The following is a 72,089-nucleotide window of genomic DNA, read 5'->3' on the forward strand; positions in this document are numbered from 1 at the left end:
TTAGAAAAACAAACTTAGAGGTGATGGCATGGTTTTCACAACAGTTTCTCAGAAGCTGCAATGTGACACAGCATCAACCATAGCTCTAAGGCATTGTGAGCAGTGGGGTGGCGTTTGGTCTCCATCTCCCCCTTGTAGCTAATATAATCTATCATACATTATCCCATTATCTACACTTTCCAATGCATCATTTATTGAGAATGAAACTTAGATATGACACCTTTTGAACAAGTCAATCACTTATTATGCAATTTCAAGATGGACTTGGCTTTTCGGGTTCACACATTTTTGTCGACCCCTTAATAAACGTATTTTTTAACTGTACCTTCTAATGTGTCAATTTAAACGCTCACAACATCTGGTACACTCAAATTTCTAATTTCAAGAAATGGAAGAACTTCAAATAAAATACAGATCTTGCTGCCTGGGATTTGCGTTGCATAATTAAAAGAGGTTAACTATTCCTACTAAGCCATTTCCTGGGGGCCTAAATGGCATTGGCAAAGAGGACAAGCCATGCCTTAGGGATTACAACATGCCCTGCAGGAACAAGAGAGATGTCTGGATAGCTGCAGGCCGGCATGTTACTTGAGCATTTACTTAGATGTGAACTGATGCAATCTTTTATGAAATATTCAGGATCGCAGAATGTTTCTGTTCATGTGACAAATATGAATGAGCGGACTTTTGTTCAGCTCTAATAATCAGCGATAAAGGATCGCTAATTTTATACGTGTTCAACTTAGAAGTATTTTATACATGTTTGTTTATTAAGGTGGGCTGCTGTTATCGCTTAAAATAACTTATCTGATGAGTTTTGATTAAAGAAGGATTTATCATTTACAATATAGAAGATGTAATTCGTATGTGTAGAATGTAAATGTGTCCTGCCTGATGTCTCTTAAATGATGGGCCTGTCAATACTCTACTCAGATAATGTAGACCCCTACATGTTTAGTGACTGTGTTGCTCTCTTATGGAGTTTATTATGAGTGCTCCAGTGGGGGATTCAATATTTATCAAACTGATACAATTCTGTGTCCCAGGGATCCACCCCAAACTGTGTACGTCCTGAAATTAAATGGGCTTTCTCCACCATTCCATTTCAACAAGTATGATTTAGCTACGGATTTTTTTCTCACCTTCTAATTACCGGGTGCAGTAAAATCGAGTTGTCTATATTCCCTTTCACAAACATTTAAAATACATTTAAAATTAAAGGTCAATTAATTCAGATTTAATGTAGATTTACTGACCAGGAGGTCGATTAAATTAGTGATTCAGCTTTGTTCTTTTACTACTTTTGGAAGAGCTACTGCCCCCAGGCACCTCTTTCACTGAATGAAATGCACTTTAAACATGGATGACATTTTTTTGTGTATGAATTTTGTGTGAAATTAGTAAAAAGCAAAATTACACATAGGTTTACATTTAATTTTCAGTAATTCATTTGCAAAAGGTGGAAAACTTGAGAATACAAATAAGGAATTATTTCTAAAGTTCAAATATTAAACAAGCTATTCACACATTTTGCAGATTGAAAATATTGCAGTAGTGTTTTAGAAACGGTACTTACTTTTTCATGCCTACTATACCTCCTGGGTTATGGGCCGTCCTCAAGGACTACCCATCCATCTCTGTCCTGCGATTTTCTTTCAGTCTAATCCAGGTGTAACCCATCTTCTTGCAATCAACCTCAAGGTCTTGACGCAAGGTGTTTCTTGGCTTTCCTCTTTTCCTTTTCCCTTGAGGGTTCCAGGAGAGGACTTGTCTGGTGGTGTTTGATGCAGGCTTGTGGAGGATGTTACCTACTCTGCCCCAGTTTTTTTTCTTGATTTCTTCATGAGCAGGGAGCTGTAAAGTCGGCTGCCCTAGATTGTAGTTTCTGATGGTGTTTTGCCAGTGGATTTGGAGGATTTACCTCACACAGGTGTTGATGAAGATCTGGGCATTTGTTGTGGGTGGTCACTGGTGTCCCCAAGGCTCTGCTCCATACCTAAGGGCCAACTTTAACCAGATCTTGGTTTGTACCGTTAGGACCTTGAAGCTCTTGATGTTCTTTACCTGAATAAAGGCAGCCCATGCTTTGCCTATTCTTGCCTTGACGTAGGCGTCTGTGCTGCCTTGCTTGTCTATGACATTGCCCAGGTAGGTGAAGTACTCACCCTCTTCCAGTGTATTGCCTGCAAGAGTGACTGCAGTTGTGCTGGCCATGTAAGCCTTCAGGATCTTGTTTTTTCCCCTGCGGATGTTGAGGCCATGTTGTACTGATGTGGCTGCCACTTTGTGTATCTTCTCTTGCATCTGCAGATGGATATGGGAGAGTAGGGCCAGGTTGTCTGCAAAATACAGGTCATTGAGCTGCATTCAAGGTGTCCACTGGATTCCATTTATTTTGCTTGCTGTGGATGTCTTCATGATCCAGTCTATGTCCAGCAGGAAGGGAAAAGGTAAGAACATACAACCCTGGCTGACATCAGTCCTCACTTGTAAGTGTTCCATGCATTGTCCTCCATAGACTATCTTGCAGGCCATTCCCTCATAAGAGTTCCTGTTGATTTTTTCCAATTTATCTGGCAAATCGTAGTGGCAAAGGAGTTTCCAAAGGGTTTCCCTGTCCATGCTGTCAAATGCCTTCTCATAGTTTATGAAGTTGACATAGAAGGGAAGTTCTGTTATATGGACTACTCAGTGATGATGCAGCTTTCTTTTAATTTCTTGACTGGATTTTGAAGAGAGTCTCTGTGGAGATCCACTCTTCATGCTGGACCCAGTTGCTCCTGGCAGGTTGATATAACAGTGTCTTTGATATTCCCCACTGGCTTTCTATTCGGTCTCTCTGTCCTCCAGATCTTATAGAACTCGGAAAGTGTTATTGAGGGTGACTGAGTATTCACTCAGTTTCTGTAAATCATTGAGGAGGTTGGTGTTATATCACTGGCATTGGTTTGCCTGTTCCAGCCATGCTTTCTTCAGCTTTATCTTTAGCCTGGCCATGACAGGGTGATTATCTGACACAGCGTCTCATCACTCTCACATCTTGCAGTGACCTTCAGAATATCTTGACAATGCAGACATGGTCAATTTGATTCTCTGTTGAATGACCTGGTGACACCTACATTGCCTTGTGTATTCTTTTGTGTGGGAATACACTACTGCTGATCACCAAACTATTCATGACACAGAGAACTGTCAGTCTTTCATACATCTTGTTCATGTTGCCAAAGTCATGGTAGTCCATGACTTAATCGCACCCAGTATTGTCACTTCCAGTCTTGGCATTGAGATCCCCCATCAGTATGGTGATGTCTCTCTCAAGGTAGATGGACTGCATTCTGTTGTTCTTTTTCCTCCTCTTTGCTGTCAATTTTACGTGCATAGCAATGGATAACATTGATGTTGATCCTCTTTTTTTCTTTGTGCAGAAGGATTTTCTCATGATTCTGGGACTGTGGGCTTCCCAACAAATCAAAGCTCTGCTGGCTGCTGGTGTTAGGATCAGTGCTACTTCCTGAGTATGTGGGGCTTTCTCTTCCACAAGTCTTTAATACAGCAGCATTGCTCCAGGGGCCAGTCTTTTCTGTCTGGACTGTGTCCAGTCGGTCTCTCAGATGCCAAGCAGGGCAAGGTTGTATTTTTTTCTTTATCTCTGCTGCCACTTGGGCTGTCTTGACTGTCTCATACATGTTCCTCACATTCCACGTTCCCATGGTGATGGTCTTCGTCGAAAGGAGGTGTATCCTCTTTATTGCTTTCAGGGATCTCTTGCTTTCACCCTACAGTTTCATTTTTCTCTTTGTGAAGGAGATTACTCTCTGTAGATAGGATATTTTTACTTGATAGTGTTAGCCTAACGCATAACCCCCTTGCTTGCACAGCTGGGTTAGGGACTGCCCAAGCCAGAGATTTTATAAAATGTACACCCATGCAAATGTGCATTGTCAAGTGGAATTTTATTTTTCAATTTATGGGGTTTTGACAATGCATAAAGTGGTAACCAGCGACTAGATAATGACATACTTAAAAGTAATTTACTGAGTCATTTAGAAATGTAATTAGCACTGCGAAATATGCCACATTTTCTTATTAACAACATTTTCTGTAATACATGCATTGTTTTACTTATTTTTGATCTGGAACTCAGTTACTAGTATTTCAGCATTTAAACTGTTTTGCTCTGCTAAACTGCATGTGTTTCCAAGAGGAGTATTGTCACTAACCTCTAGGTCTATTGGAGATTTTGGAGCCAACTTCATTGGGTAAAAATTGGTCTTTCCTAAAGTTGAGGTTCAGATGATTTTTGGGGTTCCACTCCCACAATTTTATGATAGCAGAGGATGATTTGCTTTAGAGCGTCTCTTCATTAAGGGGTGCGATTTATACTTTGGGATTATTTTTGCCCCGATCAAAGGAGAAAAAAAGTTTTGGGAAAATGTTCATGTTTTGCAGTGCTAGATCCTCTTGCAGAGTGAGAAGCTGTGAAGCTGTGCAGTTCTGAATCGACTAGTTGCGTACAAACACAGGAATTTGAGTAATGAGATGAATTGTGATGACAAAATTCCATTTATTATTCTGTGATTTAAAATATAATTGAGTTGGTTAACGGATTTTGTCGAGAAACCAAGACCTCAAGATATTGATTATGTGCCTGTACTGTGGTGTATAGGGCAAGGCACCGCTTACACATCAGTATGGATTCTGAGTTAATGAAAGATATTTTCCAAGATGGAGGGTTTAACTTGGCATGTGTGCTTACCCTGAGTGCACGGGTGAAATACAATAACTGAGGGTTGAATTTCTGCTAGTCTGAGATTACCTTGCAAGAGTTTTACTAGGTTATAGAAGTTCTTTCTCTTATCACTCAAATTTAGAATTTGCGGCTTGCCATTGAGTTGTCTTAACCCCTTCGCTGCTGGGCCTCCCCCCATGCAGAGCTGCTTTTGGCTATTTGGGGTAGTTTGAACTTGGTGCGCTGCAACCGTTTTTCCTCATAAGGTATGCACACCAAATTTGCTTCATTTTTCTTAACATTCTGGGGATTCTAAAGCCAACCAGGGTTTGTGGATTGTCCAGGCAGGGACTAAGAAAACAGGAAAAATATAGCTACATTTTGAGTTTTTTGAGAAAAATAGAAAAAAGTGCTTTAGATTGAAGAGTCTGTTTTTACTAAAAATTGCATCAATGAAGAGTTTGAGGCAATAAAGTAACCATCTTCCCAGTTTTCAGAATCGAGCAAAACTGAATCAAAATACATAATTTTGTACCACAGTTTTGGCTTTTTTCAAAGAGGTATCCAATTGTTCCTATTTTTGTGCTCTCAACCTACTTCCACTTTGTAGTGGAAACCAGTATGAAAACAATGGATGATCCAGGAATGCTATAGATTTCTGGATCATTAGATATTCCTTTGATGAAAAGTTCTGGGATCTGTGAGAAGCCACACATTTCCTTCCAAACGGTATTCCCTCAAGTCTCCAGATTATAATGGTACCTCACTTGTGTGAGTAGGCCTAGTGCCTATGGCAGGAAAATGCCCAACATGCAAAATGAACGCATCACATTTTTCCATTCATAACTGACTCTTTTGCCAATGTCTGTAGGTCTAGATTTTGGACCCTAGCTCAGCCAGCATCTAGGGAAACTTAATATTTTAATGTAAATGCGTCCACACTTCTTTGTCCAAAGTAATTTTTAGTAATACATGGGAACCCAGATAAAACATGGAGCTCCCCCACCAGCCCCAGGAAAACTCCAGTCACCGAACCCTAAGAGCTAGTAGCATGCCTTAAAATAACAATTGAACCATAGAGCTCTCACCATATATGTCTATGCCAAACAAAATAAAAAGAGAAATAAAAACTAAATAAACATGTCATAACGTAATACATCACATGATTCTGCAAATACATTAGGGTATCAAGGGGCATCCTATGTCACATAATAATAAAGGTATTATGGAGTCCTCCAACACTTTGGAACTTTTTCTCTCCTTGGGACATCGAACAGTACTCTGTGTCCCACTACTGTTCTCTCTCATCACATTTTGTCTATCCAACTAATCTTCATCATTCATGAACATGTAACTACTACTCTGATCTTGATCCACTGTGACCCTGTCACCGTTTTTACTGTATAGAGCCACCATTCTTCTGTTCCAATTTTCGCCCTTTGCCAACACACATGAAAGTCATGCACCTCCTTTATACTGCCCTTTATACTGCATGGCCCAGGAAATTTCGTAAGACCTCTTTCCACTCATCCAAACCTTATCTTCACCAAATCACCTTTCCTTATGCCAGCCTCTAAACTTTGCCTCTCAGGGGGCAGTACAGTCTCTCCTTCACCATCCTACAACAAAGACATCTAGCCAGGATACAACTTCATGCCTGCCTTTCTTCCTCCTATCACCTCAAAAGGTATAATTCCTGTCACACCATGTTTCTTAGTGCGATACTCCCACACCAAGTCATTATCCATGTTGCACGCGTTCTTTCCACTGGTTGTATGATGTTACAAAGCGATCAAAATGATTGTGGTACATCACAACGCATCTTTTACAACGCAAGTCGTTACCACGACTTGCGTTGTAGGGTGCTGGACTTAGGAATAGTAAGAATTACCATTCCAACTCCAGCCTATGTACAGTAGGGAAGGTGTTGGAATAGTAAATCTACTATTCCTTAGACTAGAGCGCCCTCCAGCGCAAGTCGTAGTAACGACTTGCGTTGTAAAAGATGCGTCGTAATAGCACCGCGGTGTTTTGACCGCGTTGTGATGGATGTTACCCTTTCCACTGCTCTGTGCCATTTGGATGACACCCTTCACCATGCAATTACACCTTTAAACTATACCATCGGCCTATGGGTTGTATAAAGATGTAGGAGAATCACACATGCCACCAGATTTTAGGAATTTACCCATTTCATCTGATACCGTTTGTGACCTTTATCTGCAATCCGCCTTGTCAGAAAACCTTCTTCCCTAAATGTTTCCTGCAATGTTTTTATAGAATAGCTGGTAGAGATTTTTCTTAAAAACTTAACAGTCAACCATTTTAAGTGAACATCTATCCTCACTAGAAATTCTGTTCCAACCCCACCTATAGGGCCAATAAAATACATGCATTAGAAATACCATGCTTTTTCAGTGTCCAATATTTCACCCAGGACAGCCTGCTTTCCTGCCTTCAATATCATTTACCCTTCTTTGCAATCCAATCATCTTTCAACCCAACCTTGCCACAGCACCTTCTTTTTCACACGTCTGTACATGTTCTCTGTAAATCTCCTACTACTCCTCATCCAAACAAGATACGCAGTCCACTTGGAGAATGTGCCAACCTGGAATATACTGAACAGCATCCTGATACTCTTGTAGGCATGAAGCCAATCCAGCCAATCATGCTGAGCCTTTATCCGCACCACATGGCAAAAACACTCTTATTAAAGGCTTGTGGTTTCTGCAAACTGTTATTTTTCTACCCCATACATATGTACTGAAATATTCAACACCCCACACAGCCACCAGAGTCTCTCTCTTGATTACTGAGTAATTCCTTTCAGTTTGAGTCAATGATTGTGATGCACATGCGACTGTCCTTTCACTATTACCATGATTTGAGATCAAATGACCCTCAATCCAATCATGGTTGCATCAAACGTGACAATAGATTTAGAGTTTACATCAAAAGGTAGTAACACTTTTGCTTCACACATTTCTTTTTTTATCTTCTGAAATGCAAATTTCTGTTCTTCTTCCCAATGGAAACCATAACGTTTTCTTAATAATATCTTCTACATTCAGTTCTGTCAGCAAACCCGTTTATAAATTTCGAATAGTACTCAATCAATCCTAGGAATGATCATAGCTGATCTTTGCCTTGGGAGAGAGAGCTTTTCTAATGGATTTTAACAAATCCCTTTTTGGTTTGACCACCTGTTCTGATAATGTATATCCAAGATACTCGAGTTTTGTAAGGTAATACCTGTCATGTTAAGCCTTTCTAATACACATCTCAATGTGTTGTTATGTTTCACTAACAATATTTAGACCTTTAAATACTTCACCCTTCATCCTTTGAAACACTCCTGCAGTGGAGGCAAGATCCAAGGGAATCCTTGTTAATTGGAAAATGCCTTCCATTGTACTGAAAGCCGTATATGCTTTGGAGTTATCATGTAACTTAATCTAGTGGTAAGCACTCATAAGATCTAATTTAGTGAAGTATTTACTAGCCTTCAGTGACAGAATATGTTTCTTTATGTTGGGTAATGGGCAGGTATCAATCACAATATTTTCGTTAAACATGCAAAGGTCAACACAGAATCTCAACTCCCATCCAATTTCTCAGTGATCACTCCGACTAGATGTCTCAATTTGCTCAATCACATCTTCCTTGACCATGCCCCATATTATCTTACAGACCTCCTTATATGCAGAGATTGGTACTTGCCTCAGCCTGTGGTGAAAGGGATCTGCATCATGTTTAACCATAATCTTATTAACATACCCCTTGAGTTCTCCTAATTTATTACTGAAGACCTCCTATTTGCTTCCAAAATGTCCTCAAGTGTAAGATTCCTAACTGCCATGTCTTGATTTTACACCCTTGGATCTACCCGAATATACAAATCATATTGCTGATGCCAAGCTAAATTGCGCTGACCACACACTGCTAAGAAAACGTCCCTTCCACTTGTTTTTGTTGAAATTCAATCTTTGCTAACATGTAACCTATTATGTCTATCTTCTGTCCCTGATATCCACCTAGATTAACATATTTTGGTAGGAGTCATTCATATGGCCATTATTGTGAAAACATCTCTTGAAGTACGTTTGATTCAAGGGACCCTGAATCTACCATTAGCTGGATCGTCTTCCCCCTTACTCTAAAATTTCCTGTAGGTCCGGATGGGCAGTTGCATTCACTAATGTTATGGATGCATAAGACCCTGTCCACCCTTCTCCACACATAAGATGTTTATCATGTACAATTCCCGTGCTGCACTTGGGCCTAGTTTTACACATGCCTGTGGAGTGTCCCTTCCTTCCACATATGTTTACACTCTGTAAAGGGACGACAGGGGCAGGAGTAACTGAGTCAGAGGCTTTGATTAAGGATTTGAGAGATGGCTTTATTTTTATATAAGCTTTCCGTCTCCGGCTGGTGATTCTTTCTCAGGCAAAAGCTGCAGGGTCCGTCTTGATGTTCTTCGGGGACGCCAGAGTGGTAAGCCACGGATTAAAGGTGGGACGCTCCGTCAAGACCGGAAAGCAAAAGAAAGAATAGAAACAGGTATTAGAAGGGGGCGTCTGGGTTTTAGGAATGCGAGGTACCAGGAGTGAGGGAAACCAAGTGAACGAGTGCTTTATACACGTTAAGTTGCTGTGCTCAAGTGCTCGTGAGGAGGAAGGGTTTCTGGAGACTGTACAAGGAATTTACAACTAAGTACATGCGGGCTTCTGCACAGCAGGCTGGTTACGTAGTCCCACCCAACCCGCAACCTTGCCCCGTACCTGTTCAAGCCACACTCCTCCCGTGGGAGCGTGGAGGGGCGGCTCGTGAAGACGTTGGCCTCCTGGCTTGTCGGGAACGCCTCTGATGTCCTGAGCCTGGTCCGTCTCGTCCTCTTCCTCCTGGATCTTCGATTCCTCTCTCCTTCTCTGCTCACCATCGCCTTCTTCTTCCTCCGGGGAAACGCCGTCCAACGATTTCCTGGTTCCTCCCTCTTTTGACGAACCTGGCGCGATGACGTTCAACAGGGGAGGAGTCTCGTCGGGTTGGAATCCCCAATTAAAGGAGCCTTGTCCTTTTACCGCATCGTAGCTCCATAGGGGCTCTTTATCCTGTTGCCATTCGTCGTCGACATATGGTTTGTCATGCTGGTGAGAGGGGATAGAAGCTGGTGAGAGGGGGAAAACTGACCACCAATCACGTAGATGGTCCTGTCCCTCCGAGGAACGTCCCTCTCCACCACACACTCCTTCCCCAAAGCAAATCAATCCTTTGACTTTCCTTTTATTCGGTACTATGAAACACACTCACACATCTGGTACACATTCTGCTGTAGTGTTGCCGTATGTTTTTTTGTTAGATTTCGATAACCCCTAGGTACCCACCAAGACTTAATTTTCATTTTTGTCAACTCAACTGACATTATTGCCAGTTCCTTTAGCTTTCTTTTCCATTTCCTTCATACAATATTCAGACTGTTCAACTACTTTCCCTATCTTAATGGCATATTTCAACGAGTGGATGGGCGCCACCCATTGCCTTTGCCCTGGATGCCTAGTGGAGGAAGAAACAGTAATCCATGTGTTGTTCTTCTGCGAGGCATACAAGCAGGCTAGGCTTAAGTGGGTTATTCAACTGTGCAGAAACCTGGGTATTAGGAATTACATAGAATTGTATAGGATCCTAAAATCAGATACTAACCCGGTTTATGTTGTTGCAATTTCAAAATTTCTCTTTGCTATGTGGTGTAAACGGATGTATTTAGTAAAGTAGTTTAATGATTATATGTAATACCAGCTTCTACTTGTCACTTTTGTGATATGTACTCTGTAAATATTACGTGTAGGTATTTGCTGATTAAATTATGTGAAAAATACCAATACCTGCTAACTCGCTGTTGTTTTGATCCTGGGCGATGTAAAAATATCGGATGTGAATTGTCTTTTTTAATATTTTTAAGTTTAAATTATATTTTAAATTCATGTTTTAATACCTTAAATTCCTATAATGATGATTTGTTTTATATCTCTACTTCCCAATGCGTGATCTTATATTCCTATGATTATTATCCAGTGCATTTGATGGTCTTGATTTTTTGCTTGATTCGGATTTTAATGTGTTGTAAATTCAAATGTGATTTTATGGCTGTAATAGCTGCAATAAAGTTTTTGATGATGATGATGATGTTGATGATGATGATAACATCATTGCCAGTTTCTTTAGCTTTCTTTTCCATTCCCTTCATACAATATTCAGACTGTTGAACTACTTTCCTTATCTTAATGGCATATTTCAACAATGAATTCTTTTCTGTCCAGAGTCTCTCCTGCATTTTCTTGCCCTGATATTGAACCTTCGATTGGTCATGTATCAGTTTGTCTGTCATTGTTCCAAACTGGCACTTGATGGATAGTTCACCTTAATCTGGAAACTAATTCATCTACACTTTCTCCTAGCCTTTGCGGCTGTGTAAAAAATGTGTAACTTGTCATAACAATGTTGGTACTGTTTGTGAACCTTTTTACAAACTTTTCAATACTTACTTGTGTACATCATCTATCTGTTTACCATCCTGTTCCAACATAACTAGTAAAAATGTGACAACATGTTGATCTTTTTGGCCTAACATGCTGAAAAGGATCACTTTCTTCCTAGCAGGTCTAAAACCTTGGCCATCTAGTACCACTAGCTCAAGTCAAGCCAAGTCAAAATACGTTATTTCTAAGAAATACATTCTTATAGAAATATCATTCACATTTCCCAAATCATAAAATAGACAATTGTAAATACCCTAAAACAATAATATATAGTTACATCATTCAAATACATATTCTTACAAATTATATAATTACAGACATATACAATTAAAATTTCTGCATACCAACACTCAACAGAGTCCACGAGTAGCACTTTGGGAAACCAAGTTACCTGTACCAACGTTCAAACAGGCGGTAAAAAAGGTTGCCAACAGACACTCATTGTTTAATGACAAGACAACTTTGAGCCATCGCTCACATGCTTGGATGACAATACAATCATACAAAAAGTCTACGCCGGCAGCCTATCTAAACCTCGCATTTTCATCATATGTCAAACATAAATACCTCAGCCTAAGGATCGGCAACCTGCCAACAAATGCCGATCAACCTAAATGGAGGACCCAAGACATCAAGGAGTGTGACCTATGTGGTGCCGCAAAACAAGACTTCATTCATCTGATCTGCATTTGTCCCGCACTGGACCAGGAATGCCAGAACAGGTTAAAAGCGAAGTTCAAGGAATATGGAATCCGCACCTGTCGTTCCGCGATCATACAAGTCCTGTGCTCAGCGGGCCCTCAACTCATCTGTAGAGCAGTTAAATTTATCACCAACTTTGAGAAAATAAGAGGAACGTTGGCAAAGATCCAATCCATACCCTGAACTCACATTTCTTGTGTAACTGTTTCCTCTGTAACTGACTCGGCTTTTTGAAGTTCGAAGGATATTTTCATTTATGATTTTAACTTCTAATTATGTATGTATCTCTCGATCAGTTTTAAATACTACTGCATTTCATTTTTTGTAATGGTTTAAGAATTTACCTACGAGTCCACGGCCCAAAATCTCACATATGTTCAAAACATTTTAGAAGAAAAATAAGAATTTAGCTAATAACAAACTATTTATTTTATCCCAATATACATTTATAACGTGTAATGCGCATGGCAATTTATTGGCAATACAGTCCACAGTCCCAAATCTCACATTTGTCTAAAACAATTTAGAGGAAAAATAACAATTTAACTGATAGCAAGCAGTTCATGTTACCTCAATAGCCATTTGTAAACTGCAATGTACATAACAGCTAATCGCAGCCTCAGGGATCTCTTTTAAATCATAATTCTATTTGGGACATATTTCCATCTTCATAAAACAATATTGCTATTATAAATCCTCTCATTGCACTTGGCATCAATTTACTGAGTAAAAACACACCCATGCCAGCCACAATCTTTTAAATTATACGACTGGGGTAATATCACTTGAGTCTTCATAATTTTTCAAAAATATTGACCAATGGCAATAGCTACATCCCTGAATCTGAGGCAATAAATCCAGTCTAAGCCCATTTGCCTCGTTTGAATCCCGTATTTTTTAAATGCAGGTTGGAGAACCCTTTTCTTTTCCTCAATGAAGAATACACAATCCATCAGTATGTGGTCCCCTGCATTTTTCCTACTTTGCTTACAGGGGCACTGACCATTATTCCTAACAACTTCAATTTGTAATCCCTTGAAATACCACCCAGGGTCAGTTCCTATCCTCACATGCAATATTTAATTATGTAAATTCTTGTCTGGAATATTATATAGGTAACGGAACAAATCCGTGCTCTACTGTGAGGTTACAAAAGGAACATGTGAGCTCTTAAATTTAAGGGAGTGCAAATCCTTTAGCATCATCACCACAGGGTTACTTTTATCAGAGAAAGTTGACATTATCTCTGTTAAGATTTCCACCAACAATTTGTTGCCAGGGACCCCAACTTTATTAGAAAAATAGAAGCGTATAGCTCCCACATCTGCCAGTGCACTCCAAGCTACAGTTCTCAGCTCCCTCCTCAGAGCTTGGATCATTGCGTTTTAGGGAGGTCACAGAGCAATTTTAAAGAATTGCCCTCTAGCCCTTCCCTTGAGACCCGCATATCCCAAACCAGCACTGCTGCTCCATAAAGGGCCTGCGGAACTAACTTACCCTGTATAACTTTACTGGGTGGTTCAAAGGTATGACTACCAAACATAAGCCCAAACCTTTTCTCCCCATTCACTATTGTAGATAGCACAAGTCTTGGGAAACCATTTGCTTGTCCCATCTCAAATCATCTGAAAAGGATAGACCCAGGTACTTGTACTTTCTAACCTCCTCTAAATGTGCATTACCTAAGAACGACACAAATCTGCTTTTCCTCCTAGCAAAAAGCATTGCTTTTGTCTTGTAAACATTTATTGTTAATTTGCTTTCAAAACAGTAAGTATTTAGGACATTCAATTTCTGTTGCATCCCTGTAGGCGTAAGATCCTTCACCATCAGATCATCCACGTACATGAGGCAACTGATGTTTCTACCTTCAACCTTTGGAGAATAACTATGCATATCGCATAATGGCTTGGGGAGGTCTACAATGGACAGATTAAGCAGCAAGGGTGCTAAAACACCCCCTGCCGCAAGTCGTCCTCAAATGTAATTTTCCTAGTCAGGCTTCCAACGCCGTAGAGGTCAATCTGGATCCAGTTACCACTGTGGAGCTTCATGACCAGGCCCAGCAGGGCTCCAGATACATTCCATTGTTGTAGCTAATGCCAAATCGTATCTCTGTCAACCCTGTCAAAAGCTGCTCGGAAGTCAATGAAGCAGCAGCAAAGGCCACCTTCTGACTCCATTGACTTCTTTGCGACTCCCCACAGTGGTCCATTGGAGAATGTTTCAGTCTAAAGCCTCCTTGTTCCACTGGCCTCAATCCGGTATGAAATGCCCAGGCTGCTAGATGTTTTAACAATGTTTGAGCATAGAGTTTAGAAGGGATATCTAAAAGAGAAATCAGGCAAAAATTAGCAGGCTGATCCACTTTGCCCTTTTTATGGATGGGCATATCTCCCACTGAAAGAACCTACTCAAAATGTATCCCCATTTCCTTGGATCTTTTTAAAATATTGCAGATGGAAGGCCATCTGGGTCACCTGCCGTAGAGGCTTTCATATTGAAAATTATTTCTGACAGGACTACTGCCATCTGAGTATTAGCAATCACTTCATCATCTGATTCAGAACTGGCCTGCACCAATAGCATTTTCTCATAGCCTCCGCCCCAATGTAATAAGCAGATAATAGAAAACCAATCTTCCTCACTTATTTGGGCCTCAAGAGAAGATTGCGACAAGAGGGTTACAGAGTTCACTAGTCGCTACAACCTTTTACTATCCCTATATGCTAGGGTAGCTCACATTTCCTCCCAGTTAACCTACAAAACTCTCTCTTTTTATGAGAGCATGAATTCAGATAAGCCATTTTCGAAACCATCATTGCTGTTCTTAGACTGGTATCACTTGGATTTAGCTTTGAGTAGCAGCAACTCCTGTTTGGCACCAATCGACCCGCCCAACATTCATTATCAAACCAGGAATTTCCCATGACATGTAAACTATTAGCTAGGTTTGGACCCCCTCTTGCTAGCTTAAACTGGGCTAGTAATTGCGTTGTTAACCTATGATACCAATCCAGTGCATCTTGGCATGCCTCTAAATTGAAAGTTTCAAATTTGACTGAAGAAAGGCTTGCAATACACCTGCCGTGATCAGAACTCTAATTCTCTTGTGGTAAACAACCTCCAAAGGAATAGTGGTATTTATATGTTGTAAGAAACCCTCTTTAAACTTCGAGCTGAAGGCACAATGATCACTAGGCCATATAATCAATAGGACATTTAGTATTACCATGTTAAACAATTTTCCAAGCTGGAATATCATCATGTCACGTACGATTTACATGAATCAAATTCAATTCAACTAAACAATGTAGAACCTTCGCATCTCCTTCTCCAGAGCTTTCAGAGTAAATGCATTATGTGATATGTAGTGCTAAACACAATTCTTTCATTACCTTATCATACTATTTAAAAACTGTTTTCATTAAAATCCCTCCCACTCCCAACAAAGCCTCTGGAAAGTTACAAAACAATTTTTTTACATCATTATCCAGATTCAGCAGCTCACACTCAAGCCAAGGATGAGTTGGTGGTAGACACACATTTAAATATATCATTTGCCTAAACCCCTCCGTGTGAGTGTGCAAGTTGCTTAGGCAAGCAAGAACCCATATGCAAATGATCTGGGGTTTTGTTACCTTCCTCCCACAGTGGACCGAGACTAATGTGAGGAATCCACCCACTGCTCTTCCTCTTGATGAGGCCTTGGCATTTTGAGCAATGTTATTGTTATTGTTAACTTGGTCTTTTATAGCGCCAACTCACCAACAGGTCTCTAGGCGCTTAAAAACAAACAGCAAACAACAATTCCTGAGGAATAAAGATAATCAGGGGCCTGTAATAAGATTTATTTAGCTGGATCAAGTGCCTCCCTAAATAAAAACGTTTTTAACAACTTCCTAAAACGCAGGAGATTCGCTTCTTTCCGAAGTGATTCTGGTAGATTGTTCCAGATCTGCGGAACCAAAACCGAGAAAGACCTGCCGCCTTTGGTTTTTAACTTATAACGAGGGCAGATCAAGAGCTGGGATTCAGCGGACCGCAAAACTCGCTTGGGGGTATATAACTCTAGGCGCTCTTTAATATACGCAGGAGCTTGCCCATAGATGGCCTTGTGGGCTGTACACAGGCTCTTAAACTCCACCCTCTGTTCAATGGGGAGCCAGTGTAACTTGAGTAGTAGAACAGAGGCATGAGATCTTCTAGGTAACTTGAAGATCAGATGCGCCGCATCATTCAGGACCACCTGCAGTCTATTAATCAAAATTTTAGGTAGGCCTAGATAAAGGGCATTCCCGTAATCTAGCCTCGAAACAATGGTGGCAGAGACTACCATACGGAGTGTGGAACAGGAAAGAAGAGGGGCCAGCTTTCGTAGCTGTCAAATCAAGCCAGTACACATCCCTACTACTGAGGAGATCTGACTGGCCATGGACAACTCATTGTCAATCTTGATTCCAAGACTTTTTACATTGTCACTTGGTATCGGTGAGGGCCCTAATTCCTGGGGCCAGTAGAGATCACTCCAAGGCGAGGCTAGGGTAGAGACCACCAGTACCTCCGTTTTTTCCGGATTTATTTTCAACAGATTGGCCGACATCCAGCCAACCGTATGTCTGAGGATGTTCTGGGCACTGGTTTGTGCCAAGATCGTATTATCAATACTCAGCAATAACTGGGTGTCGTCAGCGTAGTTAAATACACGACAACCCATGTTAGCTAGAGAGTCAATCAACGGCTGGAGGTACAGGTTGAAAAGCAGTGGGGATAGTGCGGAACCCTGAGGGACTCCGCACTCCAGAATACCCACTTTAGAGATGGCATCCCCCAGTTGAATCCTCTGGGTCCTACCAGTCAAAAAAGACTGGAGCCACTGATGGACCTGACCCCTTATCCCAAATGCAGCCAATCTGTCCAATAGCAAGCAATGGCTGACAGTATCAAACGCCGCCGAAAGGTCTAAAAGTATCAGGGCGCTTGGTTTCTTACTGTCAGCCATACCTCTCAGCTCATCCAGCACCGAGAGCATCACCAACTCGGTGCTGTGATGTGCCCGAAATCCCGCCTGACGCTCCTGGAGAAGATGGTGTGATTCCAGGAATGAGGAAAGGGACTTCAGCACATGTTGCTCTAAGATGTTGGACAGAAAGGGCAGCTGGGATATCGGCCTATAGTTTTTTTAAATGGCCGGGTCGGCTCCAGGCTTTTTTAACAGAGGCCTCACCCGTGCCTCCTTAAGATTTGATGGTAATTGGCCGGTCTCCATTGAGCTGTGGCAACAAACCCTCCTCTACCAGCCAGTGTAGCAGCCAGGCTTCCTGGATGAACAAAATGGGTTAATGCATTAAAATCTCTGTATGATTTTCCATTTCTGTAAATGTTTTGAAAACATGAATGTTCCATACCAGGAACCACACTAGCTGAGGATGCCCTGTATCCTACCAATCAATATCATCTACCCCTCCACAACTCCACGGTGTAATACAACAATCCTTGGTGTTTTTGAAGGAGTAACTCTCTCTTAGGGGAACATGACCCCGAGTACTGTAGTCGCTTTCCCTCTTTAACTCATCAAACTGCCAATGGTGGGACATTTTACAGTTCCCTAAACCAAGGGATCAGTCATTGGAGAAGATTACAGTAGCTAGTCATTTTTGTGAACCATCGTGCTCCCCCAGCTCCTCCCAACCCCTGATCTCTGTTTTACACCTACAGGCTCGGCAAGATGTACCTGGTTCTGTTTTATCTGACCATGTTCACACAGAAATGGAGCTAACTGCGTTTCCTCATTCACTTCACAGAGAATAAATACCACTAGCTAATTTTCAAAACATGTCCATGGAATGCCTGTTTGAGGAAGAAAAACGGTTGGAGGTACAATTCCCTGGCTATTACTTGTTGCCATATTATGAATTCACTGGATTTCAAAAACAATAATATAACGCTATTATTTCCAAAAGAACAAAAATTAAAATAGTGGAGTAATCTGCAAAGCAATTCATTTTGAACTTCTCTGTAGTAAAACATTTTTTCTTTTATATTGTGGCAATTATTACTTTAAATGGTTTCAATACTGTTTTGTTGTGGGGTGAACAGTGTTTTCCTTTGTAGTTTAGTTCTTTCGTTTCTTAAACTGTCGTAGCAGTTATTGGGTATTCCTTCCTTTGTTTTGATACCCCTGTGGTGTGGCCACGTGAGGGAAAATCATAGTTGCAGGCAGCTTCGACTACACGATCTCATGCAGTGCCGGAACATGGTAAAGAGTCATTTCACACACTTGGTAAGTCGTGCTACTTGGAAAGGTTAGTAATCTTTGACATCGCAAGCCTACTGTTTTAATTGCGAGGCTTCAGCAAGCAAACAATGATGGCACGAGCTTGCGCGCACGAGCTTGCGCGCGTATGAACTTTTACAAATGGCTGATTCACAATGAAGCTTTTGTGAAGCATGAGGCACTGCACATGAAGGCAACGTGTGGTTGACTGTCTGATAATGCTTCAAACATAACGCTTCAACAAATCTCCTCAATATAGCTTAATGAAGGCAATAGTTTGCTGAGCGCTTGACTGACTGGTGATCGAGTGTCCTAAATCTTAATCCCTTCACTGCTAGACCTCACCCGCCCTCCCACTAAGCCTTTTTTTGGCTATCTTGGGTAGTTCACGCTTAGGCCCCTACCAACCACATAAGGTATCCACGCCAAATTTGTGTCCTTTTCTTCTAACATCATGCGGATTCTAAAGGTACCCAGGGTTTGTGGATTCCCCTGGAGGGGACCCAGAAATTAGCCAAAATACAGCTACATTTTGTTTTTTGGGGAAAATAGTGCTGCAAATGAAAGCGTCTGGGGTTTCCCTGCAAATGGTATCAAAAAAAGGTTTGTTGGGCTGAAATCTGAATTCAGCAAGAGGTCATTTGTGTGGATCCTTCAAGGTTTCTATATAAAAACTAACAGTTAAATATAGGAAATATTGAAAATTTGTTGAAAAAAAACAGCCTTTTGTTTCACCTGTGACTTCTTCTAATTATGACAGCTGTTTAAAAGCATATACCGGTATATCCGCTAGATCGTACTGGTTGTGAGGATATATAGGTGTTGTAGGTTCATCAAGAACCCGACGAACCCAGAGCCAAAAACTGAGCAGCGACTTGCAATGGTTTTTTATTATGTATCGGGTATATAGCAATTATTCTGGGAAAATGTATACATGGAAAAATCGGTATGAAAGACACCTATGTATTTCTGAAATGGGAACAGAATATAGAGTTTAGAAATAATAGATATTTGCACATTTCCGAAATTGGAAATACTCATACAAGCATGAGAATTATCAGTCATTTTTCAAAATGACTTCTTTTTTGCACATTGCCTTTCATTTGGAAGGCAGAAATACATCAAAAATCAATAGGTGATAACAGTTTCTTTATAAATCGGAATTACCTTTAGTCTCCCGATGAAAATGGTGCCTCACTTGTGTGGGTAGGAATAGAGCCAACGACAGAAAACGGCTTAAACCGCAACATGAACACACCACATTTTCACAATGAAAAATTATCCTTTTTTTGCAAAGTGCCTAGCTGTAGTTTTTTAACCGTAGCTCTGCCGCCATCTAGGGAAACCTAGCAAACCTATACATTTTTTTAAACTGGACACCCGGGTAAGTCAGGATGGGGTGACTTGACTCGCTCTCACCAGGTTTGGTTACCCAGAATCCCTTGCAAATCAAAAAAATTGTCATGAATATCACATTTTCCTCACATTTCTGTGGTGGAAATTTCTGGAATCTGAGTAGATCCACAAATTTCCACTCACCCCGCGTTCCCCAAAGTCTTCCAAGAAAAATGGTACCTCACTTGCGTGGGTAGGCCTAGTGCCCGTGACAGACAACAACGCAAAACGCAACGTGGACAAACCACAATTTCACAGTGAAAAATTACCCTTTTTTGGCAAAGTGCCTAGCTGTAGTTTTTTAACCCTAACTCTGCCGGCACCGAGGGAAAACTAGCAAACCTATACAAGTAGACAGCCAGGGAAATTCAGGATGGGCCGACTTGACCGGCTCCTACCAGGTTCTGTTAGCAAGAATCCCTTGCAAACCTAAAGAATTGTCAAAAAAACTCTACATTTTCCTCACATTTCTGTGGTGGAAAGTTCTGGAATCTGCATGGATCCACAGATTTCCACCCACCCCATGTTCCCCAAAAAATGCAGGCGATCTGTTCCCAGTGGGGCAGAAAAGTCTTAAAAATGAATAAGGCCCATAAGCGAGCGACCTTTGCCCTAGGGGTCGCTCCCATTTTAAACACTCCCTGGTGTCAAGTGGGGCTAAATAAACAGACTGAACTGCCCCCAGGGGGGGGGGGGGGCAGAATACACTTAAAACAATTATGGCCCCTGGAAATGACCCTTGCCCAAGGGCCAGAAAACCCCCAAAAATGAAATGTAGGTGATCTGTCCCCGGGGGGGGGGGGGGAAAGTCTTCCCCTCTCTTATCCGAGTGGTTGCTTCCAAATTCATTAAAAAAATTCCATGGTGTCTAGGGGGGTTTCCTACCCCCCTGGGGGCAGAAAGTCCAAATAAACAAACGGATCTGCCCCCGTGAGGCAGAATATACTTTTTTTTTAAATAGGGCCCCTGGAAGCGACCCTTGCCCAATGGGACACTTCCAATTCAATTAAAAAAACAATTCCTGGCTGTAGATCCGTCCCGGGGGGGCAGAAAGGTCTTTAAATTAAATCTCTCTCTAAGGTAGCGACCCTTGCCCAAGGGGTCCCTTCCTTTCAGAAAAAAAACATCCCTGGTGTCTAGTGAGGGCATTCCTGCTGCACAATCGCGATGCTGTGCGCGATCGTGCAGCAGGAATGCCCTGCATTGAGACATCAGGGGAGAGTAAAAACAGTTTCCTCTCCCCCGATGGCTCAAGGCGTGTGGATCGCCCCTCCCTCGGCCACATCGGAGCCCAAAACTCACCTCTTTCTCCTTGGTACGCCTGGAAGCGAATGGCTACCAGGCGTCCCAGCGCTTCCTGATGATGTTGGCGTGTGTTGTGCATGCTGATGTCACAGGATCGCCGACGGGGGGTCGGGGTTGGCAGCGGAAGCTCTTCCCCTGCCATACCCCTTTGTGGCACGATGTTGGGCTGCCCATGGGGGGAGCATCAGCCCTTCCCCCATGGGTGGGTCCATGACGGAGCGGGTCCTTCATAAGCACTGACCCACCATGGCTTATGATGGAACTGCTACCTCATAAGCATCGAAGGCGTTAAGTGGCCGCTTCCCCACTCCACCCAATCAAGTTTCCTGTTCAATGGGTTCTTTGCCGCTCCATTCTTTTCTGTGTTCTCCTGCTCCCTATTCTGGTGCTCATATCCAAAAATGTCATGTTAATGCCTCCACAGTTGTTTGTCACAACATGCTTTTATCAATGCATGGGAAACAGATAAATCATGGAGCTCTTACACCAGCCTCAGACTCAGGATAACTCCAGTTGCAGAACCCTCAGAGTTGGTAGTGCGCTGCAGATTTGAATTCTCAGCATTCCACGCATGCCAATAATTCTACATTCATTAGTTCATATAAGTAAGCACAGTAGGAAACCTAGCAAACCTATAGATTTTTAAAAACTAGACACCTGTGGTATCCATGGTAAGGTGACTTGCATGACTCTCAGCAGATTGTTTAACTTAAACTTAAATTTGAATGAGAAACACTTTTTGCTCACATTTTTGTGATAGAAAGATCAGTAACCTGTAGAGGTCCTCAAACTTCCATGCACCCAGGATCCCCCAATGTCTCCTGATAAAAAAAAGGTACCTCACTTGTGTGGGTAGGCCTAGTTTTTGCAACAGGAAATGATCCAAAACACAAAATGGATGCATCACATTTTTCCACTGAACACTGACCATTTTTCCATTGTGGGTAGCTGTAAATTTTGGACCCGAGCTCAGCAGACACCCAGGGAAACCTAGCAAACCTGTACATTTTTCAAGCCTATACACATTGAGGTATGTAGGGTGGGGTGACTTTTATGGCTCTCACCATGTTTTTTCTTACCCAGAATTCAATGCAAACTGCAAACTTTGACTAAAATAATACATGTTCCTCACATTTCGGTGATGGAAAGTTCTGGGATCGAAAGACTTCAAGGAATACCAGTTGGAGGGAAGCTCCCCAAACTTCCCTCCAACTGGCATTCCTTCAAGTCTCTCGATATCAATCATATCTCACTTGTGTGGCTAGGCCTACTACCTATGTCAGAAACAGGAGTCCCCTGAAGAGGGCTCCCGTTGACCTTGGTTTGAGCCATTCCTGTAGCTGAACTAGGCCTAGCCACACAAGTGGGGCTGCGTTTCCATTGTCATAAGTGGGGCAATGCCTAATTTCAGAGGTTTTTTGGATTCACATGAATTTTGGACATACAGATCACAGAAATGGAAATAAAATGTGTGATTTCAGGCAGGGTTTAGAGTTTGCAGAGCATTCTCGGTAAGATACTCCTTATGGGATCTACACAAGGCACACTACTCTACACTCCCTGGTTGACTAGGTTTCAAAAGTATCTGATTTGTAGGTTTGCATGGGTGGCACCACAGTATTGCCCCAAAAACAGCATCTACTCCAATTACTTATAACAAAGTAATTTAGGGCCTTTTATGTTGTTTTTTCTTGGCCCACCCACACAACTAGGGTACCGTTCTTTTTAGGAAATGTGTGGGAACACAGGGTGTAAGGAAGCCTGCACCTACCTGTAGATTCCAGGCCTTTCTTTCACAGAAATGTAGGAAAATATGTGTTTTTTTCTCTCCAAAGTTTGACATTTGCAAGGGCTTCTGAGTAACAATGCCCGGTGAGAGCCATGTAAGGCATGCACACCTGAAATCTTCTGGCTATGCAGTTTAAAAAAATGTGCAGGTTTGCCTAGGCTCCGGCTTAACTTGGGTTTAATCCACAGCAACCCACAATGCAAAAAAACAAAAAATGAAAAAATGAGGATTTCTTGGTATGGGTCTTATTTACATTTTGGCTGACACAGAAGGCTCTGTCGACCTTAAAGAGGACACCCCGTCTGCCATGCTAAGACTATTCCACCCTCGAAAATTAGAATTTATAAATGAATTACTCTGGAAAAGCACACCTTTGCATTGGGGCATGCCGCAGCATGATCTGCAATCATGTTGCTTCCGGGACACAATGCAAAGGTGTGCTTTCCCTGAGTAATCCATTTACCTCTACGGGACTGTCTAAGGAACTGAGAGTTCTTTTTCTCATTGTTGGCATTGTCTAGGAGTACTTCTGTATGTGTGACCACTATGTCTGTGCAATACAAAATGTACTTCTCCTAAAAAATGTGTTGAACCCACCAGAACTGCCAGACTAATCGATCAGCCTGATATACATTATAGACTCTGATTTCAAGTGTCATTGCTCCTATTGCTTACAGGATGCCTTATCGAAGGTTCCAAGATTCCATTGTTTCGATGGAACTTTAATCAGATGACTTGTGTCCTGATGGGACCTGAAGACTAACTGTGGGAGGAATCATCGACATCCCCTCCCTAAATTGCTTTTAAAACATGTTATGCTTCACCAGGAGATACCATATATGAACATACAGAATCTCTTCTTGTATTTGTTTGATATAAAATCATATGCAACCTTTGAATCTGTTCACTGTCTTGTACTATGTTGTTGCATACATTCACTGTCTGAGCACTGCGTCGTCCGCACTCATTTTGATAGATACTGACATTAATTTAATTCCTGGTACAAAAAATGTGAACATCATCACCATGCAAAAATCAATGTCTTGCATCCTTTTTCAATAATATTGATTATGAAACAAGTTAAGTATTTAATTTGCACACTTTCAAGCAAGTACAAGTGTTGATGAATAAGTCCCATGGACATTTGTTTGACTTATTACATGTACGCTGTTCCCATGGGCAAACAGAGTGGTTCTTGTGTTGTGATATAAGCTCCCTAAAAAGTACTTTAGAATCTATTCAAGCTTTTACAATTTTGCCGTACAAGGTACTCCTTGACAGCAAGGCTTATGTTCCGTCCACTATTATGTGCAGTGTGAGGACTATAATGCACTTGTCAATCGGTGAACAGAACACCTACCACCTACTGAGGGCAGATAAAGGTGTTGAGCAGACCATAAGCAAGTCCATGATTTCCTCAACAAGAGGAACAAAAGTTCTACGGCTGCTTGTCTAGTGACCGCTGAGCCTGCTCCAGGTGAGGTCGCCCCCACTCCGCTGCTCCTGCCCGCTGTTTGCCAGCACTCTGCCCTGCTGACTGCTGTGCACTTCCTGCTGCTGCCTTCCTTTTGCCTCGGCATTCCGCCGTCTGTATTGTGCCTTTGTTTCCCCTCTCGCCTTGTGTACTTAACTTTTGATTTCCCCTCTCCCCCTCTGCATTCCGCCGTCTGTATTGTGCCTTTGTTTCCCCTTTTGCCTCTCGCCTGTGTATTTAACTTTGTTTTCCCCTGTCCCCTTTTGCCTTCTGTACCCCTTCCTGTGAGCTTCCTTCCAGCCGCCAGACGACCCAGCCGCCGCTGAGCCGCCCTCGATCCTCCTTCCCGCCACTGCCCTCCGGCGTCTCCGCCCCCCTCCTGCCCATTGGCCGCCCCACTCCCGCCACCCAGCTGACCCGCCCTCCCGGCTCCTCACTTAAGGGGACCGAACGCAGGGGTAAGGAGCGACCGCTGAGCCTGCTCCAGGCGAGCTGGCCCCCACTCCGCTGCTCCTGCCCGCTGTTTGCCAGCACTCTGCCCTGCTGACTGCTGTGCACTTCCTGCTGCTGCCTTCCTTTTGCCTCGGCATTCCGCCGTCTGTATTGTGCCTTTGTTTCCCCTCTCGCCTTGTGTACTTAACTTTTGATTTCCCCTCTCTCCCTCTGCATTCCGCCGTCTGTATTGTGCCTTTGTTTCCCCTTTTGCCTCTCGCCTGTGTATTTAACTTTGTTTTCCCCTCTCCCCTTTTGCCTTCTGTACCCTTCCTGTGAGCTTCCTTCCAGCCGCCGGACGACCCAGCCGCCGCTGAGCCGCCCTCGGTCCCCCTTCCCGCCACTGCCCTCCGGCGTCTCCGCCCCCCTCCTGCCCATTGGCCGCCTCGCTCCTGCCACCCAGCTGACCCGCCCTCCCGGCTCCTCACTTATGACGCCCCCAGAGCGACCGCGCAGCGGACGCGCGCAGCGGGAGCACCGATTGAGCGCCGAAGGTGCGCCAAAGGTAAGCCCGTCTGCGCCCGTCCGCGCCTGGACCGCGCCCAGCGCCAGACCCCCTGGCCTCCGCAGTCGCAAGCCCACCCGCAGGACCTACGACGCCGCCGACCTCAGCGCACTCAACACCGGCCGGATCCCCGGATGCCACCGTGCAACTCCGAGACGCACCCACGGACCCTTCAGCTGCCATTCCTGCAAGTACACCGGACACACACTCGACGCCATCTTCTCATCTAGCAAGCACATCGCCTTCAGCCACTCCACCGGACTCCACTGGACGGACCACAGCTGCATCCACTTCAGCTTCAAAAAGATCACGACCCACCACCACCAGCAACAGGTCGCACGCAGAAATTGGAACAAGATCACGACCGACCAGCTCGCCGCAGCCCTGAGCCAAGACCCCCCCTCCAGCTCCGCGAACCCCAGCCAGGCCGCCAACACCCTTACGAAGTGGATCAGCAACTGTGCAGATGACCTCGCCCCACTGAGGAACCCGCCCAGCAGACCCGGCAGTAAGAAAGCACCCTGGTTCACCAACGAACTCAAGAGCTCCAAGAAGAACTGCCGGGCCCTCGAGCGAACCTGGCGCAGAGACCCTACACCAGACAACATGACCGCCCTCAAGCTCGCAACCCGAAAACACCACCAACTGATCCACACCACCAAGAAAACCGCATTCAAGGACCGACTGGACAACAACGCACACAACAGCAAGGAACTCTTCAACATCGTCAAAGAGCTCTCCAATCCCAACGCCGGAAACAACGACATCACCCCATCACAAGACCTCTGCAACTCCCTCGCCTCCTACTTCCACAGCAAGATCGCAGACATACACAACAGCTTCAGCACACAACCGACGCACCCTATGACCGCACCACCGACCCCCACCACCACCCTCCGCGCCTGGACCCCGATCACCACTGAAGACACCATCCACACGATGAACTCCATCCACTCCGGATCCCCAACCGACCCCTGCCCTCACCACGTCTTCAACAAGGCCGACGCCATCATCGCACCCCACCTGCGGGACATCATCAACACCTCCTTCAACACCGCTACCTTCCCAGAGAGCTGGAAGCACGCCAAACTCAGCGCCCTACTGAAGAAACCATCAGCAGATCCCACCGAACTCAAAAACTACCGCCCAATCTCGCTCCTCCCGTTTCCAGCCAAAGTCATCGAGAAGACCGTCAACAAGCAGCTTGCCGCCTTCATCGAGACGAACGGATCCCTCGACCTCTCACAGTCCGGCTTACGGGCCAACCACAGCACCGAGACCGCCCTCATCGCAGCCACCGATGACATCCGAGCCCTGCTCGACAACGGAGAAACTGCGGCCCTCATCCTCCTGGACCTCTCAGCGGCATTCGACACTGTCTGCCACCGCACTCTAGTGCAGCGCCTCAGCAACGTCGGAATCCAAGAGAAGGCACTAGACTGGATCATCTCCTTCCTCGCCGGAAGGACACTGAGAGTCCGCCTCCCCCCGTTCAGATCAGAAGCCACAGAAGTCATCTGCGGCATTCCTCAAGGATCCTCGCTCAGCCCCACCCTCTTCAACGTCTACATGAGCCCCCTCGCGGCCATCGCACGCCAACACAACCTCAACATCATCTCTTACGCCGACGACACCCAGCTGATCCTCTCCCTCACCAACGACCCCGCCACCGCCAAAGCCAACCTACACGAAGGGATGACAGACGTAGCCAAGTGGATGATGAACAGCCGCCTGAAACTGAACTCAGACAAGATGGAAGTCCTCATCCGGGGCTCATCACCCTCCGCCTGGGACAGCTCCTGGTGGCCCCCCGCCCTGGGCAGCGCACCCAAACCCACAGACCACGCACGCAACCTGGGCTTCATCCTGGACTCCTCACTCTACATGACCAAACAAGTCAACGCTGTCTCCTCGTCGTGCTTCAACATCCTGCGCATGCTACGTAAGATCTTCCGGTGGATCCCCACCGAGACCAGGAAGACGGTCACCCAGGCCCTCGTCACCAGCCGATTGGACTACGGCAACTCCCTCTACGCCGGAACCACCGCCAAACTCCAGAGGAGACACCAGCGGATCCAGAATGCCTCAGCAAGACTCATCCTCGACATCCCCCGACAGAGCCACATTTCCGGACACCTGAGAGACCTGCACTGGCTCCCGGTCAACAAAAGAATCACCTTCCGTCTCCTCACCCACGCTCACAAAGCTCTCCACAACCAAGGCCCAAGGTACCTCAACAGCCGCCTCAAGTTCTATACTCCCACACGCCAGCTCCGATCGACCAACCACGCCCTCGCCGCCGTCCCCCACATCCGAAGAGCCACCACAGGAGGTAGGTCCTTCTCCTACCTGTCCGCCAAGACCTGGAACTCCCTCCCGATTCACCTCCGTCTGACCCAAGACCACCTCGTCTTCAGGAAGCAGCTCAAGACCTGGCTCTTCGAGCAGTAGCGGACCCCCCTCCCCAAGCGCCTTGAGACCCTCAAGTGAGTGAGTAGTGCGCTATACAAATGCTTGATTGATTGATTGATTGATTGATTGAAGTAGTTGCCAACGAAAGGTAGGTATCTATGCACGCCCATTGAAAGGTTTACCTAACTGCAGCTTTACCTCAGTCAATTTCCCAATACTTTACTTTTGTATGGTACAAAACAAAGCAAGTAAATAAACACAGGGCTAGATGAGACGGTCACTGGGGACAGTAAGCATGACTCTGCCTGCCTCTTTCCATGCTTAGATCAGACTCTACAATGATAAAATGGTGAGTTTTTTTTTAGCTGTTTCAGGAATGCGATCAACAAATTTTCGATCCTGCAGCCTTGCCTAATACTCCATATCATATGAAGTTGAGGCTGCAGCCTCTATAGCAGTAATAGCTTCAATGATGGACAACTGAAAGTCAAGGAAAGACATAAGCCTTCCTGTGGTTGATTGATGATAAACAACATATGCATTGTATGTTGTCATCTAGATCAGGTGGGTAAACAGTTTCTTATACCAATTGCAAGTTTTATGGCTCACATTGTATGGCTAAAGAGCTGGTCTTTCTTATCCACTATCCCTCCATGTAAATATTGTAATCAAGCAGACAGGTGGGCTTATGAACTTCGGCTATCTGATCCTAAACCATGATGGGGAAAGTGCCCTCATCATGAATTGTAGTGAGCACTTACACATTACTTCTATCAGAGAACTTGGCAGTCAGCAGTTCATTGAAATAATATGCAGTGCTCTGGGATTTCTGGAGCTTCTTACAAACAAGCTCCTGCAGGAATCCATTGCAGCAACAATGAACTGTACCACATGCCACAGTGCCAGCTTTGTACACCCCATCGATCAGCTCTACTCCTGTATAGAAATTTTCCACATAAAAGTTATAACCCTTGTGAAGTTGCGGCTGGACAAATTCCCATACAATCCTTCCACAGACCCAGCACTTCCATAGCTTTTTAATTCAGAGGCCATGGAAGAATGGTGTTGGAGGATGCGCTCAGCTCTAAAGGTATGAGGGCAGAGGTCTAACCTTGGTCAGCATTCTGTCTGAGGGTTTCCTCAGAAAGCCATAGGGCTGACTCAGTTGAGTGATTAGCCCTAAAGCCAGATTGAGAGGAATGTAGCAGTCTCTTTAGATTCAATGAAAATTGTTAGCAAATTAGTAATTTTTCTCTAGAATTTTTGCACAAAAAGGCAGAAGAGCTATGGGCCTAAGATTCTCCAAGACGGAAGGATCAAGTGAGTTTTGCATGGATAGGGAGCATCATAGCATGTTTTCATTTCTTAGAAACTGAGCCTGAGTTAATGGACATGATGACCAGTTTCTTAAGATGAGGGAGTAAGACTGTGGAGCCCAAACAAACCTTTTATGCAGGGCAGGATCAAGAGGAGAACCTGACTTAATTGTCAGGAAGAGAGAATGGAGTTCTTCAAGTGAATGGATGTCAGGACGAACCATTCCACCGAGGTGGCCCAAGAGTGATGGAAAGCCTGCCTTCTGAGCTGCAATAAGAATAGTATTTTAAATCTTGGAAACCTTAGAGAAAAAAGAAGCAGTTTTGTTGCAGTTTTTAATGGACCGAGTTGCAATGGCAGACACTTGTTCAATGGAGGATAAGGGTTTAAGTAGGAGAAAAGTTCTTTTGTGGGTCTAATCGGTGAGTCAATGTTCTGGGCAACTAACTCTTTGTATAAGCTTCTAATAAGCTTTTGGTACTGTTTCAGTGCCAGTTTGTGACGAGACCAACTAAACGGGCTGTAATCTTTCCTCCATTCTCATTCGAAGTGCTTGCAATGTTTCTTAGCTGCCACCGGCTGTTCATTAAACCACGGTGCAGAAGGGGGTATTCTAGAGTTGCATCTGGAGGACAAGGGAGCTATACCATTAATAGCAGTAGTAAGCCACGAGTCAAAGTTGTGAGCCTCAAGGTCTAAGTCAGTATGCTTATTTATTTGGGGATTAGAAGGCATCAGGTCAGAAGAAAAGCATTCCGAGTTGACCTTGGCCCATTTTTTGAAGCAGAGGGTCTGGCCAGTGTGAGTTCCGGGTGCTGGAAGAATCAGTGGAAAAAGGTAAGAGATCAAATAGTGATCGACCAGGGCAGGCTGATGGGGGGGGGGGTTCCACTTAGAGGGATAGAACATTAGAAAAAAATAGGGTCTATCATATGCCCTTTAATGTGCGTAGGTTTGGATACAAATTGGAACAGGTGAAGGGTTTCGAAATCTCTAATTAAGGAACTCACTCCCAGGCATTCAGTGACCCTGAAATGAAGATTAAAATCACCAAGCACTAGCAGCTTGTTGTGGTGTAGAGCTAATTGATTAATGGCACCAGTTATGGTTGAATTCAATATAGTTGCAGGCCCAGAAGGGCAATATATGAGATGTCCAGTTAAGGTGTTATTACCTGAGAGAGTCAGTGTGAACTGAGCTGCCTAAGAATCTGGTATACCCACCACATTAAAGGTGCACTTAGAAGAGAGTTTAAAAATGATTGGGATGGGCGATCGCATCTGACTATTCCAAAGCTGGTCGGCAGTGCATCTAGGATGTCAAGTGCCAAAGTGTCTGAGAGCCAGGTTTACATAAAACATTGGGAAGTCTTTCACTCAACATATCAAACATGTCTTGCCTATGTTTAGGTAGTGAGTGACAGTTAATGGAGACTATTGGGAGTCCCTGTGCATTTCTCGTGGCTGTTAAGGTTAGATTGTAGAGAGAATTTCCAGTGTCTATGTTTCAAAAGGGGGTCACCACTCTGCATGGACTTCGCTCTGAGGAAAAGGAGCAAGATTCTTAAGTTCACTAATGGAGTATTACACTCAATGGAAATGGCCAGGGATTCTTGCCACAGATGGCCACAGACAGGAGCAGACAGGCTTGCCTTTGGCATGCATCTGGCAAACCAGAGGCACATCCACGCGTTGACCATAGTCAAGTAGGCTGCCTTGGAACAGTCATAGGAATTCATCAGCCAATCTGGGCAGAGAGCGGTGATCCCAACAAACTGAACATTGACCTTGCGACCCAGCGCACATCAGGAGAGCTTCCTCACCTGCACTGTGCTACTAGTTAAGGAAAACAAGCTAAAATAAAAAAGACAACTAAAGTGTGGTGAAGGTAAACACAATTGTTAATTAAGAACGAGGGGAGCATGGCAACTCCCTGCACTAAGCAGTGCTACAAGGAAAGAAAATAGGTTTAGGTTTTAAAAACGCTGGGAGCCAGGCATCTCCCACACCGGTGGGTGCTACAAAGAAAGGAAAGCTGTGAGGATAGCAGAACACTCCAGAATGAGTGGTAGGTCCCACTCAGAAGGGAGTGGGATAAACAGTGAAATGAGAGTGATCTCCCACCGGAGGTCTGGTCTGTCTTTCTGCTTGGTTCTAACCTCTATTCTGCCTCTTGCTGCTCTCTACTGACCTCTATTCTGCCTCTTTCTGCTCATTTCTGACTTCTATTGCCTCTTGATGTTCATTTCTCACCTTAATTTTGCCTCTTTCTGCTTGTTACTGGCTTTTATTTCGGCTCTTTCTACTTATTTCAGACCCCTATTCTTCCTCTTTCTGCTCATTTCACATCTGCTCGTTGCTGACCATTATTCTGCCTCTTTCTGCTAGTTTTGCACCATAATTGTGCCTCTTTCTCCTCATTGCTGACCTTTATTTTGCCTCTTTCGGCTAATTTCTCACCTTTATTTTGCCCCTTGCCTCCAGTTTCTGCCCTCTATTTCGCATCTTTCTGCTGGTTTCTCACCGTTATTTTGCCTTATTTTGCTCCTTCCTCACCTTTGTTTTGCCCTTTTGCTGCTCGTTTCTGACCTTTATTCTTCCTCTTTCTGCTTGTTACTCACATCTATTTTGCGTCTTTCTGCTCACTAATGACCTTTATTCTGCCTCTTTCTGCTCGTTTCTGATCTCTATTCTGCCTCTTTCTCCTCATTGCTGACCTTTATTCTGCCACTTTTAGCTCATTTCTAATATTTATTCTGCCTTTTTCTACTCGTTTTTCACTTTTATCTTGTCTCTTTCTGCTTGTTGCTGACTTCTATTTTGCCTCTTTCATCTCATTTCTGACCTTTATTCGGCTTCTTACTACTAATTTCTGACCTTTATTCTGCTAATTTCTGCTTGTTTCTTACCTTTAACTTGCCTCTTTCTCTAATTTCTGACCTTTACTCTGCCTCTCTATGATATGCCTCTCTATGCTCATTTCTCACCTTTATCTTGCCTCTTTCTGCTCATTGCTGACCTTTATCTTGCCTCTTTTTGCTCATTGCTGACCTTTATTCTACACCTTTCTGCTAATTTCTGACCTTTTTTTAGCCCCTTTCTACTTGTTTTTAACCTTTATTTTGCCTCATGTTGACCTTTTATTTTGCTTCTATTTGCTTATTTCTCACCTTTATTTTGCCTCTCTCTGCTTATTGCTGACATTATTTGACCTCTTTCCGATAGTTTCTACCATTTATTCTGACTCTTTCTGCTTGTTTTTCACCTTTATTTTGCCTTTTTCTGCCCATTGCTGACCTTTTTTCTGCCTCTCCCTGCTCGTTTTTCCCATTTATTCTCCCACATTCTGCTCATTTGTGACCTTTATTTTGTCTGCTTCTGCCCTTCCCTGGGACCGCAGGGGAAGCCTCAAGGCCCCAGCGTTCCCAGGCAGCACCCGCCTCCGGCATTGTTGCTGCACTGAGTGAGCTCCATGCAGGAGCAATCTATTTCATCTCTTTACCTGCCCATATGTCTACGGGGAAGAAACAAGATCAACCCTCCGGTTCGAGTGAGTGGGAGCACTTTAACAGCTCCTGCCCGCAGGAATCAGAGTGTTTGCTTTAACGTGGTGGGAACTGTCAAAGCTTCCACCAAGCTAAAGCAAAGAAATGTGTTCCAGGGGATGGCATCCTGGGGCAAAGCAACCCTGGGGGTTGGTGATCCCCAAGGCCATATGTGGCTCCAGGAGGGAAGTGGTGGTCTTTGGGGCTCTATGTGGCATGGTAGGGGGGTGAGTGTCTCATCTTACATTTTTAAAATACATTTTTGGTCTCAGGGAAGTGCTCGTCCCTGGGGCCAAGGGCCCGTGTGGCCCCCCATTAATTGTTTAAAAAAAAATGTAATTTCCTTTCATATTTCCAAAACTACTGAACAGATTTATACCAATTCACAAAACGGTCTGCACCTACAGCCACCTTTCTCCAAATATGGGGCCCGATTCACAGAATGAACTTAAGACTAAATCCTAAACTTAGTACTTTTTGGTATTCACAGAATGCACTTACTACTTTCGGGATTCACAGAGTGAACTTACTACTTTCGGGATTCACAGAATAAACTTACTACTTTCGGTATTCACAGAATAGATTTAAGACTACTAACTCTAAGTCCGAAATCGGGGAGTAAATTCCGGCCCGGAGGCGGAGCTTACGACCCGGAGGCGGAGCTTACGGCCCGGAGGCGGGGCTTACGGCCAGGAGGCGGAGCTTACAGCCCAGAGGCGGAGCTTCCGGCTCGGAGGTGGGGATTTTTGCCATGCTGAAATCTCCAACTCTGGGCCGCAAGCTCCGACTCCAAGCCGGAAGCTCCGCCTCCGGGCCGTAAGCTCCGCCTCCAGTCCGTAAGCTCCGCCTCCGGGCCGTAAGCTCCGCCTCCGGGCCGGAATTTACTCCCCGATTTCGGACTTAGAGTTAGTAGTCTTAAATCTATTCTGTGAATACCGAAAGTAGTAAGTTTATTCTGTGAATCCCGAAAGTAGTAAGTTCACTCTGTGAATCCCGAAAGTAGTAAGTGCATTCTGTGAATACCAAATAGTAGTAAGTTTAGGATTTAGTCTTAAGTTCATTCTGTGAATCGGGCCCATTGTGTACTTCAGTTCAGCGTTCCAGGCTGTAATTGTGTCTATAATTCCTACGGGAATTAACATGGGAAGCGCTTGTTTTTTTACCCCTTTTTGTCAGGCCTCACTTGATGGATAATGCCAAACCTTTCCATGCACAATAAGAATCACGGGGGCACTTGTTTTGTAAAATGTTGTGAGGAGTTGTCAACCATTGGCAAAGATATAGGCAAGTCAAAAATGCTTTAGCTGTAGATATATATGGCTCCCAAAGCCACATTATCCTGAAGTAGACCCCCTACCTATATTGCTCTCTTTTTATTTTTTTAGAAGCGTGTGGATCCCCTGGGGGCTAATTGCGCCCCCTAGAGTAACCACACATTGCCAAAGAAAATGTGGTGGCCCACAGGGGGCCGGCCCATGTGCAAAAGGGCTAACAAACCATTGACAAATTCATTTTTTAAATCTTTTTTATTTTGTTTATATATTCACCTGGGGGCATGATCTAGACCTAGAGGACAGTATATCATTTTTTAATTTTTTTAATTTCTGTCTTGGGTGGAAGCCAGCCCGTTACCAAAAGGGCCAGCCGTATTTCTGATTTCCGTGGTGGCCTAGTGGTTTTCCTGGCTGAGGATCATGGTCGCACCATGATAAATAGCCAGGAAAACATGCACGAAGCCTGCAACCCGGGGAGACATCGCAGCCCCCCCAACACCTCACCAGATGGAAAACCAAGATCTTACTTCCATCTTCAAGAAGGAATTGTATTGTGATTGGTTGTCAGTCATGGAGCTGTGTTGTGATTGGTGCAACATCAGTGCTAGCTCTGTTCTGATTGGTGGTTTATTGGTGTGACTAGACTGTGATAAGTTTACTTTGGGAGACCCTAGCGGAATTGGTGGTAGTTTGTAAGTTCCTTGTTTATGGTTTTTGAATTGTTATTAGATTGATTCTGGTTTTGTTTAGTGAAGTATGAGTGGAGTATCTACTAAATCTAAGCCTAAGATAGCCTTAGAGAAGGGGCAGAAAATGTCAAGAAAAGGGATACCAGCATATGAGATGATGGAAGAAGTGGGGTGTTACTTGTGTGTCTGAATTTTTGAATGGTATTGTTAGAACTGGGGGTCTCTAGTTGGCAGAGGTAGGTACCACTATCCAAATAGGGACCCTTGCTTCTAGTCAGGGTAAGGAGGAAACACTCTTTAGGTAACCTCTGCTCACCCCCTTGGTACCTTGGCACAAGCAGTCAGGCTTATCCAAAAGCAATGTGTTAAATATTTGTACCAACACTCCCAGTAACACAGTGAAAACACCACAAACTGACTCCCCTACAGTTTAGAAAAATAAAGGTTTTTAATCTAAACTACACATGACCAAAACGACAAAACTCCAACATACACAGTTCAAGAATATAGTTGCAAAAGAGTTCTTAAGGTTGCGATAAAGTAATCCACAGTTGCGTGAAAAGTTCACAGTTGCGTCATGTCTAGCCAACAGTACCTTTTGAATGCGACAAAGTTCCAAAGCAGAAGCTGGTGCGGTGGAAAACAAGCAATGCGTTGCTCCTGAGACCCTGGGGAGGTTATGCGACAACCCCGCTGCAGCAGCGGGCGTGTTGCGACGAATCCGGTCTGTATGGGGAGGAAGGCGGACTTGTATGGATTCCAGTGCGTAGGTACCATAGGAAGTTTTCTCTCACAAAGGCACGATGGGATGATCTCTGGAGTTGGCCGATCTCCGGGGTGACGATGTGCAGACTAGCGCTGATCTCTCTCTCGCAGCTCCTCGATGCGACGGCTTCTGCGACGACACTCGCAGCGACGTGATGCGGTCCGCAAGCAAGCGGTGCGGCGATCTCACCCAGCGACGACAGACTCTGCGAAACTCGCAGCGTTGGTAATCTTCCCGCACTGCAAATGAAGGATACGACAGGCTTTGGCAGCGGCAACAGGCGCTGCGACGATCTCGACCTTCGTAGCGGTGGGAATTTCCTTGCACTGTCAGGGATGCGCTCTGCATGCGAGCGATACGACAAAACTTGCAGAAAGTCTTTAAAAGCATGGTTTCCAGCTCCCCAACACAGGTACAACTTTCAGAGGCACCACACATGGGCCACGCACTCCAGGAAGGACAGAACTCTCTCAGTAGAGTACAGGGAAGCTGGGGGTGAAGTCCTTTTGTTCCTGGGACTTCATAACAGGGAGCCAGCTCTCTCTCAGGCCCTTGGAGATTCCTTCAAGCAAGGGGACACAGCACAAAGCAAAGTCCATCCCCTCTCCTTGGCAGCAAAGCAACAGCAGGTCAGTCCAGCAGAGCAACAGCAGGACAGTCTTCCTTCTTCAGTTTCAGCTTTCTCCTTGGCAGAGGTTCCTTCTTGATTGCAGGATGATCTAATTTTCTGTAGTCAGGGGTCCTGTACTTATACCCCTAAAAGTCTGTGTCCCTTTGTGCAGGAGGGATCTGAGCCCGGTCTGAACCAGTTCTGGGTGTTCCTTGAGCACTTTGTTTTCCTGGCCCTTCCAGGGTCGTCAGCCGCCCAGGAGGAGGTGGAGTCAGCATTGTGGAGAGAAAGCACAGCCCTGGAGCACTTTGTTGACATGATTCCTTCTCTCCTTTCACAGTGCAGGGCAGAGACATCAGATGCACCACAGGGGGTGGAGCCAGCACTGTGGGGGGTGGGCACAGTCCTATTCAGGTCCCAGGTGCAACTCCTCCCTCCCATCTAGATGCAAATATCTCAATTCACCACTGGGCGGACTCATTCTGTCTCCTGGAATCCCCCAGCCCTGTCACTCACAAACCAGACAGTCATTTCACAAACCAACCAAAGCTCACAGAAAGGTCAGACAAGAGAACAGCTACTTTTTAAAAGTGCTGTTCTCAAACACAGGATTTAAAAACCACCTTTCCTAAAAGATGTGTTATTAAATTCTGAGTTCAGGGATGCCAGACTTGTATGTCCTATCTTGCTCCTATGGAAAGATATGCTGGTAGCCACTGTAGCCAACATTCCCCATGATACCCTATGGGCAAGATAGCCTTACAATAGTGAAAAACAGAAATGGCTGTAATTCACTACCAGAGCATGTCACCTGCACCAGTGCATGCTCTACCTTTCACATACACTGCACCCTGCCCAAGGGGGCACCTTGGGCCTTTCATAGGGGTGGCCAATGTGCACAGAAAGGGAATGGTTAGGCCTGGTCAGTGGGGACACTGACCAGGAGGACATGGCAGTTCACAGACTGCACACAGGCACTGCGGTGGCAGGCCTGAGGCACCATTTTAGGGCTACTCATGTGGGTGGCACAATCAGTGCTGCAGGCCCACTAGTAGCATTTGTATCACCAACCCTGGCACACTCAGTGCACTTTACTGGGGACTTCTTGGTGATACAAATATGCCAATCATGTATATCCAATCACTATAACAATTTACACAGAGAGCATAAGCACTTTAGCACTGGTCAGCAGTGGTAAAGCGTGCAGAGCCCTATTGCCAACAGCCACTGGTCAGGAACAATAAGGGAGGAAGAAGCAAAAAGTTTGGGGATAACCCTGCAAAAAGGTCCAGGTCCAACAGGTATGAATATACAAAGCATGATGAGGCTTTCCAGTTCTGATGGCGGGTACATTCAATATTAAGAAATTAGATTTGCTGAGGCAAACCATGGACAAAATGAAACTAATGTTGAGAGCAACACAGTTAGCGGTGCGCAATAGGTGGGATTACATAGTGACAAAGAAAGAAAGGGGCAAAAGAGATAAAACTATAGCAAAAATTGTTGAGGCGTTTGTAAGAAAGCAAACTAGATTAGCAGGAAAATTGTGGAGGGAATAAATGGTGGGGAATGTTGAGAGCTTTCCAGCTTTACTTACAGAAACAGACCAAGATAAAACTAAAAAGAAGAAAGAAAATGAGGAATCAGGTGCTGATGATAAGTTATTCAATGAACTGTTAATTTTGAGATGTTCTCCATACATGACAGACTGGGCTGACCCAGATTACTGTCGGGGTTGGCAAGGATTGTGAGAGAGATGCTGTTGCAGGGCAAGGTCTTTCAGAGGCTGTACTGAGTGCCCCAGCAGGTGAATCAGAGACAATGCTGAGAAGCTCATGTTTTTGCAAGAGGAAGCACTGATCTGTTTGTAATAAAGAGTGACATGGACAAAATAACTGAAACTGCTAACTTGTTATAGGAAAAATATACAAACTTCATATTTGCAGCTCATAGATGATTAAGAATTAAAACAAAATACCTGGAATCACTGAATGTTTGTTATTGACATATCTATCTACAGTTTATAGTTTGTCTCATTGACTACCTGGAGCATAGCATTATTATTAAGCACATGACTAGCTTTTCATGTTTTTAGTGTATATTGTTTGTGAATACTGTGGGGCTTTGTTCTGTTTTCCAAAATTATGAACATTGAGGCCCAGATGTAGGTAATCTGAATTTACCGATTCTTAAATACCGAATTTTACCGATTCGGTATTCAAAAATCGGTAAATGAGATGTAGGGAAAAAATCGGTATTTTTTACCGAATCGGTAAAATTCGATATCGGACTTTCGGAATTTACCGATTCGGTATTTACCGATTCGGTATTTACCAAATCGGTATTTCCCATTCATCCCTATGGGCCAAAAGGCCCCTAGGAATGCATTGGAAATACCGAATCAGTAAATACCGAATCGGTAGATTCCGATTCGGAAAGCAAGCAAAAGTGAAACTAATGAAAACAGCCAATCAGGTGCTACCACCCTCCCCCTCCCTACCAGGAAGTGGCTACCCAGGCAGCTGCAACTCATTAGAAGGTTCTGGAGAGGCAGTCAGAGCTGAACAGAGACACAGAGCAGCAGGGACTGATTTTTGGGAGTTTACCACAGGGAAAATGGCAAGCAGCAGTGAGAGTCAGAAGGCAGAGAGGAAAAGGAAAATTAAGTTCAGCAGCATGGAGCTGCAGGTACTGGTGGAGGAGGTGGTGAGAGTCCACAAGCAACTATTTGGCAGGCACTCCCTCACTGTACCAGAGTCTGCAAAACGTAAGATGTGGCTTGCAATTGGAGAAAAGGTCAATGCAGTGGGAGTCACAAGCAGGAGCATTGAGGATCTGAAGAAACACTTCTATGACATCAGGAGCCTCACAAAAAAGAAGATGTCAGAACTACATAAGTAGGCTGGTCTCACCGGTGGAGGCAGGAACCCAGCGCACCCCCTGTCTGACCTGGAGGAGTTGGTGGCCTCAACCATCGAGCCAGACAGTGTTGTGGGACTTGGAAATGTGGACAGCTCAGCCAGAGCTACAGGAAAAGGTAAGACGCATGCGCAGCATGCCACCCCATACCAACCTGCTTCCCTTTACCCTTTGTGGACAGGCCAACCCCAGTCCAGTACTGCTAGCACTATACAGGAGCAATGCATTATGGGAAATGTAGTCAGCTAATGTAAGACCACGTGTAACTGCACAGACATCAGCAAGGCACTGAAAGTAATGCAGAAAAATTAAAGTTAAATGTGTAAAGCATTTATTGTAGTGACTGTGACACAGTAGCACTCATTTGACATACGCTTATTTATACCTAGGGTCAACATCAGGCAGTCGAGCCACAGCAACAGAAGGGACTGCACCAGCGAGGGAGGAGAGTGACGAGGCAGGGCCAAGCCATGTACAAGCCTCGCAGGAGGAAGAAGACACGACTGCCATCACCCAGGAAGATGAGACAGTACAGACCCCCGAGTTTCCCCACTCCCCACACCTTTCACAATCCCCTCCATTGGTTTTCTCTCCAGAAACCTCCCCATCACTGTTCCTGTCTGCACCTGCAACCTCCCCAGCCAGGAGGCGACTCGTGGCCCCACTGCCAGTGATGGAGGCAGCAGAGGGTGTGGCTCAAGCCACTGTACCTGTGAGTCCTGCTGCACAGCAGCCCACCAATGAGTCTTTCACCTCGCACAGACGGCAACGCTGGCCCAGCAGTGCAGGTGGACCTGGAGATGGCACTGTGTTCCGTGGGCTGGAGGGGAGCATGGTGCGCATACAACGGATGCAGGGAAAATCCATACAGGCCTGCCACCACCAATTTCGGGTCCTAAATGAACAAATAGGAGACATGGGGAAGGGGATCAGAGACATTGTAGAAACTAATAGGGAGGTAGCAAAAACAAATGCTGACCTTGCAGCAGGAATGCAGCAAATGAGCAATTCCATCACCCAGCTCTGCTCAAAACTGGACAGCCTGGAACACACAAGGGGCAGGGACGCCCATGTCCACAATAGGGCCATGAATCCTCTGGCCACTGCCACGTCCCAGCTATGCCGTAGAGGCATTAATATGCAGGAGAGCCTCACACAGAACATGGCCGAGGTCACCAGGGGCATGGCCAGGATCACTAGTGCCCTAGAGGCAATGATCATATCACACATTGCACTGAATCCTGCCCTGGATGTGGCAGAGGGAGACGACAGCAGTAGCCGCAGCAGCTTGGCAAGCGCTGTAGTTGAGCCACGTAGGAGCAGCAGGCGCCCAGCTGAGGCTGCAGGCCATGCGGAAAGCAGTGACCAACATCCCAGTGGCTCTGGGAAGCACGGGCGAAAGTGACATTGCCGGTGTGGGTGAAGTAACCCGGGACATGCAGTCCCCACGTTTATTATGTTTTATTTTTTGCACTTCAGTGCATGAACGTTGTGGCAACATTAAATTACGTTCTTCTCATTCACAACCTGTCTGTGTCTCATTACTTACTCAGAAATAGTTGTGTGTAATCTCCTCACGTCTGTATCTGCCATCACTTGGTGTTGTCACTCCAGCAGGTTGTGTTTCAGGCACAGCAATGTCGTCGTCATGATCCTCGTAGTCAGACAACTCCACCTCAGTACCCTTCTTAACAGCAAGGTTGTGCAACATGGCACAGGCAGCAATTATCTTACAGCAGGTGATGGGGGTATACTGCCTTGCACCTCCACTCTTGTGCAAGCATCTGAACCTGCTTTTCCAGATACCAAAGGTCCATTCAACAACATTCCCTGTGCTTTTGTGGGCCCGGTTATATCTCCTTTGGCTGGGTGTTGAGGGGTTGAGGTAGGGGGTGAGTATAAATGAACGGAGGGCATATGCACTGTCTCCTAAAAGGAAAAGGGAATACATTACTCACATGCATACATGTACTTCTTACTGCAATAGGTATTATGGGGGTCAGACACTGTGTCTTACCTAGGAGGTATCCTTCACCAAATTCCCCTGCAGTCAGCCGTGCATAGATGCCGCTGTTTTGAAAAATATAGGAGTCGTGGGTACTCCCAGGGAATTTTGCCACAATGTCAGTGATGGCGCACTTTGCATTGCAATTCACCTGCACATTGATGGTGTGGGTTGACTTCCTATTCCTGTAGATATATTCTGTGGCAGCAGGGTGACAAATGGGAATGTGTGTGCCATCTATGCAGCCAATTATATTGGGAAATCGAGCCATCTAGTAAAAGTCAGATTTTGTTTGCACCAGTTCAGCATGGGTAGCAGGAAAAGATATGTAATGCTCCATCCTGTGTAACATGGCGTCAAGGAATTTGTGGAAAAACCTTGACAGGCTGCTCTGTGTCACCCCACCTACCGCAGCAACCACGCTCTGGTAGCTCCCAGACGCAAGCAGGTGGAGGCTGCACAGCACCTGCACATGTGGTGGAATTGCATGTGCCCTTGGGGTAGTGTGCTGCAACAGTGGTTGGAGGTCCCTGATGAGCTCCAAGATGGTGTCTGGGGCCAACCTGTACCTCTGCAGTATCTCTGCCTCTGTGAGCATGAACAAGATGACCCTCTGCCTGTAGACCTGCTCCTCTCTCTGCCGTTCCCTCTCTCCTTCCTCCTGTAGCCGTAGCCGTCTTGCAATGACATAAAATGCCGCCATTGTGCAAACAGAATTGCATTTTGGGTCCATTTTTATAGGTTGCACCTGGTTACCACCTGATTCCAATCCATGGTAAATACCGACTCTTAAATACCGAATTCCAAGCAAATTCGGTATTTCAGAGCTTCCCTACATCTCAATATCCATTTTTACCACTTCTTATTTACCGATTCGGTATTTTACCGAATCGGTAACTTTACCGAATCGGTAACTTTACCGATTCGGTAAATTTACCGAATCGCAAACCGTTGCGATTCGGTAAATTTACCGATTCGGTATTATTTCCGATTCGGTATTTTACCGAATCGGTAACTTTACCGATTCGGTAAATTTACCGAATCAGACGATTTTCGGTCTCCTACATCCCGAAAGCTCAATACCGGTCGGTAACGGACGAAAATACCGATTTTCGGCCGTTACCGACCGGTAAAGGGCTTCCTACATCTGGCCTCCAGTGTCTATCATACATTTAGAGCTCTGCGGGAGACTGTGTTTATCCATTGTTTACAAAACACAATGCAAATAACTTTGCTCATAGCACTTATTGTAGCACCAATATCTCTAACAAGAAGTATTAAACTCTTTAACACAAACAAGTCGAGGTTTGAGAAAGAACATTTACTTGCTGTAGAGACCTGTGTGCAATCACAGCTTTGAACCATGAAATAGCTAATATTGTTAATGTTTCTGCTGTAGACCCATAGGTAGATATTGTGTGAAACATACAAAGAATCACTAGTTGTCCTCATCTCCTTTTTAATCACTTTTTAAAATATATTTTAGTGGAGGAGACACTTATCCATTAAACATGACTAAATGACAAACCAGCTGAATTTAAGTAGCTCATAAATGGCATAGATGATATACTGGAATTTGGCAATTTATTAACAGGAGGAAATGAGCTGGGGATTCCTAGCCCCTTGCAGTCGCTCAAGGGTGAAAGACTACACCTTATATCCACATTCCACTGTACAGTATAACAGGAGATCCTTGGGCTCACAGGCACTGCTTTGGGCCTGAGGGGCATCTTCTCAAGTCATCCCTAACCAATTAGCATTCCTTTCATTTTTGAAGTGGAGGTGAAAGACAATTTCAATACGCTCAGGGGCATAGATTTGGAACAGTGGTGAAGTAAAGCACAGCAAGTCATCTTAGTGCACTTCACTGCACAACTGAGAAAGGGCAGAAATGCACAGTATGTAAGGCATATGACTCATTCCTGAGTTTTCCCCCTGCAATGGTGCACAATGGGCTCCCTAGCGCTAACCCAGTCAGTGTGCAAGGGTGCATGTGTTGCATGCAGGACACCTTCCAGCACAAAAACAATCCTGACAGGCATATTTCTCTATATGTGTTGCAGAATGCAGCACATATAGAAAGAGGAGGCAACAAGGAGAAATACATATATTTCTCCTGTTACGCCTCTTGTAAATCAGGGAATGTATCAAAAACCCATGGGAGTTGCATGAGAACACCCACACAATGCCCATGGCATGCCTTCCCAGGACAAAGTAGGAAATGCAGCAATTTGCATTGCGTTTCTTTACTGAAGATTTTTTGAGCCACTCAAAACCAAAGTGGCTTTGCATGGCTTCAAAAATCTGATTTAAGGTTTGCATTGCTCCTGCACCACATTGCGTGGTGCAATAGTAACGCAAACTGGGTCATTAATATGGCCCCCTGAGTCCTGGGGCTGCTGCTATGTGCAAGGCACCAGGTGTTATTTTAAGAGTGTTCACTGCGGGTGCGGCACCAACTAAGATGGCCGCCTAACTTGGAGCTCCGTATCGCAGCAGGAAATGCTGTTGTGAAATTCCCAGCTGTGGCATCATCTTCACTCTGAAAATGAGTTTTCCACACATCAGAAGACCCGCTGAGTGGGTCTGTTTCACTGGTTTGGCTTTTTCCCATTGTCCTTCTGTAGTGTAGTTCCTATATCCTTAATAGGCTCTGCGCATTGGAATAATATACACTATAGATTTGACATAGGACTGAGGTAGCCATGCCTGTATTTGGGTAGCATGGGCTATGCCTTAATAAGGGCTGGATATCTATGCCTATATAAGGGCAATGTGACTTGCACCTATATAAGGGCAGGAATCGGGAAATTCACATGCAATCTAAATCGAAACACAACACTACGAGGAACATTAAAAAGTTGCAGCATACACTTATAGGGCCACCATTTTGGATTCCCCTGTGATGGCGTTTTTTTCCTTAGGCACATTATTTGTATACTTTCACCATAACATTATACATTATACATTGCTTGGTTTTTAATGCATGATTAGTTATTTACTCCCTTTTTCTTCTTTATTTTTGGACCTTTGGATTTTAGAGCCTGCACAACTTCACTCAGGATCTTTGCACAACTATTCTTCTGAGGTACGGCTATTCTTCTGAGGTACGGCCTTTTCTCTACTAATTTTCTTCAAATTTCTCCAGCTGCGATTTATTATACTACTGTTTTGATATCCTTGAATAACTTTATTTTGACTTGCGGCTTCTATCTTGAGAAGAATGATTTTACAGTGATTCTAAAGACTTTAGTGTACATGCTGGTGATTTCTTTTGCTCCTGCATATTTTCTTCTTCCTTTGACCTATGGGTGGGAGTACGAAACTGCTGCTTACTAACAAGAAACCTAACGCTCACGCTTCTGAATCCGATTCTTCCCATACTAGTCCCTCCATGCATAACACTAGTAGCATGGTGCACTCTGGCTCTTCGCGTCCGGTGACTTCGCCAACCTCTTCAATCAAATTTCAAATGCCATCTTCTGCCAATAAGAGCCAAATGACGGAAGGAATTTCTTGAACTCCATCCTGCTTTACGCACACTAAGTGCACGCTATGGGTAATTTTACCCATGCCTGTTTAAAGTCACTTTTCTAAACAGAACCTCTAACATTGAAGATCCAGTAGACCTAAAGAAATTTACCCAATTGCACTACACATTGTCGATAGAAACTCCTAGACCTTTTTCTGTAATTGTAGCCATATTCGATTTACTTAGATTTGTTCACTTTTTTATCTGGCAGGATGTTTTTAATAATTGTCTGATAGTGACTGAAATTTAAACCTACTAAGCTGGAATGTAGCTGGTCTGGCATCTAAAATAAATTTATCCGACTGGATTGAAATAGTCCAAAACCAGGACATACTGATGATGCAAGAAACCTGGGCTACGCTGGACTTTTATTTGGAAGGGTTTCAATGTTTTAATATTGTTGCCCCGGTGCCTAAGGCAGGTCGCCCATATGGAGGGCCTTCAATTTGGGTGAACATCTTGACAGGGGGGTACGGTAAAGGCTCTGGACACAAAAAATGATACGTTTCAGGCTCTGATTTACACAAGGGATGTCTCCATTTGTTTAATGAATTTTTCTAACAATGATTTTCACACTGTTTCTATTATGAATTTTATTAATTTGTTTAATGTTATCTCAACTCTACAAAACCTCAAGACTTTTGCTAATGTAGTTGGCAATTGCTTGGAGGGGATTTTAATGGCAGGATTTCTGGGGGTAATAAACCAACGATGTATTCGCTTACCAATGCGCCACAATGCAATAGGGTAATAGAATTGTTGGACCATGTATGTAACCACAACTTAGTTAATGCTGTGGAAATCGCCGCAGCACCCCACGAGGATAATTGTATTAAACAGACATATATAGGCAGGGGCTGCGCATCCACTATTGATTATATTTTAATTTCTTCTACTTTGAAAGATTGTTTGTTAAAAGCTGAGGTTACACCAACTGTTCATGGTGACCACAATCCTATCAAAATAACACTGATAATTGCCCCCAAGCCCATATATACTAAGGAGTGTGGTGCTAGGAGTCTATCACCATCCACTGATAATCTAAGATTAGTTTGGCGGGGTATTGATTACAACAACATGTTTTGTAAAATGGTAAGCAAATACTCGTCACTTATTGATACCTGTTTGACACTAAAAGACAATAATCCTGAGGTAAATGGCGCCTTTTCTCAACTGTGTGAGGGTATCAAACATCTGCTATCTAGGTCCACAATGGAAGTTCAATCCAGACCTTGATGTTTTATCAGAGATTGCTCCTTGGCCAATAGAGAGCTTCGCAGGGCACTTTTAATGACCCCCAGAGATTTGGTACTTAAAATCTCTGAGGCACCATTATAAGTCAGGTATTAGACTAAGAAATGTCAAAATGTTAAAAGAGCACTGGGATAAATTTGCATATGCCGCTACTCTAAAATGTGGGAATGGCTTCTGGGTGGCAGTAAAAAATATTAGGTCAATTGGTCATTCGTTGACCCCCATAAGTTGCAATATAACTGTGACTTCTGGGAGGCACATTTCTCAAAAATCTATTCAGCCTATACTGAAAACATGGATTCTTATGAACATCATGCTCCTACCAGAATTGAAATAGCCCTGTCAGAAGTGGAGGAAGCTATTCAACAGAGCTTGGGCAATAGAGCTCTTGGTCCTGATGGGTTACCCAAGTATCTCAGTAGAAATAAACCTGACTTTTGGGCCCCTCTTCTTTGAAATATTTTTAATAATTTAACCAGTGCCACGATCCATAGTACATGGTTTACTAGTATCATTGTACCTATTTTTAAAGGGCGGCCGATCTAACACCAGTTGCTATAGACCAATCTGCCTGATTGATAACACACTGAGAATTTTAGGGAGGAGGTCATTGGCTGAGGAAGATCAAGTTTTACAGTCTTGTCAATTAGGGTTTACAAGGAAAGTTGGCACAGTTGAACAGTGTCTGAATCTAAATCTGATTCTTGGCAAGTACACTGTAGCTCAATTCTCCCAATTATCGTGCTTTTATGGACCTGACCTTGGCCTTTGATTATGTCAACAGGTCACGCTTATGGTCTATCCTTTTAAGATATGGCCTAGATGAGGTTTTAGTCAATTTCCTAGCTTATTTGCACAGGGATTTGCATGCCTGGGTGACGATCGGTAAGAACGGGGAGGTATTAAGAGACATCAAAATTGACAAAGGTGTTAGACAGGGGTGCGTTCCCGCACCCCTTCTCTTTATTCTATAAATTAATGACTTACACATCTCACTATCAAAACGTACCAATTACGTCCCCAGAATAAATGGCAGCATAATGTTTGCCAACGATGCCGTTTTAATTGCCTGCACACCCAATGGACTTTCATGCTGCCACTGCCACTGGGGAGCTTGGGTGGAGAGTTGCTGCCCTTTTCCTTTCACCAGCTGGGGTCCCCGCCTGCCTCATGCTGCCCGCTCCCACTTTCACCTGGGGAAGCGCAGACAGCCGAGTAGAGTGCAGGTCAGGGGACTGCAATCCCCAACAGCCCACGGAGTACACGGGAACCACGTGACTACAACACAGCGCCAGGAGGCGCATAAAATTACCGTCAGTCCTCCCTCGCGGGACGCCGGGCTAAGCCCGGGCAAAGGGCGGGCCCTCTGTGGCCCTCAGAGGCCTGAGGAGGACGGGACGGACCACACCCTTTGGCCTTATAAGAAGAGGTAAAGCTACTGATTGACTTTTTGTACTGGACAGTAGTACTTCCTTAATAAACTTTAATAATTCTATCATACTCAATCCATGCCATGACCCGCAATGGGGTTGCCACTAAAATAGCCCTTCGGTCGGATTCTTCCCCCAGGATGCAAGACAAGCACACAAATAGTACCTTTTTACCTACGCGTAGAGATGTTGTTAAAAATAATTACAATCAGCTTATAAACAGCCCAACTAGTAATCAATCCTCTCCACAAATAGCCAGTACAGCGCGTTGCCTCTCACTGTTGGAGGAATTAAACGTTCTGTGCAAGACCAGGTACGCCCCAGTAGGATTACCCTCCCTGCCAAATAAAATTATCCCGCTAGCTCCTAATGAGAGTGTGCTGGAACCCTTTTCCATTTTCACAAAAGCCAACACCCAAAGTATAGTACCCGTTCGGGCTACATCCACCAAAAGGAAGCATGACGGGGATAAATATAATGGGAGCCAACTTAAATTACAAAAACTACAAAATGGGTCCCCAAGTCCAACTTTGCCCCCTACCAATTACCCCCCAACTTCAGAGGCAGCTGAAAAATTAGACAACATATCACCCTCTCCCCAGACGGCCTTATTGGCCATGATCGAACAATTAATCAAATCTACTATATACCCTTTGATTGACAAAATTAACACCTTGGGGGATAGACTGACAGGGATTGAGGAAACAATCAAATTTAATTTGTTACCTCCTACCCATGCTACAATATCTAATTATCCCTTGTCAACCGCTCCTCTTAAAGCGCCTAAACAAACCACACAAAACAAAGTTACCCAAACCCAAGTACTAGTTCCCACTTCTTTGCCCTCAAATGTTTCTAAAACCCCTCTTAAACCCACTACAGCGCACAATATTGTTCCCAGAGTAGAGCGTAACAGGGTTTCTCGAATTCACCTACCTCCAGAGGCCGCTCCATTCGTGTGCGTCCTCTTGGGAGTCCCGCAACTCAAACAGGGTAAATCAGAGAGACAACATGACTTGTTATTAAATAACATGACTTGACCTTAAATAAGGTCAAGTTTTGGCTATCAAAAAACAGACCCCTGCCCCACGATCTTGACGGCAGGATTATGAGCGTGAGGAGAGTGGGTTGGCTAGGTCCCCTCCCAAAAGACATCACTGGTGACTTGGTAATAATAAGATTTAGGAGTAGACATATTGTTCCTTACCTCCAAACCTGGCCACCCAAAGAAGGTGATGGCCCCATATCCACCTGGAATCTACACGATTTCTACCCAAACACCTCATATATCTCTGCTCCCAGACCAACGGCTGAGGATATCACCTGGCTGGGTAGAGGAGTTTGCTTACCGTATTGTTGTAGTATCCCCGCGCTTAACAGATTAGAATTACCGCATAATAGTCTTAAGTACTGCAACCCCTATCAACTTTCCTTTTGATGTAATGGAAGATCCGTTAACACGAATCCTGTAAAGTATGTTATTACCAAGATAGCTATATTTACAGGGTGAGCAAATGTTCTTAACTTTTAATTTGTAGATAATTTGTACTTTTATATGTATGTTCTTTTTAGCCATGATTGTATTTTTAACTGTACGCTTTTATGATTTTAAACAAAATCGAATGAAGCAATCTGAACTGAATGTGTGTCCTCATGTAACATAACTAGTGCTATGTAAAGCACTCTGATACCTGATTCAGTTCGGGTCAAGTTCGCGCTATATAAAACTCTGCAAAAAAATAAAAAATATGGTGGCCGTCTGCATAGCCTATGTCCTTCTGCTGCAACTGCCCTTTCCAACGCTGTATTGGGTGTTGTGATTGGTGCTGTGGTTACTGAGATTACCCGCCTCAAAGGTTTGGGCTCCCTCTTTATAATATTAGTATGGATTTAAAACAACATGGTACAAAACTCCCCAAATTATAGTTAAGAGGCAAACGTTTCCTTAAAATCATAGCAGGAACAATATAGCTGAGTACAGCGTTCGTCCCCTGTACCCTTTTCAGAAAACTACCGAGGCCCAAATCTGCATCCACTCCAGGTGTTGATCTTACAATGCAAATAGCTCAAATAGCGACTACAAGGTATTCCCAAAAGGTGACCTGCACTCCTGAATTCTAATACACATATCCAGATATGTCCATGGAAATATGTATATTCTTACGTGGATGGAGACAACGTGCCACTGCCCAGAGGCAATCTTATTTCGCTATGAAAAACTGTGAGGCATGTGCAAATATGTTTGCTGAAATGCCCCCACATTCTTGCAAATAGAAATTTACAACAGTTTTCCAGAAATTCTCTTTGAATTTCTAGAAATGTTGCAGCTTATGAGGCGTTCTTCTGTTAATCTTTGGGCATGCCTTGTATGTATTCTGTCTCTCTTTCATTCTGCCATTTCTTTCTGTAGCTTCTGCCCCATTTCGAATTCTGCCTTAGCTCTCTATTCAGATTTCTTCTCCCATTCGGTTACGCTTCCTGTCCTCTTCTGTTTCATTGTTGCCTTCTCCCCTAACTCTGCCCCCTTTGTTCTTCTGGGTTTTCTATTGAATCTTTTCCACCCATCCTATCTCTTTCTCTTATTCTTCCCCTCTACCTTTTCAGATTACTTCTCTCCTTCTTTTCCGCCTCTTTATTCTGTTCTCTATCTGCATCTCAATCCATTCTCCCTTCTTTGCTCTCTCTTCACTTTCACCCCGTCCATTTTGTCCTGCCTCTTCATTCTGCCCCAACGCCCCTATTCTGTACACTGTTCTCCTACAACTACATCCCGGAACTAGGTGCAACCAAACACCAACAAAACCTCACACACAAGGGCATGTCAAGGACTGCTCGGGGAAGTTTCACCTGATGTGTATGTCTGAGAGCATGTACATATTGTTTCTGTGTGTCCGCGAGCCTTCACCAGTGTATGTGTATTTGAATGTGTGTATGCGTGAGATTGTTCAAAATTGTATCAGCATACGTTTAAACAAGCATTGGCATAACCAATAGGTCTCGTTTTTTTAGTAGGCATTGAGAGATTAAGTGATTTGACCAGAATCACAGGATGCTAAGCTATCACAGGATGCTAAGCTAAGCAGGAGGCTCAAACCTGGCAACGCCCTCCGAGCGCTCCATGGACCCACCCAGCCTCAGTGCTGCTTTGCAACCCTTTATCAGTCGTCCCGATCTCCCCTGCTATTTTTGTGGTCCATTGACCCTACTCCAACCTCAGCTCTTCTCTGAGCCCCTCTGCAGCATTTGGCCTTCTCGGATCTCCTCTGCTGGCCTCCTGCGGGCAACCCGAGCCCTCCATTAGCATCTTTGCTCCATTGTCTCCCCTCCCCCCAGGGACCATGTACAGCCCGTTTAACACCCACCACCCCCGCACGTCCTACAGCTACCCTGAGACCCCATACAGAACCAGGGGCGTCAAGTTCTTTCTACAGTACTTAGTTGCCATCTGGAAAATATTCTATTTTGATCAGGTGCCGCATGTCAAATCTATTTGACATCTCTTTACCCTGCTCCCTGCGATTTTACTTTGTGTTGGGCTGATACTTCTGAATTGCTTTCAGAGTGCACTGGGGTGCTGCCTCTGTGTTTCTCTGCACAAGCTGCTCCCTATTACTTTTACTGTTTATCCGTGTGTGCAATACCTCTGAATAGAATTACTGTGGAGCCTGCTTGCTACCCTACATTGTTAAAATTTACATAATGGTGCAGTAAGAGAACTCTTCTCATGCCAGAATGGACAATGAAAGATGGTTATTATGCAGTACTGGAAAAGTGATTGTGTAGACTCAGTAGTTTATCCTTCCCTGGTAGATCAACTGATTACTCTTCAGTTGAATGGTAACATTCACTTTGAAAGCTGCAAACGAATACCTCACAATGTGTAATATACTCCGGAAACTGTCATCATTTGTGATAATGTTCTATTCATTTGTATTGTGCAACTCTTTTTCTTGGTCATAGGGTAAAGTTGGGTGTGAGTAGTGCCATCTATCATTGTTCTCCAAGGACCGCAGGTACTATTTCACTCAAATCCCCAAAACAAGTTACTCCCAAATTAATGAGGCAGCAGTAGTGGGTTTAGAAGTTGGATACACTGTGAAACTAGAGTAATCGTACCCAATGAGGTTGGTACCCACTACGAGCTATTAGTTTTAAAGAGGTAGGAGTTTTTATTTCCATACATGAAAGGCCGAGCAGATATGTAAGGAAAACCAGGGACAGATTTTTTTAGTGCCTTCTAGATTAGAGATAAGACCACCACACAGTTTCATGTCATTAAGCCTTTGCCATTATGCACAATAGTCTATAAGTTAAGCACCTGCCACTGACATGTCAATGAATGCACTTATTATGTTTCTTTTGTCCCGACCTCCTGACTTTAGTTTCAGTTCTTGGGTGTGACACACAGTTTCTACCCCTTATTAACTGATGATCGGGCATCCTGACAAGTTCCCATTTAGTGGTTGCAGTGGTATCTACAAGTGCCTCTTCCCACTTTCCCCGATTGCCAGTTTGCTGCCACAGAACTAGTCAATTTAATGCACTGTTATTTAGAACAGTGGCAACAGAGGTTCCTTGTCTCTAACCCATTTGACACATGTTGTACCAGAGACCCCAGCCTCCACAAGCCTTCAGTGTGTAATTTGGATTGCAGAGGGCTACCACCAGGCACACACCACCAGACGTCAGTGCACGCTTTCACCAAGCATACACACACCACCAGCCGTCAGTGCACACTTTCACCAGGCACACACACAACACCAGCCGTTAGTGCACGCTTTCACCAGGCACACACCACCAGCTGTCAGTGCACACTTTCACCAGGCACACACACCACCAGCCGTCAGTGCACGCTTCCAACAGGCACACACCACCAGCCGGCAGTGCACACTTCCACCAGGCACACACACCACCAGCCATCAGTGTACAATTTCTACAGGCACACACACCACCAGCCATCAGTGCACACATCAATTGTTAACGCATCCACAATTAACTATTGTAGCAGTCGCAGTATGGCGCACTTTACTTTTAAACATATTCATCTAAAGCGCAGCATGCCACCATTTCTACAAAAATAAATACAGTTTTTTGACCTACAATTTATAGACTTTTGTTGCAATTGGTGTTGCAATATTTAGCAATGCCAATAGCTCAAACCTAAATAATGCGAGACCTATTGCATTGCAAATGCTTGTTTTATACTCTCAAAACTTCATTAGTGCTCCTTGTAGCACCAGAATGTAGCTTGCATGTTATTCTTTAGTTTTCCTTCCCTAAACAGTGCCCGGCTGAGTGAGTCCTGTATGAGAACCTCTTCTTTATTCACACATCTCTGTGGTGCACACCTCACACCTCAGACCTTGACAGTGGATTCTTTTACCCAGGTACCACTACTAGCCCATACAAACACATTGTTGTGCTCTCTCACTTGGCCTTATACTGATCCCTTGATTATCATCGTTCAGGTGTCCCTTTATGTTAGGTCCTGAAGAGACCCCCTATTGACGAAAGGGTAAAAATGCCGTAGACAAAATTAAAAAACAAACCACTTCTCAGTCCCTATCATTGTACTAGAAGGATGTTATTAATCATTGAATATCTCTGTTCTTGGTCGTTTTTTGTAAATATTTGAAACCTATTTGTATGACACAATTGTCACCAATGTTTCTGAGGGTTCTATGTTCACTTGGGATACCAGGCACTTGCATTAATCAATTTAAAAAGTACATTTATATACATGACTTACATTCAGCAGTGTCTTGTTGTATATGGTTGTTGTGTCACTCTCTGACATCTCTTTACACTGTCCACAGGAACCACTGTTCCTTGTTACACAATAGATACCCTGGTTCAATGTGAGCAGGGTGGCCCTTGTTTTCTCAATTGATAGCTGTAGACCAGGCATGGCTGGTTCAGGCATGAGTGGTTGGACGGTAAGTTAACAGGTGACGGAATAGGTAAAATTTAATCAAAAAATAAATAAAACTTCTTACCTTGTGCTTGCCCCATCACCAACTCAGCAAGGCGGCAAGTGCAAGCTAAGTGGTTTTCTTTTTTTAATTCAATTTTACCTATTCTATTGTCTGTTAACTGCGCCCCCCCAGCCCACCATGGCCCACCCCATCGCCTCACTGCTCTTACCTGAACTGGCTGCACCTGCTGTAGACCGTTTTGTTCAGAGTCTTCTCAGGTGATGATATGTCATCACATAGTACTTTTAGGTAAAGGATTTTTAATATGGAACAAATAAAAGGAATTCAAGTCAAAAAGGAAGAATGTCATAATAAAGAGAAAGAAAGAAAGAGAGAAAAGAAACTATATGGAAAGAGGGAAGAAAGAAGGATAAGAAACATAATGAGTCGAGTCAAAGTGTAATAGTCTAAGTGAAAAATGTATCAAATGCAAAAAAAGTACATGTTCAACATACAATACAATAAGAGAACATAATTAGTTGAAGTGAGAGAAGGTAACAGGCATAGTAATGTAAGACAAGTATGTGATAATGACATACTAAGTTACACCAGCACTGGAGTGTAATATTGTTTGAAGATTTTCAGTCGGAGGTAATATTCTGAATGCAATTGAAATCAGAAGATCGACAAATTTCCCAAGCATACTGCTAGAAGATCAAATAACATGCAGGCCACCCAAAAACAAAGCTTCATGTAAAAAGGGCATGTGAACATGAATGATATAACTCATTTCTTTCCAAATTCACGTCCAAAATGTAGATAAAGAAGGACAAAAAAAAGCATGGGAAAGTATGTTCCTGGGTGGTTATTACTACGCAAGTTTAGCTTTAAAAAGACAAATAGGAGTGTAAAAAAGTCTATTTTAAAAAAATATAAAGATTGAGCTAGGCGAGCAGCGCGAGCTGTGGAGTGTATTTTGCACCAAATATTATCCCAAATAGAGATAGACCATATAGAGGGAAAGTCAAATTCACACAATGCTTCAATTATTGAATAGCATTGGTAAAGGAGTTCTAAGAAGTTTAGAAACATTGTAGCTGCCTTAGATTTTAGAGACAATGAGAGCGGATGAGGAGACGAGCTATTGTGTGAGAAACCTGAGAGGTGAATTGTGAAAGCAGTTTGTAACATGAATGAGAGCTCATACTGGGTTAGCAATGTGTGTGGGAGGCTGTATAAGGTAGATAACTCAGGAAAAAATATAATGGATTCACAGTGGGTCATTTGTGAGATCAGGCGTAAACCCTTGTTCATCCATGCTTTCCATTTCAAATTGTTGATGTTTTTTTCAAGCCAATGATTATGCCAAACAGGGCTGTTGAATAACTTATGGAGGGAGTAAGTGGAGAAGCAAGAAAAAGTTGCAATAAGGTGCAAGCACGTGTGACAGTGGTGTGATGACCTGTCTCTCTGTGTGGTCTGGTTCCATGCTGGAACTTAGAGCTTGGAACCATCTGTCACCAATGTTCTTCTAACATGTAAGTTCCATAGTTGTCAGTTGTTAGCTGACTGTTGGTTGGGGCTGAATAAATATTACTTGCTAACCTAATCCTGGATAAACTCCACTTTGTTACACTGGCGACGTTTGAGGATAGGATCTACATGTGCAAGTCGGCCTCAACAACAGGTGTATAGCTGAAGGAAAAGAGGAAAACTCACCTTGCTGCTGTGTGGAAGAAGGAAGGTCAATCCATATCTTCCAGGAATAGCTGTGGCTCAGCAAAGGAAACGCGGTGAGAAACTAAAAGAAAGAAGAAAACGCGACGAAAATCGGCAAAGGTAGTCAATTTCAATGGTTTAAGAAGGAAAATATGTAAAAAACGGAGTTTGAATGTGACGTCTTTTTTCGAGGGTAAATTCCCAAAGAAAAAAGACTATTTGTTGGAAGAAAGTTGGCTGACATCTTTGAATGGGAAAGTTAAAAAAAAAAAAAAAACAAGCTCGACCAACCAAAGAAAGAAGCACTAATGTTTTGTGGCGGCCATTTTGACTTGGTTTTAAAAAAAAAAAGAGCTCAATCTACTTAAGAAAAAAGACCGAATGTATGTGACGAATTAGTGGCGGCCATCTTGAGAGAATTTTTTTTCGTTTTTTTCTCTGTTAATTCAAGAAGGAGGACAACAGGAAAAGCGGTAGTTCGTCGTGTGGCATTGTCGAAATTCGAAATTGAATGGTAAAAGGAGGACAGAAAGGCCTGTTGTGCACAAGAAAGAAGGAAAAAGTCGAGTGAAGTTGGAGGAGCTTGTTGAACAGAGAAAGGCACACAAACTGGAAGAAGTGGCAAGAAGTGCTTGAAAGGAGATTCATGCTCAACTTGTTAAAATTGCACGAGAAACTTGGAGCCTGTCAACGGTGATGTGCACACCTTTTGGGGGAAGGGAGGAAGTACATTGATGGTTAAAAGTATAAAGGGGAATAAGGTTAAAGTGTGTTAAGAGGAATTGGGGTAGCAAAATGCAGAATGTAACTGCGCCTCCTTTCTTTCTGATGGAACCAGGGGAGCCACTGATTAGGTGGAAAAAGTGGAAGAAAATATTTGAGAATTACGCGAGGGTGTGTGGTGCGAATTTGAGTGGTGAAAGAAAGCATGCCTTATTAATTCATTGTTTGGGTGGAGAAGGCCAGGAGATTTGGAGACTCTTCCACTTATTCCGCTAGCATATCAAAGAGGGTTGAATGAATTTGAAATATGTGTTAGGCAGTTGGATTTGCATTATCTTCCTAAAGTAAGTACCATCATGGAAAGGTACTATTTCGGGTTACGAGAGCAGGGTAAGGAAGAGGGTGTTGAAGAGTACATTACTGCACTAAGAAAGCTGGCATCAAGTTGTAAGTTTGGGGGTTTGGTGGAAGAAAGAATAAGGGATCAGTTCGTTTTGAGATGTGTGAACGATAAAATAAGGGAGGAGTTGTGGTTAAAGGATGAACCTGCACTTGAAGAAGTGATAGGTATTGCAAAAAGGGTTGAATACATGTTAAAATGTGTTGGAGAACTGAGCAAGGAGAAAAAGGATGAAAAACCAAGTAGTTGTTCAGCACAAGAAGTGGTGTGTCAGGCCGTGAAGAGAGATGATGAGAAAAAAAAAAAAGAAGTGTGCGAGGGAGAAAAATTGAAAGGGGAGGTTGATGGAGGTATTCCGAAATTACAGACAAGTAAGAAATTCACAACGCCTTTTCAAGGAAATTGTTATAGATGTGGGAAATATGGGCATATGGCGAATGGGAGAGAGTGTCCTGCTCTTAAGTTCAATTGTAATGTGTGTGGAAGAAAGGGGCATATTGGTAGAAATTGCAGATCAAGGGTTGGGAGAGATACGAGGACAGAGACTAAGTTGGTTAGTTTTCAGATTAATGATGATCTTGTAGAACATCCTTCTGATTATGTGTTGGTTGGGGAAGCAAGTGTGCTAATGAAATTTGATTCATGCTCACATGTTACTTTCATTTCAAAAGAGGTGTTTGAAAATGTGTTTGAAAGTAAAAAGACTTTGTGTAAACCGGATATAAGACCAACAGGTTATCAAGAACAACCCATAAAAATAATGGGTTACTTTTTTGACTGTATTGAATATAAGGGGAGGTTTGTGGAAGCAAAAATGTATGTGGCAAACAGGGGAGACAACTTGTTGAGTTGGTCTCATCAAGCAAAGTTGGGTGTGAATCTCAATCCAAATGCACATCCAGTTATTCAAGTACAGTCTGTAGATGATGAAGAGAATAAGTTTATAAAGAATTTTAAGGAATTATTCAGTGAAAAACTTGGATGTATAAAGGGTTACAATCACAACATCAAACTGAAGTTGGGTGCGGTGCCTGTTGCTGCTAAAGTAAGGCACATTCCAATTTGTGTAAAGGATGCTGTGGGAAAAGAGATTGAGAAGTTGTTGTCGACTGGGGTTATACAACCTGTAGAGGCAACTGAATGGCTCGCACCAATTGTGGTCGCAAGGAAGCCTAATAATGAGATTCGGCTATGTGTTGACCTTCGTGCATTAAATAAGGAGGTAATAGTTGACAAGTACCCTTTGCCAAACATAGAGGAGTTGGTTTCTACACTAGATGGGGCATGTTACTTCACCACCTTGGACATGGCTTCGGCGTATCACCAGGTCCCGCTAAAAGAGGAGTGTCAGGAGCTTACTAGTTTTATAACACCAATGGGGGCATTCAAGTTTTTAAGAATGCCTTTTGGGCTGGTTTCGGCAGCCTCGGTATTCCAGAGAATTATGGAAGATCTGTTCAAAGGAATACCGGGGGTAAGATGTTATCAGGACGATGTTCTCATTTTTGGTAAGAATGAACATGAACATGATGAAAGGGTTTGTCTTGTGTTGAAGAAGATGATGGATGTTGGGTTAACTTTACGACGGAGCAAGTGCTAGTTTGGTGTCAATGAGCTAGATTATTTGGGCCACCACATTTCAAGGAAGGGCATTTGTCCAAAAAAGGAACTTGTAGACACAATTGAAAAGTTGAAGGAGCCATGTTCAAAAGAAGAGGTGTCAATATTTTTGGGCATGGCGGAGTTTTACAATAAGTTTATCAGAAATTTCGCAGATAAGACTGTTAATCTTAGGAAAATCATGTGTAAAAATTCTGTGTTTAATTGGACAGAGGAGTGTAGTAGAGAGTTTGCTCAGGTAAAGATGGATCTGAGGAATGCACCAAATTTGCAGGCGTTTGTCCCAGGGGATCCAACGTTTATTGTAACAGATGCTAGCAGTAAGGGTCTGGGTGCTCTGTTGTTACAGGTAAGGAAAGACAAAGAGGTTCTAATAGCTTGTGCTTCGAGATGTTTGAAGGGGGCGGAGTTGAATTACTCTGTCATAGAGAAAGAGGCGCTTGGAATATATTGGGCTGTGAATAAATTCAGGAAGTTTGTTTGGGGTTCCTCCTTTACCATCAGATCTGATCACAAGCCACTAAAGGAAGTGTTTGAAAAGGAGGGGTTGGACTCAATCTCTGCGAGAATTAGGAGGTGGGTAATTTCTTTGCAGGAGTTTGTGTTCAGGTTGGAGTATATTCCAGGAAAAACTAATGTCTCAGCTGATTGTCTGTCAAGGCTGGTGGATGTCGTAGAAAATGTTGATGAAGCTTTGGTTGACGATTTTGAGTGTGAATTAAAGGTGTGTGACGTTACTTTGGGTGCGGTGAAGGAAGATGCTTGGAGAGAAGAGTTGAGTAAGGATGAAGAATTAAAGGAGGTCATTAAATTGTTGGAAGGTGGTATGTCTCGTTCTCTAAAGAAACCTTGGTCAATGATTGCTGATGAGTTAGCAGTGGTGGATGGTTTGCTCATGAGAGGTACTAGATTAGTTCCACCTGTTAATCTCAGAAGTGTTCTGGTGGACATGTCTCATGAGGGACACTTGGGCATTTCTAAGACGAAAGAACGCATACGAATGGACTACTGGTGGCCAGGTATTGATTTGTTGGTGGAACGCACAGTTAGGGATTGCTCTTCTTGTCAGGCAAGTGATAAAGTTTTGAGAACTAGGTTTTCCCCAATGGTTTGCAGGAGGTTGCCTAGGTCCCCCTGGGATGAGATTGCAGTTGATATTGTGGGGCCGTTACATGGTGAGCATCAAACTCCGTTTATGTTGGTTTTATTGGACTTGTATTCTAGATGGGTTGAGGTTAGTTTGGTAAGGGAGATTACAAGTGAGTCTGTTATTTCTTTCTTGGAGTCTGTCTTTAAGCGCAAGAGTTTCCCGAACTCCATTCTCTCTGACAATGGGCCACAATTTTGTTCTGGGAAAGTTGAGGATTATCTCAGTAGGTGTGGCATAATTCACAAGAGGATTTCTTTGTATCATCCTGAGGCAAATGGTGCTTTGGAGAGACTTAACAAAACTTTGAAAGAAAGCATTCAGTTGGCAAGGGTTAACAATTTGGACTGGAGAAGGGAGTTACAGAACAGAATTTCAGCTTATCGATTTTCTCCACACTCAACTACAGGAAAAACTCCGTTTGAACTCTTCAAGGGTAGAGCGCCTAATACTTGTTTATGTCCTGCCTGGATGGCTGCAGACAAGGGTGTAAAAAATAATGATGTGGGTGCATGGAGAGAAAGGGAATTGAAACTACAGAGGCAAAGGAAGATGTATGTAGATAGGAGAAATTCTGCAAAAGAATCCAAATTCAAGGTGGGGGAGGTGGTAAAGATCAGGGCTCCTGTGGGCTGTCAAAACTGGTCAAAGTTTTCTGTTCCTAGAACCATTGTGAAATTTTTCAAAAATGCTGTAAAGACGGAGGATGGTCGTATCTGGAACAATAGTCGTGTTTCTCATTTTGGGGGAAAAGGGAAATGTGAAGACAATGTTGTTGTTCCTGATTTGCATTCTGATTCTTCTCGTAAGAGTGTGAGAGTACGCAGGCCTCCTGTTCACTTGTGTGATTATGTATAGGAATCTTCTCTTTTGTTTCTTCATTTGTTCTGTTGCCTATTTGTATTGCTGGACATGTAAACCTGTTTAGTGTTTAAGAGGGAGAAGTGTGATGACCTGTCTCTCTGTGTGGTCTGGTTCCATGCTGGAACTTAGAGCTTGGAACCATCTGTCACCAATGTTCTTCTAACATGTAAGTTCCATAGTTGTCAGTTGTTAGCTGACTGTTGGTTGGGGCTGAATAAATATTACTTGCTAACCTAATCCTGGATAAACTCCACTTTGGTACAAGTGGCTTGAAGCCAAAACGTAGGAGGATTGAACATATAACGAATATATTTGTAGCTGAAGGGTGACAGAAGCACAGCCTTCAAAAAGAACCATCTTTTCGGAAAGGTATCAGAAAGTTGGGAAACATTACATTGTATTTGCCTAATGCCAATGCCTCGTGATAAGATATAAAGTCAGAAAAATCAACACCACCTAAAACCTTAGGAAGTTTTATTTTTAGGAGAGAGATACCAGGTGGTTCAATCAATCAATCAATCAATCATAGACATTTATAGAGCGCTCTACTTACCCGGAGGGTCTCAAGGCGCTAGGGGGGGGTGCTGCTACTGCCCGAACAGCCAGGTCTTGAGCTTCTTCCTGAAGGCGAGGTGGTCTTGGGTCAGGCGCAGGTCGGTCGGGAGGGAGTTCCAGGTCTTGGCAGCCAGGTAGGAGAAGGACCTTCCTCCTGTTGTCGTTCTTCGGATGCGGGGGACGGCGGCGAGGGCGTGACTGGCTGATCGGAGGTGTCGTTTGGGAGCGTAGAAGTTGATGCGGTTGTTAAGGTAGCTCGGGCCTTGATCGTGTAGGGCTTTGTGTGCGTGGGTGAGGAGACGGAAGGTGATTCTCTTGTTGACCGGGAGCCAGTGCAGGTCTCTTAGGTGTCCGGAGATGTGGCTGTGTCGTGGGATGTCGAGGATGAGTCTGGCTGAGGCGTTCTGGATCCGTTGGAGTCTCTTCTGGAGCTTGGCGGTGGTTCCGGCGTAGAGGGCGTTGCCGTAGTCCAGTCGGCTGGTGACGAGGGCCTGGGTGACAGTCTTCCTGGTCTCGGTGGGGATCCACCGGAAGATTTTCCGTAGCATGCGCAGGATGTTGAAGCACGACGAGGAGACTGCGTTGACTTGCTTGGTCATGGAGAGGGAGGAGTCCAGGATGAAGCCCAGGTTGCGTGCGTGGTCTGTCGGTTTGGGTGCAGTTCCCAGGGCGGGGGGCCACCAGGAGTCGTCCCAGGCGGAGGGCGAGGATCCCAGGATGAGGACTTCCGTCTTGTCCGAGTTCAGCTTCAGGCGGCTGGTCGACATCCACTCGGCTACTTCTTTCATTCCTTCGTGGAGGTTGGCTCTGGCGGCGGCGGGGTCGTTGGTAAGGGAGAGGATCAGCTGGGTATCGTCGGCGTAGGAGATGATGTTCAGGTTGTGTTGGCGTGCGATGGCCGCGAGGGGGCTCATGTAGACGTTGAAGAGGGTTGGGCTCAGCGAGGATCCTTGGGGTACGCCGCAGATGACTTCGGTGGCCTTTGATTTGTACGGAGGTAGGCGGACTCTCTGGGTTCTTCCGTCGAGGAAGGAGATTATCCATTCCAGTGCCTTCTCCTGGATTCCGACGTCGTAGAGGCGCTGCACTAGGGTGCGGTGGCAGACGGTGTCGAAGGCCGCGGAGAGGTCTAGGAGGATGAGCGCCGCTGTTTCTCCGTTATCCATCAGGGTTCGGATGTCATCGGTGGCAGCGATGAGGGCGGTCTCGGTGCTGTGGTTGGCTCGGAAGCCAGACTGTGAGGGGTCGAGGGATCCGTTCGTCTCAAGGAAGGCGGCCAGCTGCTTGTTGACGGTCTTCTCGATGACTTTGGCTGGAAACGGGAGGAGCGAGATGGGGCGGTAATTCTTCAGTTCGGTGGGGTCCGCTGTTGGTTTCTTGAGTAGAGCGCTGAGTTCGGCGTGCTTCCAGCTCTCAGGGAAGGTGGCGGTGTCGAATGAGGTGTTGATGATGTCCCGCAGGTGGGGTGCGATGACAGCGTCGGCCTTGTTGAAGACGTGGTGAGGGCAAGGGTCGGTCGGAGATCCGGAGTGGATGGAGTTCATCGTGCGGACGGTGTCTTCGGTGCTGATAGGAGTCCAGGCGCGGAGGGTGGTGGTGGGGGGCGGTGGTTCGGTTGAGTCGGGCGTGGCGTTCGTCGGTTGGGTGTTGAAGCTGTTGTGTATGTCCGCGATCTTGTTGTGGAAGTAGGAGGCGAGGGAGTTGCAGAGTTCTTGCGATGGGGTGATGTCGTTGTTTCCGGCGTTGGGGTTGGAGAGCTCTTTCACGATGTTGAAGAGTTCCTTGCAGTTGTGTGCGTTGTTGTCCAGTCGGTCCTTGAATGCAGTTTTCTTGGTGTCGCGGATCAGCTGGTGGTGCTTCCGGGTGGCAAGCTTGAGGGTGGTCATGTTGTCCGGTGTTGGCTCCTTTCTCCAGGCTTTCTAGAGGGCTCGGCAGTTCTTCTTGGAGCTCTTGAGTTCGTCGGTGAACCATGGGGCCTTCTTGCTGCCGGGTCTGCTGGGCGGGGTCTTCAGTGGGGCGAGTACGTCCGCGCAGTTGCTGATCCACTTCGTGAGGTTGTCGGCGGCCTGGCTGGGGTTCGCTGAGCTGGCGGGAGGGTGCTGGCTCAGGGCAGCGGCGAGCTGGTCGGCTGTGATCTTGCTCCAGCTTCTTCGGGCAACCTGTTGCTGGTGGTGGTGGGTCGTCGTTCTTCTGAAGGTGAAGTGGACGCAGCTGTGGTCCGTCCAGTGGAGTCCAGTGGCTGTGGCTGAAGGTGATGTCTTTGCTGGATGAGAAGACGGCGTCGAGTGTGTGTCCGGCGAGGTGGGTGGGGGTGGTCACCAGCTGCTTGAGTCCGAGGTTGGCGAGGTTGTCCAGCAGGGTGGTGGTGTTGCGGTCGTTGTTGTTCTCCAGGTGGAAGTTGATGTCCCCCAGGAGGATGTAGTCAGCGGAGGGGAGGGCATGCGGGCTGACGAAGTCGGCGATGTCCTCGCTGAATCGTGTGCGTGATCCAGGGGGTCGGTAGATCAGGGTGCCTCTGAGGGTGGTCTTCGGGTCGGTGTGGATCTGGAAGTGTAGGTGTTCGGCGGTGGTCAGGATGTCGTCTGTGCTGGTCGTGATGCGGATGGTGTCCCTGTGGATGATGGCGATGCCTCCTCCTATCTGGTTGGCAGTGCGGTCCCTCCGGGTGATCTTGTAGCCCTCTGGGATGGCGATGTCGGGAGCTGAAGAGGCGTTCATCCAGGTCTCCGTGAGGAAGGCAACGTCTGGTGCTGTGGTGTCGATGAGGTTCCAGAGTTCGATGGCGTGTCTGTGGACTGAGCGGGTGTTGAGCAGGATGCACTTCAGGTGGTTGGTGCTGGTGTTCGTCTTGGCGGGTGCTGGTGCGAGGCAGGTCCGGATGCAGGTGAACTTGCAGGACTGGCAGATGAAGGGTCCGTGGGTGCGTCTCGGGGTGGCACGGTAGCATCCCGGGGCTCGTCCGTCGTTGAGTGCGATGAGGGTGGCGGCGTCGTACGTCCGGCGGGTGGGCTGGGGTCTGCGGAGGCCAGGGGTCCTGGCGCTGGGCGCGGGCCAGGCGCGGACGGGCGCAGACAGGCTTACCTTTGGCGCACCTTCGGCGCTCAGTCGGTGCTCCCGCTGCGCGCGGTCGCTGAGGGGGCGTCATAAGAATGGATCCTTGAGGGCGGGTCAGGCGGGAGGTGGGGAGCGCGTGGGCCTATCGGTAGGCGGGGGGGCGGGGTCGCGTCAAAACCGGCGCGAAATCCAGGCGGCCGGCCCTGCGGCGGCTGGGGCGCCGGGCTGGATCGGCGATCAGGCGGGCGGCCCTGCGGCGGCTGGGGCGCCGGGATGGATCGGCAGCAGGCAGCAGGTAAGTGGCAGGCAGCAGGCGGGGAGCGAGGGGGCAACCAGGCCGAGGGCACAGTGGTCGCTGCAAGAGTGGGGTCGGGGTCCCCTTAAGAAGGGATCCTGGAGGGCGGGTCAGGCGGGAGGCGGGGAGCGCGTGGGCCTATCGGTAGGCGGGGGGGCGGGGTCGCGTCAAAACCGGCGCGAAATCCAGGCGGCCGGCCCTGCGGCGGCTGGGGCGCCGGGCTGGATCGGCGATCAGGCGGGCGGCCCTGCGGCGGCTGGGGCGCCGGGATGGATCGGCAGCAGGCAGCAGGTAAGTGGCAGGCAGCAGGCGGGGAGCGAGGGGGCAACCAGGCCGAGGGCACAGTGGTCGCTGCAAGAGTGGGGTCGGGGTCCCCTAAAGAAGGGATCCTGGAGGGCGGGTCAGGCGGGAGGCGGGGAGCGCGTGGGCCTATCGGTAGGCGGGGGGGCGGGGTCGCGTCAAAACCGGCGCGAAATCCAGGCGGCCGGCCCTGCGGCGGCTGGGGCGCCGGGCTGGATCGGCGATCAGGCGGGCGGCCCTGCGGCGGCTGGGGCGCCGGGATGGATCGGCAGCAGGCAGCAGGTAAGTGGCAGGCAGCAGGCGGGGAGCGAGGGGGCAACCAGGCCGAGGGCACAGTGGTCGCTGCAAGAGTGGGGTCGGGGTCCCCTTAAGAAGGGATCCTGGAGGGCGGGTCAGGCGGGAGGCGGGGAGCGCGTGGGCCTATCGGTAGGCGGGGGGGCGGGGTCGCGTCAAAACCGGCGCGAAATCCAGGCGGCCGGCCCTGCGGCGGCTGGGGCGCCGGGCTGGATCGGCGATCAGGCGGGCGGCCCTGCGGCGGCTGGGGCGCCGGGATGGATCGGCAGCAGGCAGCAGGTAAGTGGCAGGCAGCAGGCGGGGAGCGAGGGGGCAACCAGGCCGAGGGCACAGTGGTCGCTCATTACCATTCCAGAGGAAGTTAGAGAGAAACGTGTTAATAGAGCCAAAGAATCCTTTGGCTAGCTAAATATGTAACATCATGAGATAAAAATACATATTGGGGAGAAGCATCATTTTAATGGAATCTAAAGGACCCTACCATGAAAAGTAAAGTGGGGACCATTTCTGAGCGAAGTAGTGTAGTTCAGCTAAAAGTGTTTCTAAGTTTGCTGTGAGCTTGTCCTTAAAGTTTAACAATAACATATACCTAAACATTTAATTTTAGTAGAATTAGAGGATAGTCCTGCCTCAATAAAAGGTTGCTTGATGCAATATTTATTAAGTGGCATTACTTCTGATGTGTCAATATTTAATTTGTAACCCTAAGCTTCAGAAAAATGAATATGTGTGTGAAAAAAGCTGGAAGAGAGAGACCTGGAGGATATAAGAATAAAAGAATGTCATCTGTGTAAGTAGTACATTTAATATGAAAATCTTTGATTCTGAACCCAGAGTAATTCTCTTAATTTCATAATTGATGAAGGAAAGGTTCCAAAACAAAATGAAAAGCAGGCGAGACAAAGGAAAGACCTGTCTAGTTCCTCTGTTAAAAATAAATAAGGGGGCTGTATACTATTGATTGTAATAGATGACCGTGGTGATGAGTGTAACAGAAAAATAAGTTGCCTGAGTACGGGCCAATTCCATGCACTGCAAAGCTTTCATATTGAAATGCTAATTAAAACTCTCAAAAGATTTGTCCGCATCCAGAGATAATGCTACCAAAGAGTTCTATGTATTTGTGAGCTTTATTAATAATGGTTAAAAAGACAAGACAATTGTTAGCATTATTGCTACGAGGAATAAAACCATATTGCTCAGGATCAATGAAATCGGGCATAAGGGAAAGTAAACGTAAAACTAATTCCTTGGTGAATATTTTGCAATCAGTATTGATTAATGAAATAGGCTTATAATGTTTTCATTGGGTCAAATCCCAGCCTTTTTAGGAATTGCGGCTTTGGAAAAAGAGCCAGAAGAGGAGTTCTGATTGGTAAAGTGTTGAAGTGATTTGAAAAGCTTGGGAAAGAGTAGTTTGAAAAGTGATTGTAAGATTCAACATTAAAGAAATCGGAGCCTGGTGCTTTGCCCTTAGGCAGAACCCTCACTGCCGAATAAGGTTCCTCATTATGTAAAGGTGTTTCTAAAGTAGAGACGTCCAAAAAAGCTGAAGGTTTGGAAAAGTACGTGGTAAGTGTGTCCTCTGATGGTGTGGATTCAGGTGTGTATAAATCTTTGTAGTATGAAGTGAACACACTGCAATATCAGCAAAATGGCAACATATATTACCTAAAGTATTAAAAATCGATTTGATAGAAGACTTTTCTTATCTACATTTTAGGTAACAAGCCCAAAGGGAACCAGCTCTATTCCTTCCGCCAAGGTATCTGGCATTAAGTTTAAGGACCGTACCAATGACAAATATGTTGAATTCCATCTTGGCTGCCACCAAAGCATCCAGATCCAATTTATTGTTTTTGGAATCATAACATTTATGCTCCAGTTGCTTTATGTCTGCCAAGATGGAAGCAGACTTCTTTGCTGAATTTTTCTTTTTGGTAGAGAGGAATCCAATGACAAAAAACATTTGTGTCTGCCTTAAAGCCATGATGAGGTAGTGAGACTAGACGAAGTCTGGAATCATCCCTAACGAGCACACAATTAGTTGTCTTCTGGATAAGGAAGACTTCCACTTGAGGTCTTTGTTAAATGTTCATTTTATTTCATCTTTTACAAGATGAAATAAAATGAACATTTAACAAAGACCTCAAGTCTTACAAGATGAAATAAAATGAACATTTAACAAAGACCTCAAGTGGAAGTCTTCCTTATCCAGAAGACAACTAATTGTGTGCTCGTTAGGGATGATTCCAGACTTCGTCTAGTCTCACTACCTCATCATTGTATAGACGTCGTGGGACCCTCGACGTTACCTTCCGATGCACCAGAAATTCTTATAACTTGTACAGATATTTCACTAATTTCCGAGCTGTGCATCCATCCAATCACCACTAGGCCTTAAAGCCATCCCAGACACAATGAAATGATGAATGTCCATTATCATTAATCAAGAATTATTCCTCGATAAATACCATGTAAAAAGAGATAAAAGATGGGTCCACTAGCAAAGAGTTATTAAATCTCCAGCAGGAATTATTGGGCGTACCAGCAAGGATCTCTAGATCCTTCCACACAAGGGTATGATCCAAGATAAATATCAAACCAATCTCCAAATTAACTAAATATTGTAATAAACTCTTACTCAGGAATACATAAGATACAAGATTGAGAATTATGCGTAGGTGAATAAAAAGAGTAGTCATGCAAATCGGGTTTAAAGAGTCTCCAACAGTTAGATAGTCAGACAGTGAATGTTGAGAGGTTGTATTTTTAAAAGCTTTGTGAGAAGAATAGGGGATAAACCTTCATGTAGACTTCCTGTCCATGAAGGGATCCAGAATTTGATTACTCTCACGTCCAAAAACTTGATTGACCGTGGCGTGATCAGAGATGGTGTGCAAGAGTATTGCCAAAAGGTTGGGTCAGGATGAGTTGTACCATAAATATTTATTATAGTGAGAATGATATTGTCTATGTTGAGTGTAACAAGAAGCCAATGAGTCTCTGAATCCTGATGTTAAGAAAGCACAGAAATGTTGAAAGATTGATGGCATCAAATAATCATACTATTTTCATTGGAGGCAGGAGAGAACAAGAGTCTTCTGACCAATAGTTTATTAAGTTTAATAACTTCTGACTAAATAAGATGTGTCTCCTGTAATAATGCTATGTGGCATTTCCTGTGGGCTAAGTGAAACAAAACAAGCTGACATTTTATTTGATTATTCAACCCCTTAAAATTCCATGTTACTATTCTAAATTGTACAGGAAGTAACAAAAAGCTAGCATCAAATTACTCTTTGAAAATTAATAGATACATTTATTAAGAAAGGAGGGAAATAAAAAGGAAGAATGGAAAGGAAAAGAGAACAAAAAGGAGGAAAATAACCTTCATAAATTAGACATAGTTTAATGAGACACCAATCATGAATACAAGTGCTAAAAGAACCAGAAAAGGAGAAGAGCACCCTAAGGAGCAAGCAGTCGGCAGAACACCTGAAAAAGGTGAATGCATCACGACTCCAATGAGCAAAGCGGAAAGAAGAAAACAATAGCTCACAAAGGAACAGCACCAGAAAGAAAAACATATGAGTAGAAAGGACCTTATAATGAGAGAATAAAGTAGTGACAAAAACACATAAATCTCATGGAATTACACAATAAAAAAAACTTGGCCCACTGAAAAGGTACCTTAGAGGCGTCGACCTCAAAGATGATGCAAGGAGCAAGACATGCAGCTGACATAGCTGACCTCATACTCACTTATGAACCTGATCTACTCATTTTGACGGAAACATGGCTAAATGAACCATCTGCGCCCAACCTAGACATACTGGTATCCCGAAACCATGTCATCACAAGACTAGATAGAACTGATAGGCCAGGTTGGGGTATTGTCTGCATATATCGGAACAATCTCTCAGTTAACCGCTTCCACTCACTGGTCTTATCCTCCTGTGAATACCTTTGTTTAGAACAATCAATAAAAATCCACAAGAAAGTAAAAATTGATATCATCCCAGATGTACCATTATCTCCTGGGGGGCAAAAAATAATTTTCTTTAAATAACCCTCACCCCCCAACAGGCCCCTTGGTGGCATGCTTCATCATCAGGTTATTCCCGCCCTCTGCGGGACGGGGAGTGCTATGACCATCCAGAGGTTTGAATAAAGTTTAGGTTCCTAGTGGCCAGGTATTTTTTTAGATTTTTCTCACTATTTCACTGACCCTCCCACTTCTAATTTGTAGTAATATATACCACATCTTCCAAATAAGTACTCCCATGTCTCCATCGGTGGCAGCACGCCCCGTCCCACAGTGGGGCGGGAAGACCCCAATGATAAAGCATGCCACCAAGGGGCATTTGGGATGATATCAGTTTTTACTTTCCAGTGGATTTTTCTTGATTATTCTATAATGTACAGGAGGCAAGATCCACTACGTACCTCTCTCTCCCTCAATTTAGTGCCATTATACCTTTGTTTAGACATCACTTGTAATAACAAACCAGTGTGTTCACTGCACACATTCTGCACACATTCTACCACTCACCAGGGGATAACCTCATCTTCATCGAACATCTCATGGATATTATATCACAAATGCCGGACATCATAATATTGAAATATTCCTTGGTGACCTCAAGTTCAAAGACTTCCTCTCCAACCTTGACCTTATTCAAATTTGTAACAGCCCCATACATGATAAAGGCTAAATCCTTGATCTAGTCATTTCTAAAGCTGATTCCACTCAGCTTGAAACAATCCTCCCTTGTGACTGGTCTGACCACCACATCATCAAATTCTACATCAATGAATCAGTAAAACAACTCTCTGCCCAACCCATGAGTACTAAAATATGGAAGAGGAATCTAAAAAAAATGTAGGTGCTGACTTACTCACAACCTCCAGTCCTAACATCCTGCTTCTCCACAAAAGACTCAAATCCATGGTATGATATTAGGCCAAATGAGGACAGACGATCCCTAAGATTAATTGAACGACGATGGAGATCAGCACCATCCTGTGACCACCTCAAGCTACTAAGAAACACGAGAAACTCCTACTACAGAAAGATCAGACAATCAAAAACAGACTTCTTCAGTAATCAATTAGACCAAGCCAAGAACTGTCCCAAAAAGCTATTTGAGCTAATCAAAACTCAATCTAAGGGTATACCCCACTGCCCCTAAGCTAACCCAGACCGAATTGCCAAGAATATGCCTCCTTCTTTACTATGAAGACAGAAAACATAAAGGTGGGTCAGCTCAACGACTAAATATCCCTTATTGACTCTCACATGGATACTTTATCACCCCCCCTAGGAGCCCGACTCATATGCTCAAAATAGTTCGACCTCAAAAACAACGCATCCTGGTACTCCTTCAACACATACAGTGAAGAATCTATACTAAACACGGTCATGACCTTGAATCCCTTCAACCGCTTAATAGACCATCTTCCGGCATGCTACATACAAGACTTCATTCCACTATTATTGCGTATATGGACCAAGATTATAAACACCTCTCCCCTTCAAAGAATCATTCCAGAAATACTTAAAGCTGGGCAAGTATTCCCCATCTTAAAGAAGCCATCGGTCGACCCTTCGGACTTAAATAATTACCGCCCAATATCCAACATACCTACTCTGGCCAAACTCCTAGAAAAATGTGTTCTCATGCAGCTTGGTAACCACATAGATCAAGTCAATATGCTTGGCAAATACCTATCCGGCTTCTGTGCATGTCACAGTACTGAATCAGCCATGACCCACATAATAGATGATACACTAAAAATCCTTGACCAAAACGAAGCCTGTTTACTAATCTTGCTCGACCTATCTTCGGCCTTTGACACAGTCAAACACGACAACTTGCTAGATCTTCTGAAACACAGAATGGGATTATCTGGATCTATTCTAAACGGGTTCACCACTTTCCTCCAAAATAGATCACAGATATTCAAGTTTAATCAATCCTTATCCAAGCCCGTCCCAGTCACATTAGGAGTTATGCAGTGATCATCCCTCTCTCCCACACTTTTCAACATTTTCATGGAACTTCTCAGTTCCTCTAATGTCTATTATCACATGTATGCAGATGACACACAACTCTACATAAAGAGCCACTCACTAGATAACATCAAATCTTTCAACTCCACGCTTTAAAAAACGCAGATCTGGTTGGCCGAAAACCATATGAAACTAAACACCTTCAAAACCGAATTCCTCCTCATCGCTCCTCCCAACCAATTGACCATCATTCTTGATTGGCTGAATCACCTAACAGCACTCAATGGCCAACCTCTTGTTATCGACTCAGCGAAATCGCTGGGAGTAACTCCGGACATAAATCTAAACATGCAGAAACACATCAGCAAAAAGGTGCACATTTTCAGATCAACACCTTGCGAAGACTGAAACCCTTCCTTCCCACAAATGACTTCAATCTGGCAGTGCAAGCAATAGTAATCCCAAGAGTGGAATATGGGAGTGTCTTTCTTTGCTGTCTTCCCAGATCGATGACGGCCTTTTAAAGAGCTTCAATCAACGCAGCTGCTAGACTCATCACAGGCTCCAAAAGAAACTTTCACATCTCCCTTGACCTTAGAGCCCTCAACTGGCTACCTTTCTAGGCCAGAATTCAACAAAAAATCACATGTATGACGCACAAGGCCATAAATCACAACTCTCCAAGCTATCTAGCTCAGAAATTGGTGCTCTCTTGTGGTAACAGATCCTCTAGGAGCGCCAGTAATCTTCTACTGAAAAATGATTCGCCAAGAAGAAAACATACAACCGGACCTTCTCGGGGTTGGCTCCCAGGATTTGGAATGCTCTTCCCCAGAAACTAGACAGTATCGTTCTACTGCATCTTTCAAAAAAGAAGTGAAATGTTTTCTCATGCCTAAATTTTCAAGAACTATGTATTTAACTGTAATATAATTGCTTGTTTGTATTAGATGCTAGTTTGTATTAGACACATCTATACTTTTCTCCGCTTGTTTCTGTTTCTTACATCTGCCTGTAAAGCGCTCTGATACCCGCAAATGTCTTGTTCGTGCTATATAAATCCTTCAGACTAAATAAATAAATAAATAAGGGAGGTGATGCGTTGTCATTGATCCTTCTGATAAAGATGCAAGGAGCACTGAAACTATGCATTGTGGTTGAACTGTTGGGCTGTGGGTAATGCAAACAGCTTTAAGCGCTCCATTGGTGCCGAACCACTGAAAGCGGAGGATGCGTTGGGACCTGGAGTCCATGCGCAACGCAGTGGGGGATGTGAGTTCTACGGTCCATGCAGCAACGGTGTTGCATCGGCATTGAGGGATGTGTGTCGATTCCAATCAGTACAATGCTGCCAATGCATGGATTTTAGCAGTTGCAGGACTGCATACTCATTTACAAGGGTCCAGGACTAGATTGGCACCACTTGGCAGGACAAGGCTCTCAGATGGCAGAGTCCTGGTGCTAGAGCAAGGTGAGTTGTAAGTTGTTTATGTACCTGAAACATCAGTCAGGAAGCAAGCCAGCAAACCCTTGAAGTCACTTTGGCTTTGGGTTGGAAAGATGCAGATCCAGTCCTTCTCACTCCCAGGTGAGAGGGCAGCAGGTCGGCAGAGCAGAGCAGGAGTCCAGCAGAGTGGCAGCCCTTTTTAGCAGCACAGCAGTCCTTCTTCCTGGCAGAGTATGCACAGGCACAGAAGTGTACTGAGTTGGTAGTATCAGGGATCCAGAACTTCTACTCAGTTGTGCCTTTAAAGTGGGGGAGATTTCAAAGCGAAACCTTTGAAGCACACAGAGTCCAGGACCTTCCTACCCTGGCTCCATACTCAATAGAGGGATGTATGCAGCCCTTTGTGTGTGGACAGGACACAGCCTATTCAGGTGTAAGTAAGGCAGAGCTCTGCTCCATCCCCTATCAAACCATTTAATGGCTCATAAATGCCATCAAGTAGCACCTAATCTACTATTGTGTGTGGCTGTCTAGAGGAAATGCACAAAGCTGTCAACCGCCCAGGAGAAGTATTAAGAGACAGGCAGAAAGCACCAAATGGCTAAAGTAAGAAAATAGCCACTTTCTAAAAATGGCATTTTCAGGATTACAATTTAAAATCTTACGCAAGCACAACACAACTCCAGCAATGCACGGGGAGGCCTATCCTCATTGTACTGCGTCACAGGTTACGCCTGCTTCAAGCAGGTGTAAGGTTTTGATGCAGTGGCATCCTAGA

Source organism: Lissotriton helveticus, chromosome 6, assembly GCF_964261635.1.
Source record: "Lissotriton helveticus chromosome 6, aLisHel1.1, whole genome shotgun sequence".
Classification (NCBI taxonomy): Eukaryota; Metazoa; Chordata; class Amphibia; order Caudata; family Salamandridae; genus Lissotriton; species Lissotriton helveticus.